The following is a 72,089-nucleotide window of genomic DNA, read 5'->3' as shown; positions in this document are numbered from 1 at the left end:
CATTGAGAATATCGTGCCAAGTGGATGGAAACCCCGCCCCCACAATACGTCTCAGTAGGGGTCAGGCAGACACTGAACTCGATGAGAGGAAGGGGACATGGCTGAACTATACCATAGACACGGCTCAATGTACCCACACAGACACGTATAGATGTAGCGGGAGATCTACAGGATTAAACATCACAGAAAAAGTGATAAACATCAACGTTCTATGTAAGAATCACGTCCATTTTTTATCAACGTCTAAACTAGCTAGTATACAAATAGAAAGATAGTTGGTCGAGAAACGAAAATTAGATTCATCAACAGAGATAAAATATTCAACATCAACGTTCTTTGTAAGAACCATTCGAACTCATTTTTTTTTTAATTTTTACCTAGTTTCTTATTCATGTATATGTGCAAAATGGTTGAAAGAGACTAAATGGGTAGATAAGTGTGTCTAAAACAAGCAAACTGTTTTTTTAAAATGTCTATTCATGGATGTAGTAATATGTAAACTGAAAAGAAAAAAATCAACACCTAAGGTCTAGATCTAGTAAATGACTCCAGAGTGTCTTTTTTGGTGCTAGAACCGTTATGACGTCATAATTGATTTAAAGAGTCTTATTCCCGTATTTTACGCCTTAAGAGAAATTATGTAGAAAATTTAACAATTTCTTGATATTCTATGTTAAATCATGGGGAAAGTAATCCCAATACCTATATTCAATTTGACATCATTTTAAATAGGAGGTCAAGAGCTTGTTTAGTACTGTTTTGAAGACTGTAGGCATTCTTGATATATTTTATTAGTCAAAAATGGAAACAAAAATCCGAAATTTGTTTCTCAATTCCTTCATATTTCATTGAAAACAACAGTTTAAAACATGCTTTTTCATTGTGTTCACCCAAATATCTAGCCCCGGTACACTCTGTTAAAGAAAGCTATTGTTATTAAGCAAAATTGAGAGCATTTATATCTTAAATTTAGTAATTCTGAAGGCACCTTTCTTTACTAGATCTTGACCCTAAGACAAAAGTTATGATATATACTAATTGAGTTGTTAAAATGTGAGTTATCTTCACAAAAATTCTTAAAAACTGGCATTTATATTTATTACAGACTTAATACTTAAAGAAGGAATCTCTTTACATGGGGAGTTCAAATTATAGGTATAAATTTCAATTTGCAGGTTACACCAGTTTTGATTGCGGAGGTAATTTCAAATCCATATTTAGTTCCAAGAGTGGAATAGACACCAAAGTAAATGTGGCTGTTCCAATTATTGCTAACCCGCCTCCACGGGCATCTGACTTCAAGTGGGACGGTCCTGTACCAGTGTCTGTTAGGACAACTATTTCTAGAGGAGAGTTGACTTACAAACACCTAATTAGAAGTTCTATCCCAGTCAAAGATCGGAATTATTTTGGAAACTACACACTGTCGTACAATGGGCAAATAATCACTAAAATAACAATCAACCCGGAAGGTAGCATTTACTTACAAATTTTAAAATAGTCTATATGAAATACATTTCGGAATGGTTATTAGTGTTAATTTGTTTCATATCATATCGTCTGTTCGCCCTCTGAGAAGATAAACCGTTTGTTGATGAAATATATTTTTTTTAATTAACAGACATTAAAATGTTTATGAATTTAAACCACTCAAATTATTTCTACATTTTTTATTACATTTGTTAATACATAATTGTTTTATAAATTTACAATGTCAAATTGATTCACACATAAATTTTAGCATGAAAGGCTGATTTGATATTCTATAGCTGGAACATAAACAGCTGTTCCTTGTTTCCCACCGACTATAAAGTGAAAGCTAAAGTACAGTAAAATGCTTTTTTACGACAAATTTATCATGAATTCTAAAACTAATCTACTAAATAACGATATATAGCTTATATTGAGAACAACAACCATCGTCAGGAGACATTTACTATACCTGATAATATACGTAATTCCCTTGTAATACTTCTGCCCTTGAAACGTTTAACTTTCAAATTGGAGCGTTCACCATTCGCTTACCGTTCAGTGTGCGTTCAGCGTTTGCTCACCATGTGTTCACAGTGTGCAGTTTTGCGCTCTCTCCATTTCGCTCACTTTACGCTGTCTTTTCATAAAGTGCTCACAGTGCGTTTACTATGAGGTCAGCTATCGTTCTGCGTTCGCTCACCGTTCAAATTCAATTCATTACCATTTCATTCAGAATTCCGATGTGAAAAGATCATCTTAGAAAAAACTGAAAAGAAAAATGTGCATGTATTCTTAATAACGACAGGGAAATTCCTAAATGCAATGTGAATGTCGTTTTCTTTAAAATATAATAAGGACTATCGGCCTCGATCAAAGCTCATAAGCATAAAGCATATTGAGTTATCATAAGACTGAAAGTAACAGTTGTTAATGGATAAAAACATCAATATATCTTGATGTTGAGTTGAATGCCACAGCAAGTGCTTTATTCTTTTGTTGCACAAGCTTTTAGATAAATTATGTTTCATATCAGCCACTAGAGGATCACAATTTGTGCCAATGGAAATCCGACTGATTGTTGGAAGACATGGTGTCTACAATCTACATAGGTTTTGTCTATCAGAAATTCAGCCATCTTTAAATGTCGACCTCAAAGTATTTGTGTGTGCAATCAGAATGACTTTTAACAAATGAGTTTGTAGATTTCCATTGACAAAGTAAGACAATTAACGAGTTTCATTTCTATTGAAGAAACAACCGTCAGTGATATCAAAAAGCCTAGGCTTTAATCTTGCATGGGAAATGGTTGTTTAAATCGTAAAAAACCGTACGTTTTGATGCTATCAATTTATGTAAGATTGTGTGACCTCAACGTTTCTAAACATTTTTAAGAGTTTTTAAGTATCATTATCTGATTCACATCGCTTCTGGAGTATATTGTTGTACAGTAAATTTGAAGCTTCTCCTTAACTACTCTATGGATTTTAGTAAGGAGTAAAGAAAAAGGCTAATTAGAACATTTATTGCAACCTGATTATTTATCTTTGTTTGTATGGACTTTTGTGAAGCTTTGGAATCAACTTTACATATGGTAAATCAAATTTATTTTGTTTATTTTGGATATTAAAGAAAACCGATTAATGATTTTGAAGTATTTTCTGCTTGTAAAAGGCTTTTGCGGGCGTAAGTAGAATTATAACATAGAGATTTGAATTTTACAAGTGGTAATTGTTTTTATTTTTTGTTCCAGCCTTCTAAACTTTTACCTGTGGCAGTATGATATTAGTGAGCTTCTTAAATTAGACCTTTACCAGTAGTTAAAGTACTGTTATACATCAAAATCAATCTGTCTCAGTTAAATTAACAATGGAATTCAATGGGAGTATTTTAAGTACAATATATGCCTCAACACTTCTGTATGAAAAAAATAAGACAGGCTTTGGCCCTCATGGGCCTCGAAACTGTTGGATATCGGTTTTTTTTTTTATACATAACTGTTTTTGGCATACATCCATTACATATGCGTTTTTGATAGAGTTGGGGAATAACTCAAGAACCAATCGCTCATCATTCGTTAACCATGGGTTCATCTTTCATCTTCTGTTTCCGTTTGCATCCACCTAGCGCACATTGTTTATCGTTCAAAGCCGCTCACCCAATTCAGTTCAGTGTTCGCTTACCGTTCACACACAGTGCGATCTACTTTCGCACACCTTTCGTTCCGAGTTCGTTCACCGCTCATGTTGGAAAGTAGAACATTTCAGGGACTGTATATTAATCTTTTTTTTTTAAATATCTGAAATACTTAAAAGTATATTCCAGAAGATATATTAACTAAATTGATTCATAGATATAATCACGATATTAACTGTGTATTATTTTTTCCCAATATTCATTAGAGATATATTATTTTAAGTATCCACATTTAGGGAATTTTATTTCGTATTTTTGCATACAGGTTATTCAATTATCCGAATTCAAACAAAATATTTCAAAGCATTCTGTTACTTAACAATCTGTTTAAACGTGAATGATGTCGCTTGACTTTTACTTTCCTTAAAAAAAAATATCGTGTTTTATTTTTCTTCTTTTTTTCAGAAATTTCCAATTTGAAAACAACAGGTGCGTTTTAAATATGAAGAGAAAAATACCATTTGAAATAATAAAATCAACAAGACTTCAATAATTTTATCTATATTTGTAAAGGGTATATCACAATATAATTCAATATATGCTTTGCATTTTCAGATGAGACATCGATATTATATATTGCTGCAATCTCTCTGCTTTCTGTTCTGTTGGGATTTACATGGCTAATTGTGGCTTCGTGTGTCATAAGTAAGAGACGGTATCGCAATATTAACCAGAACAATAAACATGGCGGAAAAAGCATACAACTTGAATCGCAAAATATGACACATCACGATGATGAACACGGTACGGTTGTAGCCGCACTTGACAATATGACACAGCATTACGATTATGTGAAGGATACAGCTGAAGAAGAGAAGTACACGAACGCTATTAGAAAACACTCAGTTTTAGATGGGGGTTACACAGAACTAGGTCTACGTGACCAAGAAACTTTTTATGAGGAGTTAAAGGAATGAAAATTGACTCTGTTAATGAGAAATAAAATCTAGAAGACGTTACATACAAAAAAGAGGTGTAAGGCCCACAAAACTCACCTGAAAAGGAAAATCTTTAATACAATTCGCTTTATGGAGTAATTTAAAAAATATCTGGATACTTTGATATAATCAGTCCTGTATCAAATTATTTTTTTCTCCAAACATTTAATGTTAAATATGCCCCCCCCCTTTTTTTACAGGATTTTTCACTAGTAAAATTTGATTACTCTTCTCAAAATAATTGCATGCCTTATTTCTTACTTTTATTATTATAATTATTATTATTATATTCATATTTATTCCTATTTTCAAATTTTGCTTTGAAAGAACGCAGTAATCATTGACAACAATCCATACAATGTAATCTACCTAATTGTTTAAGATAAAAGATAAACAGTTTTCTACCGCAAACTAAAACCTTAACCATGTAAATATAATGAATTCAAAATAAGTGATTTCGACATCATTAATTCACAAACATGAAACAGCAGTTTGTTACTTTTAACAAGTGTGTATAGATTAGCTGACGAAGTTAAATTACCGCACGATTTATGATTTTCTCGTCGATACACTTTAAAGCTAGTCTTGTCACTATCAAAATTCAAACATTATTTTGAGCCTCATGTTTCTGTGTATGTATCAGTGCATACAGCATAATTCCATATTGTTTTGAATGACTTGTAAACTATGTCTTCCGATCGTATCATAATGTGTCCCAAATTAAAACACTGCAAAACAAATCATTGTGTTTTACATATGTAGATTCTGTACAATGCAAGTCGGTAAATGAAGATTTTGATATTCATATCTTGATTCCAAACTTTTTTTGGCTTTTATTTGCATTCAGTTTTATCATTGCAAGTTTTATTGTTTTATTAAACAATTTTACAATAAAACATGAATGTAACATAAGACATATATTGCAATGCAAAAGTAAACGTCATAAAAATGTATCAAAACTTGATGTTCTGTTTCGCATACATGACAAAATGTATGTAGATGATTGGGATAAACAGATTTATAAATTGCGAATATATTTGAAGAGAAACACGTAAACTTTTGTGTAAGAAAGAGACAATTTTACCAATATTTGTAGAAACAGGCTTTGACGGTTACCTGGGTCCCATATTGACCTATGAAAGAGTATCATCTACGTACAAAATTTCAATTTGAAGTCTAAAATTTAATCGGAGACTCCTTTGACAGTCACCCTGCTTTAATGTTTGATGTGTGAGAAATATTCAATCATAAAAAGGGGGAGGTCAAAGGTAGAAAGAATCTCGGATTATAAAACCTTAGCTCCAGGGGCAAATATTTTTGGTAATAAAAGACCTGCATTCCTTTAATGCTCAATCTTTTAATATATTGACAGTTTTATTTATAATGCACATAAAATGCATACAGTTTTTTATATTGTAAACACAATCAGAATATCAAAGTATATTTCCTAAAATAAAATATATATTCAATTCAATATTGCCAAGTGACAATTTACAATAAATATATCAAAATTAAGTAATAATTGTTAAACATAGGACACACAGCAATTGCCTTAAGTAAAAAACATGTTCGATATACGATCATATACGATACCCCCCCCCCCCCCCTTTCGGTCTCTCCCGCCCCCAACCGACACAAAACTTTAACCTCTGCCCCATGGATTTGGCAGTAAATTCACAATTTGACATCTGGACATTAGGAGCACAATAGCAATGCACGACTTCTTTGACTTTGATAATACAGAAAAATATATTAAATCTATACATTTTCACTATTCGACTATATCGGCCTCACCATTGGGCCTCAACCCCTGACCCAGTGACCATGGATTTTGCAATTTTTTCTTAGTAAAATATTGTTCAAAATGTAATGTGTTTTTTGCTATATGGACATTCTGCCAATGGGACTAAACCCCTGATTCATGAGTCATGAATTTCATCATTTAGGTAGAGGGCCAGTGGACAGCATAGCCATGGAAAGAGGTTTTTTCACACACATGTAATGGAATAGAGGAGAATATTGTTTGGAAAGAATTATTAAATTTTCAATATATTGCCATATTGGTCCGATCCTCAAGCCTGAACCCCCTGACGCATGGTGTTATGAAATTTAAAAAAAAAATGTAGGGGACCTCGAGGACACCGTAACCATGCATTTAGTTTTTCTTAAATATATATGGGAGTAAAGAAGACGAGTTCTAAGATTATATATGTTTTTACTGTAAGGTCCTGTTGGCCCGACCATAAAGCCTAACCCCCTGACCCAGGGGTAATGAATTTGAAATATTTAAGAGGCCCTCATGGACATTATAACTATGCATTTAGTTTTCCACGAATATATATGGGACTTCCGTTCATATCTATTAAGGATTTCTTATGAGAGAAAGCATAAAAATATCAAATATACATTTCAACTCAGTGCATGTACTTACTTTTGTTATCGTGATGACAACAAGAGGCCCATGGGCCACATCGCTCACCTGAGGAACAAAAGGTATGATAAAATCAGCTTAATGGAGTCATAATATAAACTATCTGGACAATGTACAATAATACATGTACATCCTGTATAAATAAAATCCATTTTCACCTGGATATTCTTATGTTTATGATCATTAGTCCCTTTTTTAACAGGATGATTTTATAGTCATATCATATGTTGAGTATTGCAGTTCTGAAAAAGATCCCTAACAATAGTTTATTTTTGGGATATAAACGTACATCAACCTCTGAACCTTCTCGTGAGGCCAAATAATTGTCCTGGAGCCAAAGTCTTAACAATTATAAAGAATCATCTGGCTGATTAGTTTCTGAGAAGATTTTTAAAGATTTACCCTATATATTCCTTTGTTAAGCTTTGACACCCCCCCCCCCCCCCCATTGTGGCCACACCCTACCCCTGGGAATAAAGATTTTCACAATTTTGAATCTACACTACCTGAGGATGCTTTCACACAAGTTTCAGCTTTCCTGACTGATTGGTTTCTGAGAAGAAGATCTTTACAGAGTTACTCTGTTAATTCCTATGTAAAACATCGACCTCCCATTGTGGCCTCACCCTACCACCGGGGGTCATGATTTTCACAACTTTGAGTTTACACTACCTGAGGATGCATCCACACAAGTGTTAGCTTTCCTGGCCGATTAGTTTCTGAGGTGAAGATTTTTAAAGATTTACTCTTTATATTCATATGTTAAACTTCGACCCCCCATTGTGGCCCCACCCTGCCCCTGGGGGTCATGATTTTCACAATTTTGAATCTACACTACCTGAGGATGCTTCCACACAAGTGTCAGCTTTCCTGGCCGATTAGTTACTGAGAAGAAGATTTTTAAAGATTAACTCTATATATATTCCTATGTTAAACTTTGATCTCCTATTGTGGCCCCACCCTACCCCCGGGGGTCATGATTTTTACAAATTTGAATCTACATTACCTGATGATGCTTTCACACAAGTTTTAGCTTTCCTTGCTGATTAGTTTCTGAGAAGAAGATTTTTAAAGATTTACTCTATATATTCATTTGTTAAACTTCGACCCCCCATTGTGGCCCCACCCTCAGGTGAGCTAAAAAGGTTAAGTTTACAATACAATAAGTTGTTAAAGTTGGTTCCTGGAAGAACAGACTTTGAAAATTTTCTTAATAAATAATCTTTAATCTTTAGTTTTTAAGATCTGTGTACAAACATAGAATTGCGAGCAAATCTCTGTATCTTGCTTATAATTCGAAGCTTAACACTCAAATATGGTTAGTAAATAGAAATTGTAAACAACTAAACACAAGAAGCATGCACTACATGTAAAACAAATAAAGAACACAATTCATTTTTTCGAAATGAATCATATATATACATGTATATACCTACATATTTCCGTCAGCGATATCAAACTCTATATTTTAACTGAATAAACTCAAGAAAATGCCGAGCATCTCAACAAAACCTATTGCATTAATCTATCTTTACGCAAAAGATAATGCCGAATTACCGATAGAATGAATTGTGTTTCAGTAGGCACCTACCCCATCATCAGATTTTGCTTAATTTGCGTAGGTAAACAGTTAACTGTTTGATTTACCGATGTCTCTGTTTGATTTAATACGTAAAAATCACGAAATTTCAAAATTTCCCTTCATACGCGAACTGTTGCACAACAAGCAAATTCATCATAGTCAGATCGACCCTTCTTCGTATAATGTCATAGCTGCTTTAAACAAAGAACCTCGTTTTAGAAGTATGGAATACGAGTCTAGGTAAAATGGGTATGCAAACCCGGGCCGTGGCAAAATAAAAGCCGGGGCAGATCGGCAATCGTGAATTCCAAATACGCATTATTTTCAGCAATATTTACAGCGAATACACATATACTAGTCCATCAAATATCCTGAAATTTTAATGAGATTGGCAGATCTTTTGTTTTGCCCTGGCCAAGTCTTGCCAACCCATTTTACCGGATGCCGAGCCCGAAGCTATTAAACTGATTGAAACACGCCTTTCCTTTATTATTATTTTCGTAATAAGTCAGATTTGAAACAGAATTACCCATTAATTTTTACAATTTATATTTTCCTTCCCATAAGGATAATATATGCTAAACTACGTTGAATTTGCCTCGGTAGTTCTTGAGAGGAAGATTTTTAAAAATGCACCCCCCCTTTTTCTACAATTTCAAGGTTTTCTCCGCTTTGAAAACAGATCGGACTTTTATTTATTTATTATTTATTATATTCGCCCTCCCATAAAGATGCTTTGTGCCAAATTTGGTTGAAATTGGATAAGCGGTTTTAGAGAAGAAGTTCAAAATGTAAAAAGTTTACAGACAGACAGACGGACGGACGGACGGACGGACAGACGGACGGACAGACGGACAACGGACAAAATGTGATCAGAATAGCTCACTTGAGCTTTCAGCTCAGGTGAGCTAAAAAGTATTTGATTACATGCAAAAAAAAATATATTATATTTCTTAGGAGAGTGAAGATGGAATGTGTTTTATTGTAAAAATGAAAAATGTCCTACAGACCCAGTATTCCGATAAAATGCGTTCTGTGTCTTGTCTCTGTAGGAAAGAATATACATGTACGTTGGTGTAAAAGTGTTGAATTATTTCATTATATGGATTAAAATTGATATATGAAAGATATTTACAGTCTCAAAAAGGTTTATTATGATGGATTTGACTGTTATTTTTAAGGCAACTTCATTTGTTTTCTCCAAAATCGTTCCGAAACAATTATGCAATTTTCTGCTACATTACGTGTATATGGAAGGCTTTCTAACTGTGGTGAAGCCCTTTACCGAGACACGGTTAGATTATTCAAACAAAGGAAAGTGTAGTGAAATTAATAGCATTATTGTGGCCTTATATATGTGTTATGTAAATGTCAATAATACGGTGTGTCGATATCTCTCTTTTGTAAATGTCCGATATGCAATGTCAACCCGTGCATGCACGGGTCGAAGTCTAGTTATATGTGATAAAAAGCTGTGCAAAACAAGGAAACAGATCTAATGTGAGATTTTACCTCCAGTATGAAGGAGCTATATCCTGACCAATGACTAAAGCTCTCAGTGCCACTGTTGTATGATAACAAGATGTACAACACAAGGAAACATATGAAATGTGAGATTGTACCTCCAGTGTTAAGGAGCTATATCCTGACCAACCACTAAAGCTCATGTGGCCACTGTTCGAAACATGCAGAGAGTTATCGTCTTCTATAGACTCAACAAACTACTCATACCCCTCTCTCTCTCTCTCTCTCTCTCTCTCTCTCTCTCTCTCTCTCTCTCAAAAACACTCAAAAACATTCTTACTGTGGGCTTACTGTGTAATTTAGCTTTTTTCAATTATAAACGACACCTTGGTCGACACCCAAGCTCTTCGTTATTGGTAAATTACAAGCCCGATAAATGATAAAACATAGACTAAATGTTATATCCTGACACTAAAACTAAAAGTCCAAGCAATGTAGATTAAAAAAGACCCTAGAAACATTTCAAGAACTTAGCTTGACCCCACCCCCCTACCCTTTATCATTTTTTGCCAGCAAACATCTTTGAAGTCACAAACAGAAAATTGAATCATGATGGAGATGGCCCTCACTTTATTTGGAAAATATATAAAAGTATAATTAACAGAGAAATAGGAGTTTAAGGTGTAAAGCGCGAACCCCATCCTACACCCTCACAGATTATGATTTCCATTACTGGCGGGCGGTTGGCGAATTTCATAGGGTTTTTTTGAATTATTATTTGCTTCTAAAGATTTATGTTCAAATAAATCTGACCTCACCTAACCTATTACAAACTTCCTTGATTTCAAGGTTTTTTTTTCCTGTCTTAACATAACTATTCCCGTTAATATTTCACTGATAAATTTTCTTATTCAAAATTAATAACGCAAACTACAAAAGGCGCTATTGACGGTAAAATTTGAACCCGACATTTTTAAATATATTATCAAGAGAAGTCAACATGGGAGCAAGGATTGTGCGTGTTATCTACAACATATTCTTCTGTAATCAAGTCAGCACTCATTTCATTCTATGTGTACACACAAACAATTCTGAATATAGTTTGCTCATTCTACATTAATTTGGTTAATTTTGGTGCATAATAAACGAAATAAAGGGACTTAATCGCCCGGTCATATTAATTGAAGGCTTGTAATATTCTAAACAAAAATCATTCTGTATCCTGGCGGGTTATACAAGTGTATTTTCGTATTTTCTTATGCTTATATTGCAATGAGCGGTAGTTTACAAAACAAACACTAGTACGTTTATATATTAACTAGTTTCAAAAATCTGTTAAAATAATGCTGCATACAACTAGATATCGAATAAAATATTACAATGAAAATATTTACAGAGATTTCCTAATTCAAATGTACAGTTGGGTATAGTGCTGGTCAGTGCCATGTACAGTGGAGTACAATGTGTTACAGTGCTGGTCAGTAGAAATGTACAGTTGGACAGTCAATTTACAATAATTGTCAGACAATGTTAGTTGATTTTCGGGAATATAAGTGAATTTTAAATTTAATGTTATTTCTCTCGCAGTTTAGATCAACGGTTATTTTCATCGGTGTTCATTGGGTTTAAAGACAAAATGACAGTTCCTTCATATCTTAAATTTTCAACGTAGACACTTTATGTAGTTCGTGCTTTCAACAATTAAGTTTTCGATAGATCAGAGATATGCAACTGCAATAGTACAGCATCAGCAATAAATCAAAACTACATCTAATTAAAGCATGCATTTTTACATATAATTTTTTTTAATATACTACACCTTAATGAAGCATGCATTTTTACATATAAAAACGTTAAGTTTTTTAATATACAATGCATTGAGAAATTATGGGGTTTTGGTATAAAGAAGTTTTGAACTAGTCTGATTGTAAGACAATTGATATCTAAGACATTTTTAAAAAAAATATGTCAGTTATATAATGCATGCTCACATTTCATGATTGTGACAAAATGTGGTAAGTAAATAAGTTAGGAAATTAGACATTCGGCTGAACTAACAGTTTATTGCACTAATAGATGGGCTATTTAGATTGGTATTGTACTCTATTTTTGTTTCCCTGACTTTAAGCGCTGTTTACAGCGTATGATAGTATGTGTCAAAACAAGTTAAAAAATAGTTCGCTATGCTAGATATTATCCTAGAGGAATAAGGCGAAGACGAGAGTGCATTGTTGATTGGTAAAATGTGTATTAATGTACCTTTAACTCAACAATTTGCAAACAGCAGAAAAGTGTGACGGCAATCTAAAGAAAAAAATATAAAGTCCTTGTTTTAACAAGTGCACCACTACTGTAAACAACTTTTAATATTTAAGAAGTAAGACGCAGTTATCAAGATAGTAAGTGCCCTGTTCACTAATAAATAAAACTCGCATTTCAAATAAAGACAATTTTATGTCAAATAAGTATTCCCATATTCCTAATGTATATAACAGCTTCATAAATCGCTTCACTTCAGCCCATTTACAACCATGATTATAGTGGAATGGGACACCGGTCGATATAAGTCAACAAAATTGTATATTATCAAGACAATGTGGCCGATTACAATAGTTACTACAGTATTTAACCCCAAAAGTATTTTTTATCATTTTTGAAAGATGTGACAATTATAAACGCCCCAGTTGGATTCAAACTCATGAATTACAGATTACAATCATAAACAATGTTCTTTATAAAGACTTTCTACGCCATTTAGTCTCTAATAAATCATTCTAATATATCCAATATTGTTTTTTTACTAAAAGGACACTGCTGATGACGCTCATGGTTGCTGCTAAATATGTCTCTCTCCACTTTCAGGATTTACGTCGACATGTATAGCAATAATTATCATAAGAGGACAACACAATTACTCAAATCAAACCAATACTCAAGGCGACAAGTTAGAGATCTGAGGCATGAAGCATCATTATGAGATCTACGACACAGAGAAGGAAATAACACAGATCGGCGACACCAGGAAGCGGCCAACGAGGAACTGAAAACACAGAGATTTAAACTTGTGTTTAAGTGTTACGGCATGTAAGCATTAAATTGCCTTAATATTATTCGGCATACGAATACTTTTTTCTAAAACAGCTTAGAAAAAATAAGTTTAAAAGTACTTAACAAAAGACATTGTTTGTACCAATACTATGCAGCCTATTAGATATGTTATGTTATGAATAATAGTCGCGTAATGTTAAAGATTTTGGGCGCATCACATGACAAATACTATATAAAGACATGTTGAATAAAAACAAACAGAAACATTTATAAAGCAATTGCATTCTTACAAGATACCTGGAATTTGTTTAAAATAAACTAAATGAAAAAATACACCCTCAGAAAATGTGCATTTTTGTGAGAATGAAAATAGCAAATATGCATCTGTTGCTTTGACAAATACATCCGAGTCACCAGTTTACATGACCGCGCTTTTGAGTTATAAGTATTCTATTTCTCTCTCAGAACTTCCTGATTTTGTTTAGCATCATAGTTATATGGTTGACTGAAAAAGGAGACCCATATATCAAATTTATGAATGTAAATAAAAGAAGAGGACAATGCTTTTCATTATTCTGTTCATTTGTATTGGACTTTCATGGCATATTCAAGGTAAGATACTATTTTTTCGAAAGCTGATAAGATGAATGTTTGACTACAAATTTATAATTGAATCGCAAAAATTGTCAATCTGATGTAAACACACACAGAGAGAGAGAGAGAGAGAGAGAGAGAGAGAGAGAGAGAGAGAGAGAGAGAGAGAGAGAGAATATTGCATATTAGGATAAAAAGATAGAGTGAAATAATTTTAGTTATAAACTTGAATATTTGTAAATTATAGATAGACAAATGTTATACAAAGATAGATTATAAGGTAAGATTGACAGACAAAAAGGTTAAAGCTAGCAAACACTAACAACAGCTGCTAAACCCGTAGATACTTTCTGCAAATAAAAAAAATAATGAAAGTACAGGGAGTACTCAAAACAGAAATTACTTTGTGCTTATTACTTATTGACTTAAGAAACGATATGCACCAAACTTTAAAAGGTAACATTTCAAAAGATGGACAGTTTACCATCTAACATACAGTTTATTATCTCATATACAAAACCGCCCATGACTCTGGCGGAAACGTTCTAGATTTAAAAGGAAATTCAGGAAGATTTTGCCTCTGCAATAAAGTTATGACATCTACATGATTCATTTAGCTCATCTGGACTCTGTCATTTTATAACATTTCACAATGACACAGGGGTAAATTGTGGACAATCACATCCCTTATCTTTGAAGAGTGCATCAAATAAATATCAGTTTAGGAAAATTATAGAAATTTCATTTCCAATCTTCATTTCCGGGCTGTAGAGATATAACAAAGTGGTTCCCATGGGTTCAGACTCATTTTAATGATTTATATTACTTCGATTTTGATGCCCAAAAATAATCACTATAACATACTACTTATGCTGGAAACATTTATAAAACAAAAGGATGTACGTTTATATAAAGATAAATGCTTTCAATGCTTTTAATTTTTTCAAAATTGTATCATTAAAGGATGAGATAGCAATGCTAAAGAAATTACGGTGTGTATGATTCGCGGCACACGATACAGAAGGTCAACCTTTTTCAGGGAATGAACTGGGTGGGGGGGGGGGGGGGTGGTCTACAAAGCTGAAAATTATAAAAATGGTTGAAATCTTGGGGAAAAAAGTGTGTAAAAATGTAGATTATTAGTTTTTCTCAGTAATTGGTGATAACCTTTGTAAGGGGTAAATTGAAGGCATTTTTAGTGAATGGAAACTAAGAAAATTATATTTACACGGTTTACGTCTGCATAACTAATGTGAATGTTTCCGTTAAACGGATAATGTGACAAACAAGTATAGGTCACTAATCATTGTAAATAATATTTGGAATACTTATTATGTTAACAGGATATTTTTAAAACTACCTAGTAGATTATTAGATTATTAATATTCAACATATAAATGATATCATTACGTTTCTGAACTTTTATAACGCAATATATAGGCAAAACTATGCATTTATGCAGACATCCTTATCATGTTCATGAAAAAAAAATCATCTTTTGAAAAAAATCAATAAAGTACAACCAAAGAATATGATTTTAAATAATAACATTGACATCGCAAAAAGCTAATCTGAGATGAAAAATGCCAAAAAAGGGTATTTCCTTGATTTTAGCATTTAAAAGTATACGCACAGTGAAACTTTCGTTTTATAAACACTTTTGTTATTTTTTTAATGCTTATAAACATTTATTCAAATATTTACAGTATGTAATTAAGACATATGCGTTTATAAAAATAGTGCCTGTTTAGGAGGGTAAGAGTTGAAAATGACACCCCAAGATAGAAAGAGAGAAAGATATAGAGAAAGAAAACGACAGACAGACAGGCAAACAGACAGACTGACGCAGCACAGTTAAGGCTGTTAATAAACTCCATTCAGACAAAAAGTACGGGAAATGTGCATTATGACATCACAGTATATTACAAACCTCGAAAGTACTTATTAATCTATTTATTAGCAAAATTTACTTATACTTATCTTTTAATTGAAAACAACAAATGCTATTACTTACAAATTTGATGTCCGTTATATCGTACACACTGAAAAATAAGCGAGATGTCGTTCTCGCTGTACTACAAAATATGACGTCACAGGCTTCAAAATGACGCATTAAGTTCAGTCATTGAAGGCTATCATGCAGTTTTGTAGCGAAGAAAAATAAATATCATAGATTAACAGAAAATTATAAGTGGATATTTTGTTTAACATTATTATTATTAGAATGCTACCTTTATAGTCTCATTTTCATTTTGTTAAAAGTATGCATCGTATAAAGCAGCAACCTCGGTTTTGTATAAAACATCGTATATCTTAAAGCTGAGTACCTAATTATATCACTTAATTGCAAGGGCATACACTTACCTGATCCTGACAAACTTTTACATGTGAATTTGGAATATTCTATGGAACTTAAAAACTTCTATGATCCTTGTAAAATCTTACAAATTAATTATTTTTTAATGAAATTAACCCTGTGACCTTCAAAATTATTCAACAAATGCACTATAAATTACGGTTTCTATTAACAAATATTCTTATCTCAAAAAGTTCGCACCGTTTTTCAAAATCTACGATATGACATCAAGTTATTTTATAATTCAGTTGTGAATTTTGACATTATTATGCCCTTGCAATATTGAATTTTTTAAATGACCTCAAAACCACAAATACATCTGCTTGTACCGTGCGAGTGCCATATCACGTGACCACTATGAACATAAAATATTGTACTGTTTTATATATATTTTATACAAATATTGCATTTGAGTGACTGTTATTGATTTTAAAAAGGACATGCCAGTTGAACTATAGTATACGTATTTTCATAACAAAAATTTGCCAATATTTTTATTGACCGCCTTAACTGTACTGCGGAGTTTAACTCTTAAACTAATAGAATAAAGAATAAACATTAAGCTAACAGTATCATTCTGATTTGAGTTCTAAGATTGAAATGTTCTTATGTTTTTTTTAGATTTTGTAATCATTTTTTCTCTGTTTTTCATGTGTGTGGGGTGGGAAGGGGGGGGGGGGTGATGGTTTTGAAGTAGTAGCCACTATCAGTAGACATAAGCAATATGTAAGCAATAATGACATATACTTATGATAATTGTAAGAGTCTTAGCACAGACATAAGGTGTAAAACAAACGAAAAAAATGACGATAAATTATTTTGTAATTTGATTAACTGAGCTCTGAAGTGTGAAAGATGTTTTTGTATGGCCCATCCTTGCATTTCTATCATCACATGCAAGAGATTAATTTTCTGACTCAGTGTAACCATAACAATAAATGTTATTACTATTGATTTCTAAATTCCTGGCTTTCTAATTGCATGACATCTTACATTGAAAAAAATAGAACCTTACAGTTAATTGTGCATGACATATGATGTCAATATAACATATTATGTTCTCTACATTGGACTAAAAATAGAACATCCAATGAAATATGGTGTTTTTTTTAATTTGTTTAGCTATGTACTCAAACCAAAACATTCGCTTGATAACATTTGTATGAGTGTATCTGAATTCGTCATAAATCATAAAATAAAACGATAACTGTTATATTTTATCGATGAAAACGGGTAGCCTGATTTATCTTCTCACGAAGTATAACCTTCACAACACATCAGGCTTGACCAAAAAAAACCCCAGCATTTTTTGTAATGTACATTGCGACAAAGTTATAATTTTCTCCTATTCATTCCCATTTTGCTTTTTGGATCATTTCTGGCAACGAAGTATGCAATAGTATGTTGGAATCTATGCAGAAAGTTTTAAAAGACTGACCTATGATTGGACACATATGTATTATCATAACATTAACTTAATCCAAGAAGTCGGATCGCGCCTCATTTAATGATCTGAGCCTGGTCATTCAAAGTGATTTGTCCCTTTTAATCAAATTACTGTTCAATATTTGTCATTACATATCCTGGAGCATTTAAAAGTTTAATTACAAATCCTTTGTGTAAAGTTAACTATATGCCGTTTCCTTTTAAAACTAAGCTTTTTAGCTGACCTGAACCGACGATTCAAGTGAGCTTTTCTGATCACCTGCTGTCTGTCGCCCGTCCGTCTGTCCGTCCGTCCGTCCGTCTGTCCGTCTGTAAACTTTTCACATTTTTAGCTTCTTTTCTAGAACCACTGAGCCAAATTTAACAAAATTTAGTACAAAGCATCCTTATGGGAAGAGGATTCTAAATTGTGAAAATAAAGGACACAACCCTTTTTAAAAGGGAGATAATTGCGAAACTACGAAAAATGGGTGGGTGTCTTAAAAAATCTTCTTCTTAAGAACCACTGCACCAGATATGCCAATATTTACACCAAAGCTTGTATATATAGTGAAGATTCTCAATTGTAAAAATTGCGATCCCCGGGTCAATACTGGTGTCCCAAGAGGGGTTTAAAGTTGATTAAACAAGACAAATTATACATAGAAATATAAGGGGAACATGTTTTTAAAAAATGTATTCTCAAGGATTACAGTGCTAAAATTAGTGTAAGTACCCTAAGATAGTGTAGATTCTCAAGTGTGAAAACCGTTATCCCCGGACTGATACTACGTACGGCTCCAAAATATGTTCAAAGTTGAACATAGGGTTATATAATGAGAAAATGTTTTTAAACTCTTCTTTTTAAGAATTACAATGCTACAGTTTGTGAGATTACTATGCAATCATTCTAAGAACGTGCATATTGATGATTCTAAATTGTTTAAATCATTTTTTATTAAAAGAAGTATCCAAAAAAAAAATTCCATGATAAGTTTACCATAGTTAAATTATCTGGAAAAACATGTGTATGTTTATCGACTAGTTTTTTGGTTTTATTTTAATTTCGATCCCAACATCAATTACTCACATATCGGGATCCAAGTGATCGGGATCAAAGATCTTAAATTCAACAACTTCAAAAAGGTGTGGATCTTAGTTTTTACGAAGTTTTGATTCAAAAACACACAGTTAGGAAAGATAAAGGAACAGAAGATAAAAAATGGTTATGGAAAAAAGTAGGAATCATTGATAGAATTTATCAACTATATATAGACTTTCCATGTTTTTTGAGTTTAGTCTATAAGACAGATGATTGATGAGAGTGCAAAATCTAACATGCCTAATGTCCTCATCACACCTGCAATATTTGTATTTGGTGAATCGATAAAGAAGATTTTAATGATTGAAATACAAAAAAATATGCCAATATCATCTTTTAATTATTTAACTAATATTGTTTTAATTTTTTTTCAGTGAAATGGGATTTTTTTTACTGCAAATGTGTATTTTAGAGCTTATAATTCAGTCTCATTTGATGTGTAAAATAACTACAAATAAAAACATGCTCAAGATAAAATTGTTTCTTCTTTTTTATCTTGAAATATTATTCAGAGTTCACTTCATAATAAACCCTTTCGAAATAAAATGATACAAGGACTATTGTTCAGGTGAGCGATTTGTGACCCATGGGCCTCTTGTTTTTAAACGAACTCTTTTAAAATGTGCTAAAATACAGACCTTATTTTCTATGATGCACGTCATTAGTTTTTTATGAAGCCTAATAAGTGATGCCAAACATCTGTTGTAGGTCACTAAGGACACTGAGTTACTAAATTGTAATATCGTAATTTATTGATTATCACATGAGTGAAAACAGTCTAAGTAAACAGAGTATCAGAGTGAATAAACATCAAAGCAAAATAACAATATTTCTTTTAACTGAAATGTTAATAATTTTATGTTAAAAAATATGTACAAATGATAATTTCAGTTGGGATAAAATGATATGTATTCGTATATAAGGCATGTATGATAAATAGTTTTGTTTTGCTAATATTGTTGATTATAAATTAATTGGTTATGATACTTATTGAATCTGTATTTTCGAATCTCGGACCTCGCATTTTGAATCTCGTATTTCAACCATCGAAACTCGAGAGCAACTTCTGGGCTTTTTGTACAAACGGTAATTTTAATGTAACATTACATAAAACAAAGTATTTTCTATTGGAAATGAACTTATGTTAAAAACATGTAGGAAGACTTTGTTGTTTTGTTTTATACCCTGCATTAATGTCAATATTGCATTAACAATTATGTCTGTTTTTACATAGAAAGGTGTTCAAAAGAAATGCAAAGATATAATCAACATGGTTTGTTTTGTAGCCCAGTCGCAGGAAATATCAACAAAATTCATGTCAGGCAATGTGATATTTACATGGCCCCCGTCAGGAAACTCTTCATCATACGATGTTATCATCACTAGAAATACAACAAAAGACCCATTGGAACGTATAACAGTTCCTCAATGCATAGTAAAGGACGCCATTTTGTATGATTCTATCGGCATTTCAGTGGTATATCTTACACCAGATGTGCGTTTAATTCGCTCAGCATATAACGGTATTTGATCATTGTTTCTTTTTTTAAATTTTAATTGTTAAATAATAGGTTTAAGTTATTCGAACAGATTGAACACTAGACCAGACAGATGGTATGTAAGAAGGACGTCATATCGTGCAATTAAATTTGCATTCAAATCTTTCGTTTTAAGTCAACTGTGTTTGCCATGCGCTAATCTTACAACGGCATATAATTTTTCTTAATATTTAATAGTTGGATAATGAGATTCAGTTTATCAATTGTTTGTCGCTAACAGTAGATTATGTTTGATATAATATCAGGATATTAAATGTATTAATTTATCAAAGTCGCATTTCTATACGTTAATTAAAAAACCACGTTGTCAGTAAACTGGTTAACGCAAACCTCTCTTTAATAAATATAGTTCACGACATAAGAGATTCATTGCTCACTGTATGATATAGGGGGAGTACAATATAATTTTGTAAATAAGAAGCTTTAAGGGGTAAATAAATATATGACAATATGTTATTAACAAAAAAGAAAACAGTAACGCGGCATTTGTTTGGATAGAAAAAAAAAGAAGTTAAATTAGTATAACCTGGTTTGCACGTCAAAAGACACGTCGAAATGCAACAACGTTACAAAAGTGCTAATCCGCTTGACGTTACGTTTGAATTTAAAACTATAATTTATATTTGAATTATACAACATTATTGTAAATAATAGCATTTATGTAATTTGTGCTTTAATATATTTATACCAGTACCAAAAAATAATAGTCAGGTAAAATGTTATGGTAATCATAATTCTTGAGTATTTTGAGTATTTAGCTGATCGTCTTTCAATTAGTCGCCCGATATTTTGACTACGTCATCTGTACTGCTCAGCTCTGTTAAGAGCGTCCATAAAATAATAGCGATATTTATCGCATAGATTTTTAGCCTTTGAATAATCTTGATATTCTATTTCAAAACATTGTTACACAAAGTTAAATTTTATAAATATACAAATTAGATGATTCGCTATTGCATGAGTAATTTTTAAGTCCCTTGGGAATACCAAGTCACGTGATACTGCTAAACATATATGAACAAGGAATAATTCGAAAAAATGCATAATGCAGGGGTTTAACATAAACAAATATAATCATTTCTATTTCTAACTTGTAAATGGACATCTAAAATTTCGAAAAGTGCTGGGAGCTTGAAATATTCAAGTAAGAACAATTAGTAAATTCCACATAAACAGTGTGTGAACAGAAATCTGTGGGGAATTTCCACAATTAGCGCTTATTTATGTGAAATGCATATCGATTTCATACAGCTCCCAGCACTTTTTGATATAATAAAGATATAATGGTAACACAAGTAAACATCCAATAAAGTTGATCAAGTGTATGCCCTTGCACTACTGCATTTTTTCTGACCCGTTTTTCTTTCGGCGTCATTTGCTTGAAATTCAAACGCAGCACTGACTACACAGCAAAATGTGCCACATATGTTTTACATATGTTGTGATCAAACATACGTATAACTCATGTGTATCATATGTAAATCATGCGTGATTTTTCAACACATGTTAAAGCTGACATGGATTCATAAAAGCATTAGGTCGTCATATTAGTTTCGATCGCTCCTCTACTGCCACTGGGGTATATATACCGGTTGAGAAAGTTATGGTCGATTGCTCTCCGATCGAGGCATTCAGGTTAAACGGACTTCTAAATGCATGAACTACACACTGTAGTAAAATGTTGTAATAAAGATTATAGAAAACAACAATGAAATACAAAATATATTTATTCTTTGAAAGCTTTTCCGAGGTATCCGTATTATTTTGCACAGACAGTGCTGCCTTACTTCGCATGCACATCGAACACGTGTGTCGTTCATACAGAGAGCGTAGCGTCTGCATATTCTTGAAAACCACGGCGGTACTACATGTACATCCAAACAGTAGCTAAATGATAGTAAATCGAAGAAAGTAACAACGTAACATCGTTTCTATCCGTTCCTACAAAAACGCCCCGTTTCTAAAATCCATGCGACAATTGCAATCGCTCGATATGCCACAGTGTGTGGTTTGCGCATGTGCGATGTTATAATATACACAGGAAAACAGTCTACAATTATCAACGAATTTTTGAAGAATCTGTGCCTAGCTGGATTTCTGTCTGTCTTATTTCGCCGTTTATTGGATATATCTTGCCAGTGCAGTGGTTGTCATATTATTTTTCTTCGAAACGCGTTTCTCCATGTCTTTTCGTCCAAGGTAACGTGTTCGGGTGTACAAAATTCCTGAATGCGGTGAGACATGAATAGTGTTTTGGCCTTATATAGGGGGTGTGTAGCGATGAGCAGAATAATAGAAATCGACAACTAATACGGCGGTAGTCGGAAATAAAAGGGAAGTATTGCGTATTTATGAATTCATGTCAGCTTTAAACATGAGTTCAAAAACATATGGTAAACATGTGTGTATAAATACATGTATACATACACATATGTGTAACATATGTTACTATTTCTATATGTTACACATATGCTATGCATGTGTTATTCTTGTGTGTTTTTTCTATACGTATTTCATACGTTATTTTAACACATGAGATGCATGTGTGAAAAAAACCTTGCCATTATACATGCACGGATTCAGAACATTTTTCAAGGGATGGTGTAAACAGATAACCATGCTATGACCTTGAATTGCTAGTATTACATAATGGTCACTGTGATATTTATGTGTACCTAGATGCTGCGCACTGAATGGTGTTAATGATAATTGACAGAATGAACTCTGTGACTCTTGTAGCAATGCGTGGTATTCCTAAATGATGTTATGAAACCAGGTGCATAATATAGGCATAATAATATCCAAATTGAGAGTTTAACAACAACTGACATATTTGGCGATTCTGTGTCTGCAACGATAGCTCTGGTACTCTATATTGAGTCATGTATTGTGTATCATATATATTAACCTTTGTAACCTTTTATGCCGTGTATGAATGAACGTATTGTGAGTAAGTGATGCCTCATACTAGGTGGGGGACTCCGAGACCCAGGACTCGGAGACTCAAATCCTGCATCCAGACTCTTTGATTGGCAGTTTTGACGGTTTTGTTACTTTATTTAGAAATAAAATATTAATCTTAATTTTGAACACTAAATGTTCACTCATGATCGTCGTAAATGGGCCGAACTAGTCAGAACTGTCCATCATAAGTAAAATGTTATATATACCCATGTAAAATGATGTTGAACAGATTAAGAGAGATTGAGATTTAGATAGATTTAGAGTTTCCGCTTATAGAGATAGATTCTGAGACTCCTGATTTGGGCTGCTATTAGCTGATGTAATTGTAACTATACGATCACGCTTAATAAAACCGCTTGAGAAAGAAATACTGGACTTGTCATCACTAAGTTTGAGCTGACCCTCAATTGGATCAGTAAGACAGAAGGCTTACAATGGGGGGGGGGGGGGGTATTTGCGATAATGTTACTATGTTGATTTAATAGATTTCCATTTTTTAGGGGGTGGGGTTGGGATGAGATCCCCCCCCCTGCCCTCTCTTTAGATCCGCGCATGTTCTATATGTTTGAATAAATGGCTTAAACTTTACATGTAGTAATGAATGGATGTATAACTGAATTAATAAATACATATATGTTTAATCTGTGGGAGGTCATTTTTCCTACCTCTTATAACATGTATTCAGTTTATGGTTATAAATATTATTACTGTTTGAAGACCTTCCCTTATTGCCTTAGTTATCTCATTATCAGAAATAAATGGCAGTTTATACAAACAACCATGTTTCATGTTTTTTATCAGTCTTAGCCAGATCAACAATATTACATAAATATCATTAAGGAAAATGCACTCAATTTATACTGTAAATTACAGAAAATGGAATAATAAGAAATGAACTATATATCTACCTAAGTTATACTCGTACAAATTGGGTAGACGTTGGGTTTATTTCTTAAAGTAATAGTATATTCTTGTAAGCGCCCCTTATTATGTCAACACAGATACCCGTGATTAGTGTAATATTGCGTTGAATAAACTTTTAGCTTTTAAGATACGGTTACAATTGTAATATGATTCATGTTATATACTAATGTTTAATTATTTATTCGTACATATTTTGTATAACTTAGAATAGAGCGGATAAAGGTTCTAAAGTAGTTACAGTGATTTCAGTATAATTTCATCCTGAAAAATAAAACAGCGTTTTCCCAATAATGTTTAAGCAATTGCTTCAATTTTATTTAAAGGACATTTGTTTTTAATTTTTATTATTAAAATAAACAGTATTTTATAAATGTCTTTAATGCAGTCGTAAAAATCAAAACCAAGATAGGAGACACAATGGACCTATCATGGACGGCGGCGTACTTTCCTGCCGCTGGACAATACCATGTTTACCACACATATAGAGAAAACAGAACCATTTTTAGTATTAGCAGGAGCGGAGTAAGTTACGGAGGAGATACAGTGTCGACAAAGTTTACATACCTAACCAGACCGTTTGTTTCCACTAATATCATGTTTGAGATAAGGGACATAACTCTGGATGACGCTGGATATTACAATGGTGGAATGTCGGGTGAAGCTTCGTGGTCAGGTGGAGGTGTTGTACTGGTTGTACACAGTGAGTTGTCTCTTTGTTATACATTAATGCAACTGTTCAAAACAATAACTTTTGTAATCAGAGGTAAAGTTAGCTATTTGGTAGAAAATCTGGAGTTAGCAACACCCAGTCAAGTCAATATTGCAAAAAAAAAAAATGTACAAATTTCATATTTCCAAGCCTTGTTGTAAGGAAAAAGATTTGCGTGATAGAAGAGTTGGTGGTCAAATTCAATGCAATCGTAGAAAATAAATAAAATTATTCTATTTATTAACACGTATCTTCAAGATAAATATTAAGTTCAATGTTGCAAAGAAAACACAAAGAACAAAGAATCCGGCGTGTGTGCGTTATGTGACATCAATAATGAATTTGAAGGAATCACAAACACTAGAATTCGCATTAAGTTAAAAAACTATTGATTTTCTAAATATAATAATGATGTATTCACATTCATATTAACTGAATAAAAAAACAACGATAGCTTTTATGGTAATTGTAATATGCTGTTCTCACAAAAACGACTATTATTTGAGGAGTATATTACCTAAAAAAAGCTTATTTGTAGTCTTATGTACTCAATTTGATATCTCATAAAATTGATAATTTTTTTCTTTATTGTTTTAAATACGCTACTCAAACCCAAAAAAAAAAATTATGCAATTCTTTTCTGTAACGGAGCATGCTAGTGGCGTATAGATATGTTTTATTACAAGTCTTACTTTCTACATTTTCCTTCCTGAAGAAATGAATATGACAAGATATTTTGTTTGTTTTTTTCATTTCTGCTGTATCTATGCAAAATTTCTAAAGTCAAACTCAGCATCTAGTTTCTTTCACATTTTTTGTCCTTAGTTTAGACAAGCCTTAAAATCCGATCATAAAAGGAAATCCTCAACGTTGAGTTCAATAAAATCAAAATATTATATTATACGTATTCTTTTTAATTTTAGACAAACCCTCGAAGCCAAGGATAACAGGAGACCTTAACGTTGAGGTCAATAGATATTTAACACTGACGTGTTCCAGTCAATCAACCTCAGCCCCTGACTACTACTCCAAGCTCGTCACCTTGTCTCACACCTGGTTGGTCAACGAAACAAAGATGGGTAGAGAAACCAGAGATACATTGAGATTATATGTAACTAGAGATCTCAAGTACAACAGGTACACGTGTAAAGCGACAGAAGAAGACTTGGAGTCAGATAGAAGTGAACCAGTACAGATAAACCCACTGTGTAAGTATGGTGAACGTAATTAAGTATTGTCGACGTAAGGAACCTCATCAAAAGATTGGTGTACTTAAACCTCTCTGTAAGGTATATAAAGAAGCTTCAAAGTTTGGGAAAGGGGTAGGTGTTTTTTCGTTACTTAGCAATTTTATCAAAGGAATGGAAAAAAAACAACAACGAAGATTAGCTATTTTCAGTGGTTGATCCAGTAACGTTATTATATTGAACTTGCTCTGAGTTGAAACGCCAATTTGGCAACTGATCGATTAATTAAATAAACCGGTACATAGAGGATATCTATATATTGTGTGATTTTATATTTGCTTTATCCAACGAGTTGAAACGGTGTATATATTGGCGAGGCTTGCCGAGCGAATATAATTATTTCAACGAGTTGGATAAAGCAAATATAAAATCACACAATTATAGATGTTCTATTTATCTCATACAATTTGATTTATATTATGAAGCTTTTGAGAGAGTCCCTTGTGTGACCAAAATTGTTTTTTTTTTCAAAGATTAAAAACGATGATGCAACGTTGTGTTACGCAGCTATTATGAACTTAAAATACAATTAAGTACGTAATTCCTGAGAAAAATCTAACCGTTTTAATGTAAAGTTTCACTGAAATAAACCTTAAAATAATTGTTTAGCTATAGATAATTTTTCTCAGAGCTTACCCACTTGATTAAATGGAAATTCCGATTAGAAGACTTGAATAATCAAGTTTGTTGACATACAAAGATGCGAATGCTCGTTAGTTTGAATTGATTCGAACGAGGAACAGTTGTTCAGATGCATGATGTTTAATAAAACAAACACTAGGCTAGCCTTGAAAATAGTGAATAAGGATGCTTACTGGTGGTGAAATAAAAGTCTCAGGAAACATTATTTCGGAAAGTTCTTGTATATATACACAACCAGAGCGCTCTGTTTTTAACGCGTCATCGGGATGAACTCCTTGATAGTTAACGTAATTTGTAGTTTTATAAACTTTGCAAAGCAAATTGAAAGTTAAAGTGGGCTAATTTTATCAAAAATATTGACAAACAAGAAAAAAGGGTCTTGTGGCTACGGTTATCATTAACTTTGCAAAAAAGGTGTGTGGGGGGGGGGGCTAACCTCCCCCCCCCCACTCACAATAGCCCCCCGGTTCCGACGCCTGTGCTAAGCTGTTATGTGTTTTCCTTCATATTTGTAATTTAAATCTTTGACAAAATCAATTTTATATTAATTTTTGTAGTAGATATAGTTATGTTGAAAGTACTAGCAAATCTTTGAAGATAGGTCACTGAAGCGTTGAAGCGAGGGGCTGTGTCAAAAGTAGTTCCGATCGGAAGTATTTGATATAGCATCACCCGTGTGATATAGCAAAGGTTTATCACACGGGTAATATACACCACACGTATGAGATAAAGTTAAATATCCAATTTAATGTCAAATGAAATTGCAGCTTATCATTAAGCAAGCAGTTTCTCAGTTAAGGAAGTATGTGAATGACACCAAAGTAAGCAAACAATTATAAAATCTGTTTCAACAAATTGCAATGTATATTTTCTAACAGAATATAACAATTCATGATGAATTAATATGTTTGTTTCCATGATAACGGTATCCAAACATACCCTTGTTGGAAATACTTCCGTTCATCAAAATACACCACTTGCAATAGAAATGAAGCAATTCTACATAGTTTGTTATCAGTCCAATTCAATTTTCTTATATGCTCTTAATAATACATTGACAGAAGAGAAATTTAAAAAAAAAAGAATTTTTGAAAGGCTCCTCAGTATTCAACAATGATCAAATGTGCAATTTCTTCTGCACGGTTCAAAAATGTTGCTTTTTGTGTTAACCTTCAATGCAAAATGGTCAAAAATATGTTTCGATATAACAAAAAGTTTTATTTTTGAACTGAAATGATATAGACAAATGTTATGCTTTCACTGGGAAACAAAACATTCATATGTCAATGCCTTGGATAAAAAGATATTGCAGTCTGATTCTTCTGGTCTCTGTTTTTATTTAAATTTGCGCTATTTTTACTTAAACACTACTTTAGTGTAAATAAAAACATTAATACTAACTTTTATTGTTTCAGAACATTCAGTCAATTTATCATATCATATTATAATGCAAATACCGTATAAAAATTCACAAAAAAGTAAAAAAAATATTCATTAAAATCCAAATTTTTCTCTGTTTAAGTTAAAAAAATAAACAATTTGCACCATATAACAGGATGCAAGGTAGGAACACAATAATTCTAGTAGGTATATACGAATAATATTTAATTTATGATTTGCTACATGTATCTGACGATTTTTTTTTTCAACTCTAAAACATATAAAAGAATCAAAATCGGTATTACATCATGTACAATATGCACTGTATAAAGGGCGAATTTTATTTTAAGCCATTCGGTAGAACAACATCAATTACTGTTACAACTATATGTTATGTATGAATCATTTTAATACTATTTAAGTTTATACGGGACATTTACATCTTCACATGTACATGTAATAGATCAACAAACTTATACAAATAATTCACGCAAATAAAATGCCCTCTCAAATTTATGACATGTATGACCACTCTAACATAAATATGGAAGGTGACAATGTATTACCGCACTTGAATGAACACCCCTCTCAGCATTTTTATCACTCAATAACATAAATATTAAAACACACAAGATCAAAACTCCTTGGCTTATACTTACAATATCCCCTTTTCCTTTGGCAAGGATGTAGTATAAATATTTTTTGAGATACTGAATGACTTTGAAAGTTAACGTTTTGTGTTATTTTTTCACATGATTAGCATCCAATGTTTAACCAATATTTGTGTCAATGTTACAATTTATTTTTCTCTCGATTTGATTAAAAAAATCAGTCTTAATGTTCTCATTATAAACGAAAATACTTATCTTTATCTTGTAGATTCCTATACTTGAGGATAAAAAACAAAAAAAAAATCATAAAAGAATACATGTTTTAAAATTAACACAAATAAACAAAATTTTAAAATTAAATAACATTCTTTCTATTGGGACACTCGTGCTTAAAGTATTAAACAGAATTGAATCAATTAAAATAAATGGCACATTAATTTCTGGGACTTTAGATCTCATTCAACAATATATAGAATAGTACAGTTTCAATTTTACCTTATTGCCAAATTAATGAATATTGTGGGGTTTAATTTTTGGAAATTGTTATCATTCATTAAAATTTCATTGGCATGCAATTTCGTAGATAATTTTGCAGAGTTAGTGACAATTTTTCGGGGGTTTTTTGTGGGCATTTTGATTTGTTGATATGAAAGTCACACAAAAACTCAAAACAATGTTTTAACTGAGAAAAGACACCATCTGAGGTTGAGTTTTAGATAACAACAAAATGGTACTTGACACTTACTTTAAACCTATTTAGAATTTATTTTAATTCGTCAATGTGTGCATACCATAGCAAATATCATCAGCTAAAGTGTTCAATCTGTCTTTATATCTTAACATACATCCACTGAGTCATTGGTTTCCGATAGTCTAACACTGAACGCCACACAAAATGGCTGTCGGTGAACAATTTTTAACCTCACTCAGACATAGCATCAAACATTACTGATAAAAAATCAGAGTTAGTTGACACTATATGCAGCTTCTACATGTAGCTAAAATAGGATGCCACATGATTCGACGGCTAATTGCTATGCATAGGGACAACAGGAGATTCCGTATGTTTGTTATGACATCATGATACAAATTATGAAATAGTTTTGAATTAACTCTAAATAATGAGAGATATTAGGAAATCTGTTGGATTATGATATGTGTATAGAACTATAATGCCAAAACTTGTATACATGATTTTGATTATTTTTTTTTAAATCATAAATTACATCTAAGGTGCCTGGGGCTTTACTCACGAATATGTACGATGCAATTTATATAGGCATAGGTATATATTCATAATTAGAGACCAAAGCTTGCAATCACAGGTGCATTATAATCTCAGCGAGATTCGTCCAAGCTGAAAATTTTTGACGGACGTCTCTGATTCGTATAGACTGAAAATCTGAGAGAAAAAAAATCAGCCTCGACGAATCTCGCTGAGATTACAGTGCATTACACCGGCATAGCATAAGAAAAATTCAATGATGTCCATACCAACTTTACTTTTACTCTTATCCCAGCATGATTCGCCGGGACTATCAAATTGAAGATACGTTAATAAAAAAAAAATCAGTCTCGACGAACTTAACCTTGCGGTGATAAACAAATACTTTTACTCTATTAATGAATGTAGGTCAAACCTGGATAGATCGCTTTGTCGGACGTCATCTCCTCCAGCTGAACTATTCAACTGTAATTTTAAAATATGTGATTAATCTGCCCAAGAGAGCGTCCACGTTTGCACTATCCATCCATTTTTTTTAGTTTTAGCTTCCTTTATGTGGTCATAGGTCTTCCAGCGTTCAAAATCAAACCAACGTTTCCTTCGCATTGCCGAAAACCGAACGGATATATATGTCGTGAAATAAGATTTGTGGGTTAAATTAACTTTGTATTATCGTTTTTTTTCACGTTTTATCTTTAAAAGAAACTATGAAATCCTTTCCGCAATACATTTTATTGTTTAATACATTAAAATTTAATCAACAAATTTCATTAACGCGAATTGGTTTAAATACATCATTCAGAGTTGCGCAGTAGATTCAAAATATCGAGTCCCATACTTTCTTAGACCTGGTCTTTTCGTGAATTTATTAAATATTAGTTTTTTGCATACCTATTCAAATATAACGAAAAAAGGGTTTTTATTCAATGCAGATATTTGACCACAGTCGTCAAACAACCTTAACTGTTACTTCTAATGCTATCCCCATTGTGATTTTTAAAAGCATTCCTAACCACGTCACAGCAAACGTAATCTCCAAGACACGTATAGAACGAAGAATATTACTGTGTGAAACGTCATTCAGAATTCAAATGTAGTGTTTATAATCTTATACCCTATGATCAAAAAGTATTTATACCAATCTGTTACAATCATGTAATTCCGAAATCACATAAAAATGGCTTTTGTAATATCGAAAACTTTTAATAGATGTATAAAAAGAATATAAGTTCTCTAAATTGATATTGATATGAAAAAGAAAAAAAAACATTGACATTAACAAACACAAATTATGCTTCTTTATCTTTATAGACGGACCAGACATAATAAAATTCACTCCAAAACCTATATTGAACATCAATGACAAATTAACAGTAAGGGAAGGAGAGACTATTAGTCCCTTTGTTTGTACAGCGGATTGCAATCCACCTTGTAATATAGCGTGGAAAGTAAAGGGCTCCGATGGATTCAGTGATGCTCGTTCAGAGATGGGGACGTTATTGCAACAACAAGTACAGAGAAATATGCGGTTATTCCGATGCCAAGCAGATCGGGGAAATAAGACATCAAAACAAGGCATTCAACTTGATGTCCAATGTAAGTATTTTACTAGGACATGAACGTTTTACAATTTTGTTGTTATCATTCTCAAATGTCCCTTTGCATTGGTTGTGTGCATTACAATATATACCGGGTACCTCGTGGATTTGTATACAGTTTTGGGGAGAAAGAGGGTGATCCTTAAACATGATAATATCAATACACTAAACAAACATTGCAATATTTTCGTTTAAGGTGAAATAACACATCGTCACAAAATGGCTGACAAAATGACGACATTTCATTTTATTTAAAAGATTTTATCGAAAGCAACATGTAACTTACTTCATAGCCGAGTTTATAACGTGTCGGGCTTTTGATCCGTACATCCCGAGTTCGAATTCCACAGGGACCTTTGCTATTACTTATTGTATTGAGGATTTTAGATTTTAATTTGTTATACGCAAACTGCAATTTTTTTGCTTATTTGACATTTTTACAGTTTGTTAATTACCATATCTTTCATAATAAAATAATTTAATTATTAGCCTATGTGTTGAATTGAGCAATGTTTTTCCCAGGTGTGTTATTCCATCTTAAGATTTGAATGATTGGTTAGAACACAAATAAAATGATAACCATGTGCATATAAATTAAAGTAAAATATCAAAGGTATATACTTAACTGGCTTGATTAAAGATTTTAGTACATATGCATATAACTGAATAATGACCTTTACAAAAAAAGTATATATACTAAACCTAATTCTTGATAAAGATAAAGACGTGCAAAATAGATTTGGAGATCATTAAGAATATATATAGTTTATAACAAAAAATACAATGATGTTCGCATATAAAATGAATATGTAGAGGATAGCACTTCAATCAAACCCAAAACAGGAACTAATTAATGTTAAGTTTAGAAAAAGAGCTGCCAACTCTCTGATGAGCGTTTTATCATACAGCCTTTTTATGTATGTGAACTGTAACTGTATTAAAATAATCACAAAACGTGGTAATTTTTTGTTATGGCATATATATTGTTCCGACTTGTTTTCAGATGGATATCATCATTTTTTTTAAATTAAGTTTTAAAGATTTAAAAGATCTATATATTTTTTTAATTGTAAAGAGTTCGTACTTTCTGCTTTTAAATGTTTGCGTTAATGAGTTTTAGCTCTTCGGGGTGAGAAAAAGTCAGATAAAAAATTGCAGAAAGAAACATTTGAGTGATAGCGTTCCAAAAGGTGTTAGGTACATGCAATACTCCGGGAATTAGTTTGTCTGTAAGTTAACAAGCTCTAACTATGAAAAAAAAACTATATTCAGCCTCATGAACTTCAAAAACGAAAAAAATTAACAACAATATTGAAAGACAACAACAAAAAGATTTCTTGATTGCTGAAATATATCATTTATAAATATTTTGTTTGAAACATTTTATTGATAAGAGAACATTAAATTCTAAAGAACCCAAACCTGTTTCTCTTAATCGTCATTGACATGGAATCCTTTACTATTTATAACAAAAAAATCCACATAAAAATACAGGAAACAAAGATATTAGTGATAACGATTCAAGGGGTTAATAGCATATTTTATGATGGTCTTAATAGTGTTAACATGAGTGAACACACTTTAGCTATGGAGAATACTATACTACCTATTGAATTTCGAAAAGGAAAGATTTCAACAAAAGTACGATAAAACATAAACTTGGCTGACATAAAGTATTCTATTTTTCTTTATAGATTTAGATGATACTATCTTGTATATCAATGGCGAAATGATAAGTAATATCGAGTTGAATGAAAACGCGCCAATGAGAATATCGTGTCACGTGGATGGAAACCCCACCCCCACAATACGTCTCAGTAGGGGTCAGGGATACACTGAACTCGAACAGAGACAGGGGCCATGGCTGAACTACACCATAGACACGGCTCAATGTACCGACACAGACACGTATAGATGTAGAGGGACATCTACAGGATTCAGCAACACAGAAAAAGTGATAAACATCAGCGTTCTATGTAAGAATCATTTCCACTTGTTATCGACGTCTAAACTAGCTAGTATACAAATAGAAAGATAGTTGGTTGAGAAAAAGAGGAATAGGATATGAAGGCTTGTCAAAAATACTATTTTCTTAAAGATAAGTATAATCATGTTCGTTTATTTTGAAGAAAACAAAAACATTTAAGACAAGGAGTCAAAATATATTAGTTAACAAATATAACATTTTAAATTCGTGGCTATTTTAAGGCTGTGGGAAGCTAAATATATATCGAAAAATAATAATATTTTAATTATCGAAAAATACTTTAACCAAGCGAGTTTCTTTAAACTTTTATTACATAAATTAACAGTGACATCCAACACTATATTTGATGTATTTTTGTGACGTCATATATTTTTCTGAAGCATGTGACGGGTGTATTCTAATACGGTAAATAATCTATAAAAATCGCATCGGCACAAGTAAATAATGTCATTTAATCAAAATTATTCTTATCAAAAATCCGTCGATAAGTAATGTATTTTGCAGTTCTTGCTGGGGGTTCATATAATTATTTCGTTTTTTTGAAATATTGTCAAAACATTTCGCACCGCCATCGAAATTAGACACATTTTTACCTTATAGGCTCGTTTTACACAAACTCGGGTTAATCGGTAGGTTTCCCCCAGCAAGATTCACATTGGTACTTATTTTCTCTCCCGATTTCACTTAAAATATACTAAGATTGTTTCTATCTTTCACTTGCACCAAGCCGTTTTTTAATATGCATATACATATCACCATTCATTAGATTACACGTAGCAGGGGGAGTCTCAAAACCTTTAGTTTATGAATAGTTATTTACCTATTACAAAGCTTTAAAACTGTTGATTTTTTGTACTCCATATCGGTGATATTGAATTTAGTAGCACTAGTATTTATAACAGTGTCTATGTAATGGAATGAAGCGGTATATCACTTATTACGTTACGATACATTCCCTAAGAACGATCGAAAGAAATGCAGAACGTGACGTCAAAGTTAACTATGACGTCATATCTTATGAAGTACAGACAAGTGACTTTCTACATATCGCTGTGAAATTAATCGGGCAGCCTTAACATAGCCGCGTTCATGTCACGTAATTTCATTTGCATATACAAATCATTAAAAGCTAATAATGCTTACAACAAAATTGATAATATGGAAGGTACAAGTATATGAAATATTTGTATTAATTGCATTTTGCAGGTAACACCAGATTTGATAAAGCCGGTAGTTTCAAATCCACATATGGGTCAAAAAGTGAAACGGATACCACAATACATGTTGCTGTTCCAATCATTGCTAACCCTCCTCCACAATCATCTGACTTCAAGTGGGACGGTCCTGTGCCAGTGTCTGCGAGGACAACTATTTCTACAGAAGATGTGTCATACAAACACGTGATCGAAAGCTTCATCCCCGTGAAGGATCATACTTATTTTGGAAACTACACACTGTCATACAAAGGACAAACAGTCACTAGAATCACAATCAACGATGAAGGTTACTTTCAATTATAAATTAGATATGATCGCGCATGCTTTTTTCATCGTTTTGTTTTTGTTTTTTTTAGGTGGGGGGGGGGTCTTTTTTACTGTTCATGTATATAGTATAGTTTCATGTATAATGGCATCAAATGAAATTTAAATATATACCTCCTCCTGTTTCTTTTTTTAAAATTAGCTTAAATTATGACGTTCATTATTTTAATCCACTGTTTTTGTTAATTTCTTGTTATGAAGACGTACCACAAACCCCCTCAAACTTCACTGGATATTCCTACACCAACAGCTCCGTCAGTTTGACTTGGGTATCGGGCTTCAATGGCGGACCTGAGCAATTTTTCATACTGTATGCAATGGAAGGTTCCAATTGGAAGGTAATTGGAAACGTATCAGATCCGGGGGAAGGAAGACTTGTCTATTTCGACCCTGGATTTTTGTCCCCGGGACAAGAATATTCGTTTCGAATACAGAGCTGTAACAGGATAAACTGTTCTTTACTCTCTGCTGATACAAGAGTTACAGTGAAAGGTAAACCATAAAAAATAAAACCTTAAAAAAATAAGTTTCGATAATTGAGATTTTCTAATTTGCTCCGTTGTTATGTATTGTCTGCGTAAACTTTGTTTATGTGAATATCGTCAAGGGTAATAAATGACAAGACATTGAGAATATCGTGTTACCTGGATGGTAACCCCGCCCCCACTTTACGTCTTGTTAGGGGTCAGGCATACACTTAACTCCATAAGATACAGGGGGCATGACTGAACTACACCATAGCCACGGTTCAATGTATCCACACAGACACGTATAGATGTAGAGGGACATCTACAGGATTCAACAACACAGAAACAGAGTGGATTAGATGCAACAGTAAATGTTGCTGTTCCGATCATTGCTTACCCCCCTTCTTGTTGTGGGACGGTCATGTCCCAGTATCTGTTAGGACAACTGTCTCCAAAGGAGACGTGTCCTACAAACACGTGCTTTAAAGCGCCACCCCCGTTATGGATCATAGTTATTTTGGAAACTACACACTGTCATACAATGGACAAACAATCACTAGAATCACAATTATATTTGAAGGATACATTTTTTAACATATGAAGATATGATGGATGGAGTTTAGAATTAGGGACATCTTTATAAATAACTTGAAAAGGATACGTTTCTTAACTTTCGTTTTTTTAAACGGAATAAAAACATAGCTAATTTAAGTTTAACAATACGTTATCTATTTATTGTCCTGTTTGTTAAAACTAAAACGGGATATTCCTGTGTCAACAGCTTCGCAAACTTGACCTGGATATCAGGGTTTAATGGGGGATATCCACAATTCTTTATAGTATCCATAAATAACGAATCTACTTGGGAAGTAATTGGAAAAGTATCAGATCCAGGAGAGGGATGCCTTGTCCATTTCGACTTGGGATTTATGACCTCGGGTCAGGAATTTTGGTTTCGTTTAAAAAGCTGTAACAAACTCAACTGTTCCCCAACATCTCTAAAATATAAATTAATAGTCAAAGGTACATCTTTTTTTTTTAAATCATTTGTGTGTACATACAATGGAATGATATTGATATGACTTCTTTGAAATAAACGTGTTATTTCTGTTTTGAACGAACAGAAATACCCTTAAAAAAATGATTAAGTGGAACGGAGTAAATTCTTTTAAAGCCTTATCAAAACAAAGTGGAACATTTAATCATTATTGCTTATTAATTTTCCAGTCTCAAACAATTGATTATAGACCAATATCATGCTGAACTTTCCTAGAGAATGTTGGTATTTGAAATAATTATTTTCTTTCTAGTTTATTATATGCGAAAATCAAAATTTTGGTTTCTTTTGTCAGATAACCTTTTGGAAAATTCAAGTATGGAATCATCAGGTGCGTTTCAGTATAGCATAGAAAAAAAACAAAACAAAAACACGAAGAAAAATAATTTCTTAAAACTTTATATTTACAATCTAGTCGCTGTATTTTGTATTTTCAGGAGAAGTGGCATCGAGATCATGTATTATTGCAATCTCCCTGGTTTCTATTCTCCTGGGACTGACGTGGTTTATGGTGGCAGTGTTTTTTGTATATAACAGACGATGTCGCAATGTTCATCAGAATAGTAAACATGGCGAAGAAAGCACCCAACTTCAAACTCAAAACATGACACAACATTACGATGACGTACAGGGTACAGTTGTAGACCAACTCGAAGCGCAAAATATGACACAGCATTACGATGATGTACAGGGTAGGGTTGATGAAGGAAACTACACGGACCTAAAGGAAGGCAGGACAGTTGCAGAGGGAGATTACACCGAACTAGCTCAATGTGACCCAGAAACTCCTTACGAGAAGTTAAAGGAATGAATAGCGACGATCCTATAAAGGAGAAGGAATTTAAGAGAAGGTTACATACGTGACATACTTTATGGCGAGATATACAAAATGTCTTGGTTATGTAATTGAAGCAAAAAATGATTATATTTTTTCCCCATTAATTCCTGTGTAAATATTCGACCCCTTTTTTTTTAAATTTACATGAAGAAGCCTGCACAGACGATTCAGCTTTTTTCGCCAACAATTTTATTTTGTTTTTTGTTGTTTGTTTTTTTTTAAATCAACATTTTTTTTAAAACTTCTTAATTATTTTTTCCTAAGAGAAAAAAAAAATAGCTCTTTATTTCTAAGAAATTTGGATTTTCTTTACGTAATAATATATTGTGCAAAATTTGGTTGAGATATGAGGTTCTGAACAAGATTAAAAACAAATAAATCGTACATACGTAAGGAGGGGGGGGGGGGTGAGCTGGTGGGTGGGCAAAATGAAATACAGACACACGGACACGGGACAAAAAGTGATAAAAAAGCTTAAGATTTCATTTTTGGTGAGCTAAAAAAAGTGTAAAATACATCATACTATGGCTACATTTACCAACAAATGCACAATTATATATTTTAGTTTGAGTCAGCGCTTTTTATACATCCATCAATCATTATATTCGTGTTCATTTTTGTCTTTGCCTTTATGGCTTCTCATTCATTATTTGTTTTATAATTTTCTTAAATTTTTAATTACAGACCATATTTCTCATTTTTTAAAGTTTATCACCTTTTCCCATTTTTTGAATTTTCAAACTCTGTCTTGAAAAAGCGTCGAAGACAATACGTACACTCGTGTAATTTACCTAATATTCAAGATAAAAAATAAATAGTTTTTTAATGCAAACTAAAGCCTAAACTATTTAATCCTTTTATATTTATTAATTCAAAATAAAATGTTTCTCCTAGTTAGTTGCAAAAATGATGAGCCAACTGTTTGTTAGTTTTAACAAGTTTGTACATATTACTTGTCTAAATATAATGATTCCGTGAATAATGATTTTTCGTCGAGAAACTTTCAAGCTTGAACAGTAACTATTAAAACTTATATATAATGTTAAGACTCATTTGGTATGTACATATAACATATATCCTTATTGTTTTAAATGATCTGCATATTTAATTTTATGATCATGTTGGTTTACAGATTTGGTCTCTGTGTCTAGTCAGCATATGACAATTTAGTCATTCGTATCTTAATTTTTATTTGTTTACAATTACTTTTATCATTGCATGTTTAATTGTTTTTAAAAAGACATCGTAAAATTACATGCGAATGTATCAAAATACAAATTTGGCAATACAAAAATAAAAATCATAGAGCTATCAAAACTTATTGTTTAGTTTCTGTTATTAACAAAATTCATGTTGATGGGTAGGATAACTAATTTATAAATTACGCGTGTATTTGAATAAAAACGCATGAATTATTGTTTAAGAAAGTGAGAATTTTTACAAATATTTGCAAATGCTAGGAACAAAAAAAATTGACATATAATCACACGTTTAATTTGTCGCGTCTGGTCTTTATGCCAGGAATCACTATTATAAACATATTAACGTCGTTACAAATTCATTATAACAAACAAGCTAAATAAGTGTATAGATGGAACATTGCAAAAATAAATGAGCAATTTATCAAGTCGAATAGACTGTTTAAAAAAACCCACACATAACGAGGGTATATACACATCATACACAAATTAAATATCATTTGTTAGTGTGTATTGTTCGTTACCTAAAACTTCGGAGGATATATGTGTACTACATGGGAAAATATCTTTTTTGTGAGGTAGAGGATGCTTTTTACTTGATTTATTTATCAAAAAAAGCCTTTTTGCAGCGCTTGAATATGAATTATTTAATTATGGTATCTGTTTAAATGAGTTTCTTTAAAATTGTCATACAATCAATTTTATCTACTTTTATCATTTAATATTTATTCGTTTGATGAGATATCGGCGCTTCTGACTGGTCGAAAAATTTCTTTGATACCTGTATCAAAAAAAAAATTGCTGGATCTACTTTTCTCAACTGTTCTGATCTAACTCTATTTATAGAACGGGAATTTCCAAAATAAACACTATCTACAAATTTCAAAGTTGTGTCTGTTTTATTGTCAGCAAACAAAAAAGAACTTTCTAAACATAAAAACTTGAAAGTTTAACCTTCAAAAATAAACAAAACACATTATTTGATTCACGAAACAGAAAATTAAGCGTCTTCTCACGATTACGTCTGCTTGAGATCAATCAATATTTACAGCGAGGCTGGCTGTTCTTTCTCCAGGAATATTAACTATTTTCGTCCACGATCGCCTCTCCTTGGATGGCTATGGCCAGTTGCATATCTCACGATCTCACATGAAAACTAGTTTTATTACGAGTTTTTCTGCACAGTGAATAATATCACAAGCTATCGCATGTATTTTCCTATCGTGTTCAATTCGACCGGTTCAGATTTTAACTCACTATTTGTGTTTAATCCATTGAATTCAGCTCAATAGCTCTGCGGCAGTTTAAGGCGCATCTATTTTGAATATTGTTGCTGTTGTTGTTTTGTATTCATACGCGCCGCTTCATTTACATTATTCACATTTTTTATCAATGACACTTCACATTTTTTATTTGAAAATGTTTTATTAAATGATAAGAAATGAAGATAATAATGTTTCTATTGATCGATGTATCAAAGAAAAAAATTGACCAGGAAACTTTTTCATCAATGCGCTACGCGCATTGATGGAGTTTTCCGGTCATTTTTTTTCTTTGATACGTCGATCAATAGAAAAATTAGTATCTTCATTTACTAAATCATACTTAAGTTGGTATACTGCGCGAATTTATGATTTCTTAAGAAACAAATAAAATACACTTGTTAATTATAATGCATGTCCCTTATCCACTCCTTGTTAATAGAGACCACGATGAATTGTATCACAATTAAAATCCTTGTTTTAACGGAATTATTAAGAATGTCACTGACCAGTTCCTTGTTTTATTGTAATTGATCATCCGGTAATAGAAAAAGAGATTCACATCCATGCGTTGATATTTATTAGTCTCATTCAAGGACAACACGAACGGATTTTTTGTTAAATAATTCAACAAATAATAACGTACATGCCATGCTTTACAAGTGGGAATGCTCAAATTCTGCAATATTACTACACATTCACATGTCTTGATATTGATTAGTCTCATTCAAAGATAAGACGGTAAGTGTTTTTATTAAACAGTTCAACAAATAATAACGTACAGTCCAAGTTTAACAAGTAGCTATACATTGGGAATGCACGGGCTTATCTTTAGTGTGTAACAAAAAAAGTTTCGGAAAGCTAATCCTATGTTATGTAGCATAATCAAAAATACAGATACACATTACGATGTAGCATAGTGTTCATTTGTATCTTTCCAGTATTGATTGCATTGCACAAGAAAGCTTATTCATTAACGGCATGTGTTAGACGAACAAATAAATGGCATGTTGTAAAACGTTGTTTTTTCTTCTTATATTAATAGAATATCGTCAATAAAATAAACCAATAGTAAACCTGTATACTTTTTTTTAAATAATAAAATAAAAAACAAGAAACAATGTTAAGTATTTGTTTACATGCTAACATATAGAACAGTTCATTTACAACACGTACGTAACAACGTCGCACACGTAATATATAAATTATTTAACACATAATGCAGGAAACATAGCTAGTATTCGATTTTTACCTGGCAATTGTATAATACGTGAGAAAAAATACGTTAGCCTGATATTGGGATATTTGGACTTGTGAATTGTGAAATTCATGGCTCTACCACCCCTGGAGTGCAACGGGCGGGGCCAAATATGCCAAAAAAAAAAAAGCCAAGTTTTCAAAAATGTTCTTTTCTACTTCCACACATGTGATGAAAAAACTGAATGCATGGTTATGATGTTCATGAAGCCTTCTACTGAAATTGTGAAATTCATGGCCTCTGGTTCAGGGGTTCAGGCTCTAGGGTGGGGCCAATGTTGCCAAATAGTAAAAATGTATTTAATCTTAGAAAATCTTCTTCTCTACTCCCATTTATATTTGTAAAAAAATAAATGCATGATTATGATGTCCATGAGGCCCTCTACGAAAATTGTGAAATTCATGACCCCTTAGTCAAGGGTTCAGGCTCTAGGGTGGGGCCAATATGGCCAAATAGTTAAAATGTATAAAATCTTAGAAAATCGTCTTCTCTACTCCCATATATATTTGTTAAAAACTAAATGCCTGATTATAATGTCCATGAAGCCCTCTACCAAAATTGTGAAATTCTTCACCCCTTTATTAGGGGTTCAGGCTCTAGGGTAGGGCCAATATGGCCATATTGTAAAAATGTTTTAAATCTTAACAAATCTTCTTCTTTACTCCCACACATGTGGGCAAAAAAACTGAATAAATGGTTATGATGTCCACTAACTCCTCTACCTAAATTGTGAAATCCATAACCTCTGGGTCAGGGGTTCAGGACATTAGGTGAGAGGGGTGGGGGCAATATGGCAATATAGTGTTAATGCATATAATGTTTAAAATTGTCTTATCTATTCTCACACATCTGTATTAAAAACTGACTTATAATTATGTTTACCAAGAAGTCCTCTACTGAATTTTGAATTTTCATTTCCCCTGGAGTATGGGTTTTGACTCTAGGGCAGGGCCAAAATGGATGTATAGGTTTTAATGCATATAATGTTAAAAAAACTATCTTCTTTACTCCCAAACACCTGAAAGGAAAACTGAATTCATGATTTTGTAGACCAGATCTTTAATTGTGTTGCCACAATTATAGGTTTCATAGTTCTTGTTGAAAGATTTCAGCCAGGGAGGTGGTCGTCATTTCAAATTCATAATTGTTCTACTCCAGAATGAAACCTAATTAATAAAATGCATATATGAGACTCATCGACAAGTCTGTGTATGGGTTATATGCTACTCAGGTGACAATTAAGGCCAATTGACCTCTTGTTATAGAATATCGTCAATTAAATAAAAAAAATTGTAATAGTAAACTTTTATACTTTTCTAAATTATAAGACAAAATAAGAAATAATGTGAAGTATTTGTTTACATGTTAACATATGGAACATTTTATTGACAGCATACAGATAACAACATCGCACACGTAACATAAAAACAAATCGAAAATGCAGGGAACATTGCTAGTTTATGATGTCTACCTGACAATTGTAATATACGTAAGGAAATATACGTTAGCCTGTTATGGGGAAATGAGGAATTTATATCGAGTAAAACATGTGTTTGGGAGATATGGAAAAAGTGTTTTAAACAGTTAAATGTTTGATTACACGATTGATAAGTTTATACCGATTTGTTCTGCACTGTTATTAACATTTATTAACATTCTATTGAAAAGGCCACTTGCATGGTTTAAAACGTTATTAAAGCTATAGTTTAAAAAGTTCACTTGCACTGTTTATAAACTTTATATCACTGACATGTTCAAAACCAACCCCGTTTTCCGTTTAATAAAGGTATTGGTAAGTGACAGAGACAATCTCAATTAAGTTTGCATTTCCAAACACTCACTTCCAAAAATAAATTTTTAAATTGAATGATTTCATGAAAAAAAATTGAATATATATAAAAAACAATTCACATATGTTATACCTGTATACATGCATTGATATGTAAATGTTAATATCTTGAAATATACACTGAACTACATGTATATATATTCAATAGTAATATATTGATACGGATGTTTATCAAGACGTTTTAGATAAGTCAATCTCAATAGTAGGCAAAATCATCTATATCAAAATGGGATTGCTATATACTGTAGACTGCATGCTCAAATTTTCTAATCGACAAAATGTTGTTACTAATTTAAGACAACAGACGTTAGGCAAAATCTTTATTTGGTATTTAACTTTTTTTTTCTTTTTTATGGTTTTTTTTTTAATAGATAGAAATGTCTGCAATTAACGTGTTTTACATCACGATAGAAAAGACAGACCCAAGATTTAAAAAAAAAAGCATAAAAATACGAGATGTTAATTAGTGCTGAATGTACTTCTGAATTAATTACTTCTGTAATGCACACATTTATGGTACAAGTTTTAAAAAAAAGCACTTAGCAGAATACTTGTGTTTCAACCGATGTTCATATCCTTAACAAGAGTAATACTTCAGTTGTGTAATGCTTAAGAAGTAGAAATAGGTCATCCAAGTACAACCAGCACATTGTTGTCAGTAGCATTCTTTGCCATTTACAAAAAAAACTACTTCGTCACTAAAGAAATAAAACATGAGTAACGCTTAACGGGGTGTATTGTTCTAATTCATTTCATCAAAATCAAATTTAAAAAAAAAAATCAAATATCGTTAAATATTAGTCATAGAACATTCTTCATTGATATTTAAAAGAAAAGACTGGGTCGTTTTCTTCTCCACTCCGAGCCCTATATGATCAAAATCCACATAAAATGAAAATGTATAAAAATAGTTGTGCATTATTGGTCGGGTCTGGGTCACCGACAAACTAAAAATAAAACCATGCGTTATTGTCCAAAGAGTCAGAAAATGTATATTCATTTAAAATAAATAATTTTATTTTCCTGAATTTGTGTGCAATTGTGTGTACGCTGTCGTAACTCGCCTGCGAGTTTTCGTTGTCGGCTATGCAGCTTTTGGTTAACAATTTCGAAATACTAAACCTTGAAATGAACGTCACAATTGCCATAACATTTAATGAGATTTAAATCGATTACTGATAGTAACCGGCTTCGATTACAGCTCACCATTGATAAATTACTTTGTAACTCGTACATGGTAAAAACTATAGTTGTTGACTGGGGTCTAGGGCAACGGTTGATCTGTCGGAACAGCTCGCAAACTGTTGCCACAGGTTGACAGATCAACTTTTGCCCGAGACAGTCACAACTGTTTTGTTATACCTTCTTATTAATAACACGTTTTTGACGGAGTTTTTTCTTATATAGTTATATAGTAACTGTTTTACAGGGGTATAAAAATGTCCAAAAGGACTACATTTAATCAATGCTTAAAGTTTTGAAAATATAAATAACAATGTTCAATATATTAAGAATTTAACTGTTTTAAAACACAATGTTAAAGCAGAGGAAAGTTTAACTAATTTTTCTATTATTGTGTATTATTGATTAATTTTTTTTTTTTTAAATTGTGTGTAGTGATATAGTCGCACAAGTTACGTTTCTGGTTGTCTTGTTATCGTATCATCTAACATATTTTGATTGTATATCGGGCATATTATCAGATTATTGGCTGCCGCGAAACATGAAATCAATGTATTTTGCAGATCGCTGACGTGTTTAACAAAAGCAATATACGTGCCTGGAAAAATGAACAAAACTAAAAATCACAGGGTGAATCTTTGCCATGCAGTTTACTAAGTGCTAACTGAAAAGTCTAGAAAGCTGAATGAATGGCATATAATAATATACCTTTTAGTAACCTTACAGTCAAATGTTATACCTTTTAGTAACCTCACAGTCAAATGGCATTTAACTGATTGACACACCTTCATCATATGAATATTTGTTGTCCCTTGTTTTTATCATTTATGTCTAACATTGTGTTGGTATTGCTTGCAATTGATAAGGAACGTTTTTTGTTATATTAGAAAATGTACACAACTACATGTAGGATAGAACAGGATGATTGATACATTATGCAAATGTCTATTTAGTTTTATTATTTCAGAAAAAAAAATGTAGATGCAATGGATATAATTTACGGTGTTAACTAAATTCATCAGGCTTAAAAATTGTCAGAATTGTAGCCCAGGAAATTACCTGAATACCACATGAATAGATATTAAAGAAATTAAACTGTGTAGGACAAAAGCCTGCCAGTTGATTCCCAGTCGGTACAAAGCTATGCCGTAAAAAAACACATTAATTCAGGACTTCTCAGCCATTGGCAAAGTAATGTGATATATGTCCATTTTTATGGTGGCTATTAAGTCTGCTGTCATTAACTTCTGTTTTATCTCATTAAAACTTAATTCATATCATTGATGTTTAAACACCAACAGAAACATTTCTTTCTTGATTTGTTAAAATTTTGTATTTGTGTGTGTGAAAATAAGACTCACATGTGAAAGTACTCTACCACTCTGGATCTTGAAAAAAACAACCTAGAATTTACACTTACCGAAGATGCTTCCATATGTGTAACAGTTTTTCTAGGCAATATTGTAAAAAAGAAATTTAAAGGTCAGTGTCCTTCACACCAATGTAATAAATTAGAGCCTTATAGTGCCGCCATTTTACCAAGGAAATCATGATTTGATAACTCTTGTAGCTGCTTTACGTGAGGATGCTTTCATACAGGTAACATATTTCTGGTCAATTGATTTTTGAAAAGAACATTTTTTTTCCCTTTAAATTCTGCATCCTCAGTAAATGTTGTCCCAATGTTTTAGTTACATGAATCTACCTGACAATGCCTTTTCAGATGTTTTAGCCTTTCTGGCAAATTATTTAAGTTAACAAAACAACAAATCAACAAATTATATAAAATTATGAAATATCGAATTATCCGAAGATAAAGTCAAAGTAAGAACAAACAGTAGGATGGACAGAGAGACAGACAGATAGAATGGAGAGATGGACACTGGACAAACAGTAATAGAAAACCTCTCTAGCGTATCGAGATTCAGTAAGCTAAAACAGGGGTAAAATTGATATACAATGTAACATGTATACGTTCTATGTCCACATTTACCAAAATATTCAAAACAAGTTTTATAGATACATCAATTATTTGCCTTGTGTTCATTCATGATCTTGTGTTTATTGTTTCCTATTCATAATTTGTTTATTTTCTTTTTTCACGGCACTACATATTTTTACCCCCCTTCTAATTATGGCATCTATTTCAATATTTCTCATTTTTATTTGTTTTGAAAATGCGAGTTAATAATTGAAAAAAAATCTGGTGTAATCTAATTTTTTAAAGGAAAATTCCAGCTTTTTTACTGCACACGTAAACTAAAACTATATATTTACACTTTCTACTGCCTATTTCTGTGATAACAAAACGAATCAATTTTGAAGCCTAAAACCAAATGATATCATAAAAGATGAATGACACAAAATGAACGTATCTTTAAGCATAACCGAAAAACGGTACTGGCTGTGCCGCGTAGTTATACATAGCATGTGCTACATGACAAATTACAGGCTTTGATTTATGTTGTTTTAAATGTAAATATTGGAAATAGTATAATAATATAATGAGGTGACACTTTCAGTCGGAGCGTGGTAAAATCTACCATAAAGCCCTTCGTAATAAATATACGTTGAACGTAAAACTATCAATCGTTTCACTGCTACTGCTTAGTGAAGACAAATGAAAGACAATTTTGTTTTTGTTTCCGTAAAAACAGTTAAACTGTTCAATAATGATAAACAAGTTTAATAAAGTGTCTCATTTTTAAATTTTGTTCTCTAATGTATTAACGTTAACCATCTAAGTTTTTTTTTACCCACATTTCAACACAACTTTAAATATTGCTAATATACATGTATCTCTTAGAATTTGTTTCTTTAAATTTGTCAAAAATTCTACGTTTATCAAAGGTTACCCTTACTAAATGCTGTAATTAAATAATAATTAAAAAAATAATATATTGCTGTTTTTTATAAAACTGTAATGAAACTGTTCATGTTTTATCGGAATTCTTAAGAATACCACTTGCCGGTTCCTTGTATTATATGTAATCAATATCCGGTAAAAGAAAAAAACAACAACAACAGATTCTTCGGCAGCACTATATACATGTATTGATGTTAGATATTAGTCAGTCAACCTTGAAGGATAAAACAGTAAGTTATGATTTTTTATAACACTTTTCATATCAACACAAGCCATGTAATACAACTGGCTGTACTAAAAGAAGTGTGCATGTTTATATTTATAGTGTTTTAAGAAAACTGATATAAAGTTACGTACAGCGTTTAACTGGTTGATAAAGCATAAAGTCTACGTGTATATGGCATAGAGTGTATATGTATATGGCATAGAGTGTATGTGTATATGGCATATAGGGTATGTGAATTACAGAAGATGTATTGATTACATAGCACAAAGGTATTATTTCTTGTAAAATGACATATGTTTTCTACGCTGTAGGCGAACGATTATATGGCATATTGTAAAAATTAAATTGTCCTTCTTTTATTTTGCTATGTAAATTATCATCAAAATAATTAAAACGTAAACATGTATTATTAATCTAAATCATTAGAATTTATAAAGGCAATTCATATTAAACCTGTTTTTACATGCAAACAAAAAGAATAGCATATTGACACCAATGTACTTGTAAAACAAACAGTTATCAAAAATGATGTTTGGATTAAGAATAATGTCACGTTTCTGCATGATTTGAATGTACGCTAATTGATATGGTTGCTTATAAAGAAGAAATTGTAATTTCATATTCAGTACAACTACATTACAACTACAACTACAGTTGAACATATCAAGGATAAATTGAACATTGTTTTTTAACACATCGGTAAAATTTAATATTGACAGCATACTCAATTTTTAGCAGGTTGTTTGACACTAATATAAGCTAAACATAAGAATGAGAGTTTACATTACGATGCTACCTGTATCATTATAATACTGTATATTATTGTAAATATGTTTTAATGCAGAACCACGAGGAAAACTAGCTACAGCTAATCGTTGTTATCCTGAATAAATTAACGTTATTGTTAAAGTTTCTATAAATTGAGATGTTTAACAATATTTACCTTTAATAATCTATACATCACTTACGTTAAAACAATTTGCATTTTTAGATACTATTTAGAATCGTTTTATCTGAATAAAACTAAAAAATACTTTTGTTGTCGAAGCATATTTGCTATAGCTAATTTTCACTAACTACTCAGTACATCTCTCTCTCTCTCTCTCTCTCTCTCTCTCTCTCCCTCTCTCTCTCTCTCTCTCTCTCTCTCTCTCTCTCTCTCTCTCTCTCTCTCTCTCTCTCTCTCTCAAACATCCTTACTGTGTGTTAACTTCATCACAATGTTATTTAACTAATTTCGATTATAAACGAAACATTGGCATGTAGGCAAGCTCTCCGTTATTGATACATTACGAGCCCGATCAATGATAAAAGATAGACTTAATTTTATTTCCTGAAACCAGAACTTAGTGTCCAAACAATCTAGATGAAAAAAGACCCCAGAAATATTTCAAGAACGTAGCATACAACTTTGTACTTACAAACAGAAAATTGAATCATGATGGAAATGTCATCCCCTCACTCAATTTGGAGAATATATAAGTAAAATTGAAATTAACGGAGAATTAGAAGTTTAAGGTGTACTGAGCGAACCCCATCCTACACCCTCGCAAATTATGATTCCCATAACTGGCGGGCGGTTGGCGAATTTCCCAGGTTTTGTTGGGTTTTTTTCTTATTAGCTTTTACAGATTTATGTTCCAATGATTATGATTACCCCCCCCCCCCCCGCACCTAACCTATTATAAACTTTCTTGATTTCATTTTTTTTCTTTCTTAACATAACTATTCCCGTTGATATTTCAATGATAAATTTTCATATTCAAAATTCATAACGCAAACTGCAAAAGGCATTATTGCCGGTAAAATTTGAACCCAAAATTTTATAATATATCATCAAAAACAGTCAACATGTGAGCAAGGAATGTGCGTTTATCTACATTATATACTTTTGTAATCAAGTGTTCTGTCATAAAAATCGCATCGGCACAAGTGAATATTGACATTAAATCAAAAATATTTTTATGAAAAATCATCCGATAAGTAATGTATTTTGCAGTTCTTGCTGGGGGTTCATATAAATATTTCGTTTTTTTTAAATATTGTCAAAACATTTCGCACCGCCATCGAAATAAGGCACATTTTTACCTTTTAGGCTCGATTTACACAAAATCGGGTCAATCGGTAGGTTTCCCCCAGCAAGATTCACAGTGGTACTTATTTTCTCTCCCGATTTCCCGTAAAATATACTAAGATTGTTTTTATCTTTCACTTGTGCCAAGCCGTTTTGTATATGCACATACATATCACCATTCATTAGATTACACATAGCAGGGGGAGTCTTAAAACCATTAGTTTATGAATAGTTATTTACCTATTACGAAGCTTTAAAACTGTTGATTTTTTTATACTCCATATCGGTGATATCGAATTTAGTATCACTAGTATTTACAACAGTGTCAATGTAAAGGAATGAAGCGGTTTTATTATGCACAATGAATATCACTTATTACGTTACGATAGATTCCCTAAGAACGATCGAAAGGAATGCAGATCGTGACGTCAAAGTTAACTATGACGTCATATCTTATGAAGTACAGACAAGTGACTTTCTACATATCGCTGTGAAATTAATCGGGCAGCCTTAACATAGCCGCGTGACCGGTACACGTAGTTTACAAAACATACACATGTAACGTTTATATATTAACTAATTTCAACAATCTGTTGAAATAATGCTGCATATAACTAGATATTAAAAAGAATATTAAATGAGAATATTTAGAAAGAATTTGTAGTTCTAATTTACAGTGGGGTACAGTGCTAGTCAGTTCCATGTACAGTGGCGTACAGTGGGTTACAGTGCTGGTCAGTAGAAATGTACAGTGGAACAGTCAATGTACAATTATTGTCAGATATACTAAATCGATTTTCGGGAATATCAGTGCATTTTAAATTGAGTAGTGTTATTTCTCTCGCGGTATAGATAAACGGTTATCTGCATGACATTCAGAAGTTGGAGTTCTATTTACTTTTCGCTATTCACTATTCGAATAGCAAATATAATTCTGTGGTTGGTTCGCTATTCAAATAACCGTAGCAATGCTAAAAACGTATATTCAAAATTCCATATAAACTTCCTTTTTAATAAAAAAAAACAAGTTACACAGAAAAACAATATTACTTTCTGACCGGACATTAACATTGACATGATTAGCTAGCTTGACAAAAAGGTAAGACACTCATCATATTATGTTTCAATTAGGATATCTTTCAAGGGGCTAGCCTGACGAAAATAGGAAATGTCGTTCAATACAATTATAATTGGATATCTTACAAAGGGCTGGCTTACTCCATGTATCCCATATTTGGGCCTTCATATTTGATGGGGATGGGAGCCCGGGAATGCACATTCAACGCTCAAAAGGAATTGGGTTTAGACGGCCATTAACAGATTACATTGTAGGTAGCCTGGCGTAAAAAAGGAAATTTCGTATAATTCAATTATTATAGCATTGATTCATGATTTTTTGAAGTACACTCTCATAAATGCAGCGGTGTGTGCATACAAATTGAGTAACGCGCGTTAGCTTATTTCCTTTTTTTTTTACTTCTTGCCTTGTCTGCAAATGTGATTCATACCTTACAGCTCCTATCTTATCCTAAGGGTAAGTTAATATTAATGGAAGAGACACATTAACAGCCACAAGCGTGAACTTTGATTTTCGCTTGTGACGTTGCAGTTTACAGCGTTCAAAGCTTGTGACGTCATAATAAAACTCGTCAATTTGACCTTTGACTACTTGTTGTATTTAGAGGCATTTGAAGATCACATAATTTAATGGAAAAACACAGTAGAATGTAAATATAATTGGATATCTTTCAAGGGGCTACCTAACATCCTGTATCCAATAATTGGGCCGTCATATTTGGTTGGGATGGGGCCCCGGGAATACCCAGTCGACCCTCAAAAGTAATATGTTTTACACGGCCATTTACAGGCGTAACTAATATGTAAAATCCTTGAACAAAGTTAAACGAATATTTAAACTAATATGGGTCTTTAGTTGACTTGTGTTTATCTTTTGATACCTATACCTACACATGGTGTGTTACTTTTTAACAATTCATGTGCCATATGATGTATGATATATAATGTGAGTGTTATATAAAAATATAAAAAAGTCGACGGTTCAAGCCCCTGGTGTTGCCATTTGATGTGTGTTGTGCCCTTTGGCAAAACACATTATCTACATTTGTCTTAAAATAGTTCACAAAGATAAAATTGGATTTAGCCTGAGGATGGAAGTTAATCTGCGATGGACTTGTGTCCCATCCAGAGGGAGTGTATGATTTCCATCCGATAAACACCACGAAAAAAATGACCTACATTGGTTAGATAAAAAATAAAATGATTATCAATAATGAAAATACTTACAATAAACTTGCTCGTCTCTTAACCATGGAATCCAGATAGCGACTGTAGTTCACTACCGCATCATCGCACAATCGATATTTGAGACGATAGTGCGATAGTTCGATGACGATGTTGCAATAGCGCGATGATGATGATGCGATAGCGCGAAAATGCGATGTTGATTGTGCAATTGCATGATAAAACGATAGCGCGATAATACGATAGCATTAACGCGATGGAGCAATAGCGATGATACGATGATGCAATAGCGATGACGCGGTCATCTATCGCGTCATCTATCGCGTCATCGTTAGTTCGTTATCACGTCATCGTGCCATTGCACCATCGCGCTATTAACTGTATTGCGTTTGTGCCATTGAAAAGAGAAAATGCGCCAGGTACTGAATATATGAACAAATTTCTAAATCATTGACATATGACAGTTTAGATGCAAAACTGTTGCCTTTATTTTCAGTTTCGATTCTATAATGAAAAAAGGGGGGGGTGGGGCAGAACATGAAATCTCACTCGAAGGGAACGTGAATGATTTCCAAAAAAAATCGTAAATATTTGCATTTATAATGCAGCAAATCCTATCGTAATTTATTGGAGTCGCCCGGGATTGGAGAGGTTAATGGGACCTACGTAAATGAAAAAAGTTAATAAGCAACAGTACTTCAAAATCTCTTGAGATCGGCCCTTGTTATTCTATGTTTTATGTAAGTTGTAATTTTTTTTTTTTTTCCTCAATATCTGAAACGAGTCCTGGCCAAGTCTTGCTACATGTAAACCAGTTGAATCTAATATAAAAAATCCACCAAAAAAAATCCAGAAACACAACCAGTATCTGCTTCACCTTTCCTCAACAGATAGAAAAAGGAGTTTTGGAAACCATGCATATTTTAAAAAGACAAACGTCATTTTAACCAACATTGGACCCACAAATGAACATATAATTTTTACAATCTTTATGAAACACCACTTATATTTAAAAATATGATTCAGCTATTGTGCAAATTGTAAACATTGCATTAAGGATTTTTAGAAACTATTTTTTTTATAACAAAAATATACTTTGGTACTTTTTAAACTCTTGGGGTTAAAATCAATAAGAAACCATTACACATTAGGAACAACCGTAAAGGTTCATCTGGCTAGTGAATAACATATTGAGGATTAAAAAACCTATGTCTTTGCTAAAAACGTCATTTTATTATCTAGGGATAACAATTTATTTTCTTAAACCTAATATTTCGCACCTACAACACACCCTCAATCATATTGCAGGAGATGATTCTTATACTGTGTAAATTGTAAAAACAGGTATTTGACAAACGGACATACATACGTACAGATAATCAGACTAACAAACAGACAGACTTATTAAATGACAATGATCACAAAAATGGAAACATTATATTTACCGCACATTAATAACACTGGAGACCTTTTATACTGATCTTCCTCCGGAAGCAAGTTCTTAGCGACACAAGTGTGAAAAATCAGTAAAGAAATAAACACATGCATTTATAAATATACCCTTTTATGGGAAGAAGGAAGATATTATTTTTCTTTACTTTGAAAGTCTCAGTATCAACCTACACTGTTATAGCAGTTTTGGAGGAAATAAAAGGATGGTCAAGTTGCCGCCTTTGAAAGTCTTGTTTATCATCAAATGTGGACTGCTTTCTTTTGTTCACAGTGAGTGTCATTTGCTCTTTTACAACTATACACAGGTTACTTTTGTTCACAGTGAGTGTCATTTGTTCCTTTACAACTATACACATGTTACTTTTGTTCACAGTGAGTGTCATTTGTTCCTTTACAACTATACACATGTTACTTTTGTTCACAGTGAGTGTCATTTGCTCTTTTACAACTATACACAGGTTACTTTTGTTCACAGTGAGTGTCATTTGTTCCTTTACAACTATACACATGTTACTTTTGTTCACAGTGAGTGTCATTTGTTCCTTTACAACTATACACATGTTACTTTTGTTCACAGTGAGTGTCATTTGCTCTTTTACAACTATACACAGGTTACTTTTGTTCACAGTGAGTGTCATTTGTTCCTTTACAACTATACACATGTTACTTTTGTTCACAGTGAGTGTCATTTGTTCCTTTACAACTATACACATGTTACTTTTGTTCACAGTGAGTGTCATTTGTTCCTTTACAACTATACACAGGTTACTTTTGTTCACAGTGAGTGTCATTTGTTCCTTTACAACTATACACATGTTTTTTTTGTTCACAGTGAGTGTCATTTGGTCCTTTACAACTATACACATGTTACTTTTGTTCACAGTGAGTGTCATTTGGTCCTTTACAACTATACACATGTTACTTTTGTTCACAGTGAGTGTCATTTGTTCCTTTTCAACTATACACATGTTACTTTTGTTCACAGTGAGTGTCATTTGGTCCTTTACAACTATACACATGTTACTTTCTGCAAATAGCTATGATACACGGCCGTTATTATATGGGTTCAATAAGTACGCACTAAATAGTATTGGTAAAACTGTGTAACAATTAACTACTTTAGAAACATTAGACAATTTTACATAGTTAAAGTAACTGCGATATGGTGAGCAGTTTTGTTTCACTTTTATGCTTACCTTTACATTAAAAAATAGATTTCTCTTTAATTTGTTTTTTCTGTTGCTTATGCCACTTACAATACGCATTTTAGGTCAAAATGTACAAATATCAACCAGGTTCATGTCGGGAAACGTGATATTTACATGGACGCCGTCAAACCATTCCTCCCATTTCATCCTCATTACTAGAGACACAACAAGGGATAAAATCTGGACCCGTGTGACTGATACACAGTACACTGTGAGGGATGTATTACTGTATGACAACATCACTATCAACGTAAGAACACCTGGATCAGCTACTGACAACAGCATGGCATACAATGGTATTTTTTAACTTTAATATTTTATGATTTCATGTATATTTCATGAAAATGGATCATTTTTTTACGAAGTATTTGAAAAAAAATATTAAACATATACAAGAAAAGTGTTTTTTGCTTTCAAATGCCATTGAAGAGGCTGTATTCATTTCAATTTTGATATTTTAACAGAATGTTGAGTACCAACTCATTAAACGTCATAATTATGAAAACCTATATTTTTTATGAACAACAAAATTGTTTCAAATATATTTATTAAAAAAAACCATTTGTTTGAATATATCTATTACACACGTTTTTCAAACTGAAAACCAATAATGCTATGCAATTTGTATTCTATTTATATTTAAACTATTTTGAATTTTCAGCTACTCTCAGCTATTAGTCTAAAATACATATCTATGAGCACTAATAATTAATCTCCATTTACTACAGAATTCATGACAGATACTTTGAAATCATTAGAATAAGGGGTATTCGTGGGTAGGCTTTACCCTAAGAACTAACTTCTTGACGAAACCTATAACACAAGATTTAGTATTTTCCTATTCCCACTGAAACTAAAAACCGACGCATTCACGAAATTACATATCTGCAAATTGGCAAAAAACCCACAATCCATGTAAACGGCCCCACCAACAAAAAAATAACTATTTTTTTTCAACGGAGTATTATACATTGATTGATTTAAAGACAAGGAAATTATTTCTGTAGAACCCAAACCCTAGCCATTAGGAAAAAAAGCTTTAAATGATTGTAAAGTGCACTTCAAGAAAGTGTTCAATGCAGAGGAAATAATTTCATACGTTGAACCGTATATAGTAAACCTCACACCATTAAAACCAACAACGTGATACAACACGTGAACAATCAAACACGATTAAAAGAAAAATAAATCACAGAATACACTTGCCTAATCCCTAAGTATAATTCATTTGAATATCAAGATTATCAAATTATTATATTGAATATCAAATATCCCTATTTTTATTGAATAATTAAAAAAAAAATGTGTATTTCTTTCCTTTAAAAATTGTTACAGTTAAATATAAATGATTGGCTGCTGTTGTAATAAAATAATATGTTTTACGGTGCGACCGTTTGGGCGAGCGCAGCATGTGATCAAATAATGAATTATGATAAATCAATAAAAAAAAAAAGTAACGTAAATGAATTTGAATGCAAAAAAAATATAAACATGCCTATTTTTTCTAGTAAATTGTCATTATTCATAATTTATAAGATTGTTTATTTATCTAAATAGAATTTATCTCAGATACAATATTGTTGAATAAAAAAAGATTTTAACATAATGTTTATTGCAGTTTATTCCCTCTTTTCTTGCAGCAGACATTTTTCTTAAACTTACATATAAAAATTGACTTATCCTAGAGCCCCCCCCCCCCCCCGTTTAAAAAAAATATAATTTACGTATAAAGACAAATTTCCTGATCATATAAGAAAAACGGTTTTGAACCCCCCCCCCCCCCCCGGGAGGATGCAATAAATGTGATAATAAAGATACCATTGAGCAGTTAAAGAGCTAAATGCATACTACGCACTCACCATTCCACACCCGGATTAGAATTTCCCTGATTTTGAGAATTTCTTCTTCATTTTACTTGTAAATATTTTTTGAATGATGTTGCCGCGCCCCCTTTTAAAAAAACGTTCCTGCAAATTAATTACTGTAAATATATAGTGAATAAAAAAAAATATGAGCATTCATCCAAATGAGAGCAAGTAACAACTGTTTCCTATTTAAAAAAAAAGGATGTCCCCATTCGTTAGCTTTGCAAGATTTTGAGAAGATTTTGGTATTTATATTTCAGCAGATTTACAATAACTACTTAGAGTAATTTCCCCTTATTGTGACGTCATAGTTCACGTCGGTCAAGTGTCGTCTGTCTCTTTGAAAAAACCCTGAAAAAAAACTAAGTGAAATACTTAAAAAGCATGATATTCTTGAAATTACACAATTTATCTGTTTCTCAAAAGTTTTACTTTGATTCTCGCGAGAAGGAATCAAGTCTAGTGAGATCGTCCGACATTGATAAATTGCATTGTGGGTCGAAATTTACTGACGCCGAAAAATTATGTGGGATCAATGTGCAAGAAATCCATTGTGACGTCACTGGAAGGAACGACAACTCTGTTAGTCTTATGTAATGGAATTATTTTATTTACAATGCATGATGTACATAGTCTTTTATCTTGTTCTCGTGAGAGTGTGAAATGGGAAACCATATTTACAGGGAATTACTGGGACGATTAAAACAAGGCATTACTGGTCCGCTTTACTGACGCCAAAAAATCCGTTGAATAAATGTGCAACTAGTCCGAATTTTCTATTCACACACGCCTTGCCGATAGAGCTCGCCTTGCGCCGGCGTTGCGCGCCGGCGAGCTGCGCTCGCTATACACATAGGGCAAAGATTTTGTATGAAAATGATCATATTTAAAATCGTTAACATGCGTTGTTGTAAAAAGGTCTAACCTTCGCACGCATAAAATGTAGGTAATACAATCCTTCCTGTTTAAAAACGTTCCTTTACATCAAAAATGTTATGCACATGACTACTATTAAAGTCATACTAAACATTCATCCCTCTCTAACTTCTTATCTCTTGACAATATATGTATCTAGGCTGTTTTTAAATTTTTGGTAGTAATATGTTTTGTAAACGCATGGAAATCTCTAATGAATAAAAATGAATAATACCCCCCCCCCAAAAAAAAAGAACAACAACAATAAAAAATAAAAAAAAAAACCAAAAAAAAAAACCAAAAAACAAAAAAAAACAAAAACAAAAACAACAACCCCCCCCCCCCTAAAAAAAAACAAACACAGAAATTTCATTTTAAAAAAATCTTCTACGAAAAACAAAACTGTTTAGGGTTTAAATTCTTATCGTGATATTTAACATTCATTAAACTAAGAGATGATTCAAATAGTACTTCTGAATATTACCTGTTCTCCTGTCTTAATATGTAAACGGTGTGACCGTTGGACCGAGCGCAGATTTAACACAGTGCAGTTTGAATTTTGTAGAGCAAAATTCATTTGAAACGCACACAGTAGGATCCGCCCGGTTGCCTTCTCAAATCATTAGCTAAAGTTTAAGTAAACGTCGCGTGCTCAGTCTACATTATGACGTCATGTTTCAGACGTAAAACGTACACGTTTTGTCTTCGGCAATAGCCGAGAGAGGTACGTTATTCCGAACTTTTTTTATTTCTTCTTTCATTATTTATCAATTTATTTCATGTAAATGTCCCGATAATAAAATTAAATACTCTATTCAGTATCTAAAAGATCAGTTCCTTAATGTTAGTGTTTTTATTTTCCATCTGAAAATTTGATAAGACAAACATAGAACTAGTCGTGTTTCTTAGTTGAAGCACTATTGAAACTTATCTTGTGTCCTGTTTTATTTCCTTTCATTCAAATTGCCTTCTTTTGAAACACTTGAACATTTTAATCGAGTTTAGGGGCAATAAACATCGATAAGTTCAAGTCAATCAATGTTCGAACTAACTTTTTGAAAACAAAATGGCTGCCAATATGGCGGCGCCCAGGGCTGGAAGAAATTTTTTTTGGCCTTAGTACCCATGATTGAACTTTCCTTTTTCACTGATTTTCTTATATATACGTGTTACCATTAATCCTCGCTTCGCGAGGCGGGCTTCGCCCACCTCTCGCTGCGTTCGGTAATATTTATTTAATGCATGGAAGAAGTTTGTTGTGTAATGTTTCCCAAAGTTATCTCTCTCGAAGTTGAATAAAGTATTCATACACTCATAACATTTGTTTGCCTTTTTTTAGTCTTCAAAATTAAAATCAAGGTAGGAGACACAGTGAATCTATCATGGACAGCGCCGTTCTTTCCTGTCGCTGGACTATATATTGTTTACCACACATATAGAGAAAACAGAACTGTATTCAGGATCGAAAGTAGTGGAGTAAGTTATGGAGGATATAATCAGTCGACAAAGTACACATACCTTACCAGACCGTACAATTCCACTAACATCATGTTTGAGATAAGGGACATAACTCTGGATGATGCTGGATATTACAACGGTGGAAGTAATGATGAAGCTGCATGGTCAGGAGGAGGTGTTGTACTAATTGTACACAGTGAGTTGTCTGTTTGTTATGCATTAATGCAACTGTTAGAAAAAATAGCTTTGGCGTTCATAGGTAATGTTAGCGATTTGGTAAAAAATCTGGTGTGTATACAACATTTAACAGCCAGTCATTACAATAATGCGCAAAAATAAATGTACAAATGTCATAATTCCCAGCCTTGTTTTAAGGAGAAAGATTTGCGAGGTAGAAGAGTTAGTGGTCAAAATCAAGTCAAATATAATATAATAAATATAATTATTCCATTCATTACAACGTATCTTAAAAATATACTGTGAGTCCAGTGTGACAAAGAAAAGGATAATGGACGTGCTTTTGAGCCCGGCGTGTATGCGTTATGTGACATCAAGCATTATTAATTTGAAAGAATAAAAACTAGTAAAATTAGATCACATTAAGTTAAAAAAAAAATCTATTCATAATAACTGAATAGAACAAAATTATTTTTTTTTAAAATAACACAATACTATTAATGTTATAATTAGATGTATAAACTTCTGTTCTTATAAAAACGACTATTATTTGAGTATATTACCTGAAACAAGTCTATATCTCTTGATATGGATGTCTATTTTTTCATCCTTTTTACTACGCTAAACAATTGAAATTAAACAAGAAAAAATGGATGAAAATAGATGAGAACAAAGTCATATAAACAATGATATTGTAATTCGGTACAGTTTTTCCAAAAACATGTGTATTCTTTTAAATACTGTATTAAACGAGGCCGAGTACAGATCGAGTACGCACACTTTCGCGTAGGGTTTCATCTGTATTGTGACGACATCTTTTTTGGTCGACGCCGTGGCGTGATAGTTTCAACCGCAGATATTCAGCGAAATTTGTTGAAAAAGTTCGTTTGATGCATACACTTTATATTATATTGTGGAATAAACATAAAAACTATAATTGGACTTTGGTCGAAAACAAGAGGAGTGTTCAGCAAGCCTAGCCCTCTGTCACGTTTTCTAAAACTGCTTAAATAAAGCCTGATTCATGTATTTCAAGACAATCATCATGCATTTTAAATTAAAGACCCTTAATATGTGATGTTGTATATTTATTAAATATTTGAATATTTCTGAATGTTTTAATAATACTATAAAGATAAGCAATTCCGCCTTTGTCAAATACAAACTAGCCATTACCTGACAAATTTAGGAAATCGGGCATACAAAAACAACTTTGATAAGACCTCTTAAAAAACCAGGAGGTAAAAGTCTTTTTTTTTATTAATCCATTTGATGCCTTTTAGCAATAACTTTAATATGTAGAACAGGAAAGGAAATCCCTAGTGCAGTGTTCTGTCGCGTAAGGACGCCCTAGTCCGGTCTTGCACAGAATGTTTAACCTCTTACAAGTACATTAACAACAACACCCAGGAAGATTGTCAATGTGTATGTGTATTTGGATTTCGTAAAAGACTGAAATATAAACAAAGGATACAATAAAACACTTTGAATTTCATACACAATGAATTAACACACCGTTATTAAGTGATGCTAATATATAGTTATCGATAATAACACTATACATAAAGCTTATGACACTTATGGGCTTCCATAGAAATAAAATGTTGCAGCATAACACTTGGAAATATAGTTAACCACACATATAAGCTCAAATCTTTCATAAAACGTTCAAGATAACTTGTCAAATTATCAATATAAAGTTAAGCAAATAATTTGCAGAAAGTTGTTCAAATCAAAACATGCCTATGTTTACATTTGTTGCAGACGACAACACTCCAATAAGAAAGCTTCAATAATTACACACAAAACTGATTATGGCTACTGTAAAGGCTATAAACATGTTGAAATCATCTTTTTACATAATAATAAACAAGTTTTAAATCATTACTTACTCTGTGGTAGGCTAAACTTAGCAAAAAATACAGAGCGCGGTGTTCAACCGCATAAACAAATGGCGGGCTTCGTATGACAATTTTACCGAAAAACACAAGAAAGTTCTAAAATGAAAAATCAATAATTAAAGAAAGATAACTCTAACAGGCAGACTTTTTAAAAAATGTAAAAAAAAATGTGCAAAATTGATACATTTCAAGCAAAATCCCATAGGCTCCTATGTTAAAAATAAACAAACTTTGAGATGACCCCTTAACCAAACGGTCTGGTAAATGTCTTCTTTTTTATCTTAGAATAATAGTTATATGAGTGAAAATTCAAGTAAAAAAATTAATTCAAAAATCTAGGGCAGAACAAAATAGACCCGACCTCGTTAAGATAAAGAAAATCATTCTGTAATTCTTATTCTAAGATCTCTATTTCCTCATTTTAAAAATCGCAAATTTTGTAGAAAAATAATTATATTCTGCAATTCTTTTCTGTAACGGCGCATAATAGTGGCGTGTAGATATGTCTTATTATAAGTTTTACTTTCTACTTAAAAATTCTGTTTCTTAAGAAATAAATATGACAAGGTATTTTAGATTTTTTTCACTCCTTTGTATGCATGCAAAATTTCTAAAGTCAAACTCAGCATCCAATTTTTCTCATATTTTGTGTCCCTTTTTCAGACAAGCCTTTCAATCCGATGATAAAAGAAAATCTTCTACATTGAGTTCGATATTATAAAACTGATATATTACACGTATTGTTTCTAAAGGTTCTTATCAATTTTAGACAAACCCTCGAAGCCGAAGATAACAGGAGACCTTAACGTTGAGGTCAATAGATACATAGCACTGACGTGTTCCAGTCAATCCTCCTCAGCCCCTGACTACTACACCAAGCTCGTCACCTTGTCTCACACCTGGTTGGTCAACGAAACAAAGATGGGTAGAGAAATCAGAGATACTCTAAGATTAACAGTAACTAAAGATTTCAAGTACAACAAGTACTCGTGTACAGCTACAGAACACGACATGGAGTCTGACAGGAGTGACCCAGTACAGATAAACCCTCTGTGTATGTATGATTGGTGTAACTAAAACTCTTTGTAAGATATTAAAATAGGCATAGTTCTTTTTTTGTTACTTAGCAGTTTTAACAGTAAGGAGGTAAAACAGAAACATTAAATCATCTATTGTCGGTGGTTGACCAAGTAACACAATTTCTTAAACTGTAAGATTGAATCTGAACTATGTGTTCAACATCCCTCAACACTGTTTTTCATTATATGACGACCGATGTTGTACTACATACAACCAACTGCATTGGCCTTTTAAACGTTGGTACTTCAAATTAAGTAAAATACAAAGAAATCGTTAAATTAAATATTCAAAAACATGCTTGTTTACCTGTTCAAATGTGCATGATTATAATTTAAGGCATATCATAGTTTGAGTAAAGTCGCTAAATAACTCAATTTTGTGAAAAATAAATATATCATACCTTACGAACTTCGAAAACGGAATAATTTAAAATAAGCATTGAAAAAAAACGAAGACATCTTGATTGATGAAAAATATAATAATAGACATCTTGTTTGAAGCATTTTATTGATAAGAAATAAATAAATTTCAAAGAATCCTGCTTCACTTAATCCTCATCAATTTTCTTATAGTAAGAAAAATCAACATGAAACTGTAGGTAACAAAAATACGAGTGATCCCATTTAGAGGGCTCATAGCGTACTGTAAACGTATTACATTTGGCTGTGTATTATATTTAGTGTCTTTTGCGGAAAACGGCGTCCGCTAAATTAAGAACATCGGCAAATGTAAAATATATAAATAGTTAAATAAGTACATTTGGACATGCGCTAAATCAAATCCACGCTAACTTGTTGAAAAATCGTATTCCGCCAAATATCGTACCAGCTAAATATAATACATTTACAGTATTTTATGATCGTGTTAATAGGGCTAACATAAGTGTACATAAGGGAACACACTTTAGCTTTGGAGAACAGAATGCTCTCTATTTTATTTCGAAAAAGGAAGATTTCGACAAACGTATGATCAAACATTATACAAACAACTTGGTTGAAATAATGTATTTCATCATCTTCTTTTCAGATTTAGATGATATTCTCTTGTATATGAATGGCGAAATAAAAAGTAATATCGAGTTGAATGAAAACGCACCATTGAGAATATCGTGTCGGGTGGATGGAAACCCCGCCCCAACAATACGCCTAAGTAGGAGCCTTTCAGACACTCAACTCCGTAAGATACAGGGAACATGGCTGAACTACACCAGAAATACGGCTCAATGTACCGACACAGACACGTATACATGTAGCGGGAGTTCTACAGGATCCAACATCACAGATAAAGTGATAAACATCAACGTTCTTTGTAAGAATCATGTCCATGTATTATCAACGTCTTAACTGGCTAGTGTACAATTAAAAAGAATGTTGGTTGAGAAAAGGAATAGTTTGACATTCAAAACTGTCTAGAATTCTATTTTCTTTAAGATCGGGCTAGTCATGTTCGGTTATTTGCAATTGGAAAAAAAGTCATTTAAGAGAATGAGTCAAAATATAGTACTTTACAGAAAAAACATTTTAAATGCATGCCAATTAAATTCATGTTCGTATAAAAATCAATAAAAACTAAAAATGCTCGCAACAAAATTTATTATATTTTACAGGTATCACAAGGTTTGATAAAGCCGGTAGATTCGAATCATCATATGGGTCAAAAAGTGGAATGGATACCACAATAAATGTTGCTGTTCCAATCATTGCTAACCCTCCTCCACAATCATCTGACTTCAAGTGGGACGGTCCTGTGTCAGTGTCTGCGAGGACAACACTTTCTACAGGAGATGTGTCATACAAACATGTGATCGAAAGCGTCATCCCCGTGAAGGATCATACTTATTTTGGAAACTACACACTATCATACAAAGGACAACCAGTCACTATAATCACAATCAACGCTGAAGGTTACTTTGAATTAATCAGCATGTTTTGAACTAACAAGAAACCCTTAAAATAAAAAAAATGATTAAGTTGAACGGAGTAAATTTTTTTAAAGCTTAATCAAAACAAAGTGGAACAATTAATCAGTATTGCTTATTAATTTTCCAGTCTCAAACAATTGATTATAGACCAATAGCATGCTGATCTTGCCAAGAGAATGTTATTTAAACTAATTATTTTCCTTCTAGTTTATTATATGCGAAAATCAAAATTTTGGTTTCTTTTGTCAGATAACCTTTTGGAAAACCCAAGCATGGAAACATCAGGTGCGTTTAAGTATAGCATAAAACAAACAAAACAAAAACACGAAAAAAAATAATTTCTTAAAACTTTATATTTACAATCTAGTCGCTGTATTTTGTATTTTCAGGAGAAGTGGCATCAAGATCAATTATTATTGCAATCTCCCTTCTTTCTATTCTCCTGGGCTTGACATGGTTTATGGTGGCAATGTTTGTTGTATATGACAGACGATATCGAAATATTCATCAGAAAAGTAAACATGGCGAAGAAAGCACCCAACTTCAAACTCAAAACATGACACACCATTACGATGACTTACAGGGTACAGATGTTGACCAACTCGAAGCGCAAAATATGACACAACATTACGATGATGTACAGGGTAGGGTTGAAGAAGGAAACTACACAGACCTTAAGGGAGACAACACAGCTGCAGAGGGAGATTACACCGAACTAGGTCAACGTGACCCAGAAACTCCTTACGAGGAGTTATAGGAATGAATAGCGACAATCCTATAAAAATGAGGGCAATTTAGAGAAAGTTTAATACGTAACATACTTTATGGCATAATATACACAATGTATTGGTTATGTAGCTGAAGCAATCCTGTTTAAAATGATCTTTTTTTATCCAAAAATTATAACGTTTAATTTTAGGTCCGCTATTAGACAGGGTTATGTCCTAGTCCTAGCTGATATTGAATATTACTGTTTTTAAGATGGTAGACAATTGGTAATATATATAAAAATTGTTCATCAAACTATTATCCCCTTTGTGGGGTCCAAAAATTGTTTCCGATATAGCCCTAGCCTGCCCCCATAGAGCATGATTTGAAAGAAAGTGAAATATACCGAATAAGACCATTAAACAAATTAATCCACTGCATTTCCTGGTTTAGAAATTTGACACCTGTTGTGAACTCAACCCTATCACCGGGGTTCATGATCAAAAAAATATAATTTTAATAACAGCTTTTCTATGATTTTTTTAAAACGAATTTTCAAGATTTTTCTAATTATTGTACCATACAAAACTGTCTAAGCATGCTTTCACTCGAGTTACAGCTTTCTGGTCAATTGTGCTTTGAAAAAAGATAATAATTTTTTTCCCATAAATCCCTGTTTTTAATATTTGACCCCCTCTCCAAATGTGCCCAAAAGTGGTTGGCTGACATTACTTTACATGAAGATGCCTGCACAGACGTTTCAGCCTTTTTAGCAAAGTATTTTTTTTTTGGAATTAAAAAAAAAAAAACAACAATACATTTTCAAAACTTCTTAATTATCTTACCTTAGAGAAAAATAAACATAGCTCTTTATTTCCAAGAAATTTAAACTTTCTCTACGCAACAATGCATTGTGCCAATTTTGGCTGAAATAAGCCCTAAGGTTCTGAAGAAGAAAAAAAACCCCAGTACATACGGATGTGGGGGGAAAAATGACATGCAGACAAACGGACACGGGACAACAAGTGATAAAAAAGCATAAGCTTTCATTTTTTGTGAGCTAAACATGGCGTAAAATACAAACATACTATGGCTAAATTTACCAACGAATGCACAATATAATGTTTTAGTGTGAGCCAGCGCTTTTTATAGATTAATCAATCATTATATATGTGTTCATTTTTGATTTTGCTTTTATGACTTCTAATTCATTTATTTATTTTTTTTATAATATTTTCTTTAATATTTAATTGCATGCCATATTTCTCATTTTTTTTTTACAACTAATAGCTTTTATCATTTTTTGTAGTTCAAAACCTTGTCTTGAAAAAGCGTTGAAGACAATACATACAATCGTGTAATATACCTAATTTTTAAGATAAAAAAATGAAAATGTTTTTAATGCAAACTAAAGCCCAACCTATGTAATCCTTATGTAATTTAATTCAAAAAAGAGATGTTTCTCTTAGTTACTCGAAAAAATGATGAGCCAACTGCTTGTTAGTTTTAACAACTTTGTACAACTATATTTAATGACTCCGTGAATAATGATTTTCTCGTCGAGAAACTTTCAAGCTTGACCAGTAACAATTAAAACTTATACATGATGTTATAAAAGTTATAGATAATGATTAGACTCATTGGTATGTGTATACATCATTGCATATGACATATATCCATATTGTTTTAAATGATCATTGTTTTAAATGTTCATTGTTTTGTTTTACAATCATGTTGGTTTACAGATTTGAGCTCTTTGCCTAGTCAGTAAATGAAAATGTAGTCATTCATATCTTAATTTTTATTTTCTTTACAATGACTTTTATCATTGCATGTTTAAATGTTTTAAAAAGACATTGTAAAATTACACGCAAATGTACCAATAAACAAATATGGCAATACAAAAATAAACACCATAGAACTATCAAAACGTATTGTTTTGTTTTTGTTATTATCAAGATTCAAACCAATTTAGATTCATGTAGTTGGTTACGATAACCAATTTATACATTACGCGTGTATTTGAATACAAACACGTGAATTGTTGTTTAAGAAAGTGAGAATTTATACCACTATTTGCAAATGGTTGGAACAAAACAATTGACGAATAATCACATGTTTAGTTAGTTTGTCGCTTCCGGTCTTTATGCCAGGAATCACTATTATAACAATATTAACGTCGTTACAAAGTTATCATAACAAACAAGCTAAACAAGTGTATAGATGGATTATTGCAAAGTTAAATGAGCAACTTATCAAGTCGAAAAGACTAATAAGTAAAAACAAAAAAACATATAACGAGGGTTCATACAAATCACACATACATTAAGTAGCACTTGTTAGTGTGTATTGTTCGTTACCTAAAACTTCGGATGGAATAGGTGTATTAGAAGGGAAAATATCTCCGAACATGCACAGTGATATAATTTAGAAATGGATGTTCTTGATATATTTTTTTCATATTTCTTAAACAAACAAAACGTATGTGATATAAATATTTTATGAAGTCTGAAAATTATACTTATTTATGAGGAAGAGAATGCTTTTTACTTGATTTATTTAACAAAAATTCATTTTTTGCATTGCTTGAATATGAATTTATTTAATTACTGTATCTCTTTAAATACGTTTCATTAAAATTGTCATAATTGTATTTATGTGAAGCATAAAGTAATTTATACCATCTCCATAATAAATTGTTATTTTTGTCAATTTTCCGGATTAGGCTTGTGTACCGTTTTGGATTCTAATATTACAGACTCCATTATTTTGATCACGTGATCTTTGTTTACCACAATTTTAGAAGGGAGAAGATTTTGATAAGTTTTTTTTTGGATTTTTGGTGGATTGTCGTCGTTTTATATGGAGCATTTCGATTGACATGACATTCCTTTCCCTGTGAGACTTTAGCAGCTCAAACAATGTAAGTACGGAGTGAATTTCGTCAACTATAGTGAAATTGTACTGGCCTATGCTATGTCTACTCTCTTCCCTTCCATGCAATGACTAAAACAGTTCTTATCCTGGGTCATTCCTTTATGCGGAGATTCGAACAATTTGTTTTACACAGTTTAGACGCACGTGTGAATGAAAACCTAAATTTGAACTATGACAAAGTACAGATTAATTATAGCGGACACGGTGGGGCTTCTCTGGAGAGGATTCGCGCGCTTGGCACGTCTTACGTAAGAGAACAGCGCCCGGATGTTGTTATTATTCAAGCTGTGTTAAACGATTTGTGCAAACCAGAAAAGACTGTGGACTTGATTTTTAGACGTTTAATTGAATTTGTGGTCGATTTACGCTATGGAGAATCTGTAAAATCAGTGGTCATTTTACAAACTTTGCATAGAATTGCTCCGTTAAAGCCCACACGATACCAAGTTGATCTACCATGGTTCAACAGCAGGGTTGATGAACTTAACAGAAGAATATCAGAATACATTAAAGAAGTGGAGGCTGTAAATTTCTTTCGCCTGTCAGGATTCTGGAATCCCTCAACTCGATCTACTGTCTACCTTGATGATGGAGTTCATCTAAACAAACAAGGGCACATCAAATATTATAATAACATCAGAGCTGTGGTTGTTTCAACCCTCAAATATCTGCACAATGGTGGGTTAAGTTAATTACTATGATTAGATGTTTAACCTCATAAAGCAGGGGCTACTTATCAATACATATGATAGTGCAGACTATTTACTTGGTTTATAAACTTTATCAATGGTTTCATGTATTATAGATACTTGTTAGTGTATCACCTCTATATGGTTGAGGTTAGCACTGAAGGTGTTTTACTTGCATTGATATTCCATGTTGAATGTAAAATTCCATTTTACATACCCCTATATGGTCGGGGTTTTTTGAATTAAATTGCGTATTCCTATTCGCTTATTTTTTCAATGGGTTTTTTCCATCCATACCCCTATATGGTCGGGGTTAATTGCATCATATGTGTATGTGCATGCTGACGGAACAACCCATTATATGCATATTTTTTAAACCCCTATATGTTCGGGGTTATTGTTCTATTAATACACACATACGCAGTTGATTAATGTCCCATTGGGCTTTTAATATATACCCCTATATGGTCGGGGTTAATTAATACATTTTTGCTATATATGTGCAAATATTTCTTGATTGACCCATTGGGTTAAGGTGTTTGATTTCATGTATACTATACCCCTTAGTTGGCCTATATGGTTGGGGTTATATTATATGCAAATTCCAGCTTTTTCACATGCTTCTTCATGGCGTGGGTTTATGTTGAACGATATCCCACTTTTTAAGCAAAATTTAAGTTTTTTGAAAAAGCATTTATGAAATATTTCCAGATGAATTCCAGTGGGAGAGGTAGAAGAAAAACAAGACCTAGACTTCCCGCAGCAGCTGGATCAGCCACACAGATGGAGGCAATGATGGATGAGGAGGCAGGTGGTAGCTCCCAAAATGCTGGTCAGCCTGGTGATGTTCTACCAATACAGCCGCAGTTGGTGGCAGCGGTGACCGAACAAGTGCTGCAAGCCCTGTCCAATGAGAACAAAAGAGGCGAGAAGAGGAGGAAGAGACAACAGAAAGGATCTGACTCTAAGAGACAGAGAGCACCAAGTTCATCAGGTACAGATTCTGACAGTAATGAGGAATCATCAAGTGATTCTGACAGTTCATCATCATCTGAAAGTGATTCTGATGATTATGATTTATTATCAGATCCTACAACATCTCAGATAAATGCAAAATTGAAAAACAAAATATGGCAGAATAAATATGTTGATTTTATCAAGCTGCTCCCCAAGGATGATCTAGCGTTAGACAAATCGTTGCGATTACAAAGTGCTGGCAATTCTGAGTTTAAATTTGTAGCATCAAAACCAAAAAAGTCTATTAAATCTATTGAACAGTGGACAAGTGCGGTTTTGAAATTTTTGGCTGTTTATTCTGCAAAAATATCCGTAAACAATTCCAGCAGTAATCAAACATGGTGAGATTGTTAGAGAATTAGCAAGTAGGAGTTTTGGTTTGGCATGGCTAACATACGATAAGCAAGTGAGAAAAGATATAGAAGTTAGGTCGATTCCTTGGGGACAGCTTCATTATGAGTATTGGGTAATGGCCACCACTTTTCTATATCTGCATACTCATGTTGATTTTGCTAAATCAAGTTATGCAGTTTTGTTAATTATGTAAATAACTTTGTTTTGCTATTTCCCTGTAGTATGACATAATCTTTATCATGCTGCTGTTCAACTTACTGTGCTCAATAATTAACAATCAACATGTATATGTATATGTTATCCTGTTAAGGTTGTAAACAATTTTTTTTTCTCCCATTCGTCTCCACTGGATGGGGCACTTGTCTATAACCTGCTGGTTCTCGTCAAGTTTGTGGCATGTTTTTCATATAGATATAGTAGTCCCATCTTTTATTGCCATTCCTTAGTCATGTGTTTTTTATTGTGTATGTACAATTTTTATATTCATGATACTGTCTCTTTTTGGTTGTTTTATTTTTCATTGTGACAGGTATAACGTACAATTTGATAGCGGACAATACCGCTACATTTACATTGGCATTTGTAATAAAATGCTCTTTTCAATTCAACATGTCGTTTATATTGTTTTTCAAATTGGCAAAAACAGAGCAGTGTAGACTCTGGTTGAAAAAATTAATATAGGTTATAGGATAGAAACATGGACGATGGTATAAAGACAATTTTATCTAATATTATTATACGTATACTGCTCAAATTAATGATTTCTTTCTGAACAAATAAACTACACTTGTTAATTTGTGTACATGCATGTCCCTTATCCATTTCTTGTCAAGAGGGACCACGATGAATTGTATCAAAATTAAAACCCTCGTGTCAATGGAATTATTAGGAATGTCACCTACCTTTTCCTTGTTGTATTGTAATTCATCATCCGGTAATAGAGAAATAGTCTTATATTCATGCTTTGATATTGATTAGTCTCCTTCAATGATTAATCAGATTTTTTTTGTTAAACAGTTCAACAAACAATAACGTATATGTCATGCTTTACAAGTGGCTATACGCTGGAAATTCATCCGCTTATTTGTAAAAAAAAAGATTAGGAAAGCTAATCCTATGTTATGTACCATAATAAAAGATACATATACAAATAATGATGTAGTACAGTGTCCATGTGTATTTTTCCAGTATTGATTGCATTGCACAAGAGAGCTTATTCGTAAACGGCATGTGGTAGACGAGCAAATAAATGGCATGTTGTAACACGTTGTTTCTTTCTAATTTTTATAGAATATCGTAAATGAAATAAAATAATATGTAATGGTAAACTGTTATACTTTTCTAAATTATAAGAATGAAACACAAAAAATAATGTGAAGTATTTGTTTGCATGTTAACATATGGAACATTTTATTGACAGCATATAGTTAACAACATCGCACACGTGACATAAAAACAAATCGATAATGCAGGGGACATTGCTAGTTTAAGAATTCTACCTGACAATTGTATTATACGTAAGGAAAAATACGTTACCCTATTATTTATATCGAATAAAAAATGTATTTGGTAAATATGGAAACGTGTTTTTAAGCAGTTAATTTTATGATTACACGATTGATAAATTAAAACCGAGTAGTTCAGCACCGTTATTAACATGTACTTACATTCGATTTAAAAGCCCACTTGCATGGTTTAAAACGTGTTTAAAGCTATGGTTTTAAAAAGTTCACTTGCACTGTTTATGAATTTTATATCACTGACATGTTCAAAACCAACGTCGTTTTCCGTTTAATAAACGTGTTGGTAAGTGAAAGAGACGATCTCCATTAAGTTTGCATTTCCAAACACTCACTTCCAAAAAGAAATTTTTAAATTGAATGATTTCATAAAAAACAAAATGAATGTATATTCTAAAACAATTCACATATGTTATATCTGTATATACATGCATTGCTATATAAATGTTTATATGTTGAAATATACACTGGACTACATGTATATACGAGGGCTGTCCAAAAAGTTTGTGGACAATCCCGTTTTTTGTCATTTTAAACGGGTTTATATATGCATTTTGTATACCAACATATTTGTCAAAAAATCAGATTAAAGTAGTTTTGAATGTTTTCATTAAAATTAAACTTAAATTTAACTGTATTAAAGTGTCGCGAAAAGCACGAACGGCCCATAGTCAAAATTGTCCAAACTTCGAGATTGAGTTTTCAGATAAGAATATTAACAGTATTTTTAATACGGGTAAAAACGTCAAAATATTCAAGTGTGACGTAGTCAGAATTGTGAACGTCATTTTCATACGTCATTCAAACCCGTTTTTAATTGAGCAGAGGATATTTCAAGGAGTTTACGGCAAGAACATGTCTTTGAAAGCGCCAGAAAAAGCGACGTCGGCGGATCGCATGGAACAGCGCGCCATCATTAAATTCTGCGTAGACTCGGGGAAAACACCGATCGAAACAAAACAAATGATGGAGAACACAAGAAGGCAGAAGAGTTTGTGATTTAAAAGACGCTGAAAGAAGTGGAAGGCCTTTGCTTTGTGTCGATAAAACGAAATCCCGCATTCATGACATTGTCATGAAGGACAGACGTCTGACGTTAAGAGAAGTCGCGTCAATAAGTGATGTTAGCAAATCTTCGGTTTTTAATATCCTCACTGAAGACTTCTGTGTTTGCGCAAGATGGGTGCCCAGACTTTTATCCGATGAGCACAAAAAAGACGAATGCAGACAAGTAAGGCTTTCATACAGAATTTCAAAAGAGGAGGAGAGAAGTTGCTCGACAGAATCATTACTACGGACGAGACTTGGCTGCATCATTTTGATCCAGAAACAAAAATAGAATCCAGCATTTGGA

General features: G+C 32.5%; 4 protein-coding genes and 1 pseudogene across 5 annotated transcripts in view; all 5 read left to right on the top strand.

Moving 5' to 3' along the window:
* The window catches only part of LOC128174895 (uncharacterized), a 9,551-nt gene extending 3,990 nt beyond the window's left edge, over positions 1-5,561 (top strand). Inside the window, exons 3-6 of the mRNA XM_052840319.1 lie at positions 1-213; positions 1,176-1,472; positions 4,072-4,095; positions 4,222-5,561. The exon at positions 1-213 is cut by the window's left edge and continues 100 nt beyond it. Coding sequence (XP_052696279.1) covers positions 1-213; positions 1,176-1,472; positions 4,072-4,095; positions 4,222-4,583 — 896 coding nt within the window. The 3' untranslated portion in view covers positions 4,584-5,561. The remainder of the gene's footprint in view (positions 214-1,175; positions 1,473-4,071; positions 4,096-4,221) is intronic.
* Positions 5,562-19,873: 14,312 nt separating this feature from the next.
* LOC128170988 (uncharacterized) lies at positions 19,874-37,712 on the top strand. 2 transcript variants are annotated; one of them, XM_052836750.1, is made up of 9 exons: positions 19,874-20,129; positions 24,439-24,753; positions 25,686-25,970; positions 31,179-31,463; positions 33,160-33,441; positions 34,659-34,955; positions 35,195-35,485; positions 36,813-36,848; positions 36,955-37,711. In XM_052836750.1, the coding sequence occupies exons 1-9, from the start codon at positions 19,877-19,879 to the stop codon at positions 37,326-37,328; spliced, it is 2,418 nt and encodes an 805-aa protein (XP_052692710.1). In that variant the 5' UTR covers positions 19,874-19,876; the 3' UTR covers positions 37,329-37,711. The 2 variants fall into 2 exon arrangements, with proteins under 2 accessions (XP_052692710.1, XP_052692709.1); XM_052836749.1 differs by lacking the exon at positions 36,813-36,848 and having other exon boundaries at positions 19,907-20,129; positions 36,955-37,712.
* Positions 37,713-53,115: 15,403 nt separating this feature from the next.
* On the top strand, positions 53,116-63,962 carry LOC128174894 (uncharacterized; annotated as a pseudogene).
* A 2,909-nt stretch (positions 63,963-66,871) lies between these two features.
* On the top strand, positions 66,872-69,358 carry LOC128171001 (uncharacterized). The gene is made up of 2 exons (XM_052836764.1): positions 66,872-67,833; positions 68,556-69,358. The coding sequence occupies exons 1-2, from the start codon at positions 67,831-67,833 to the stop codon at positions 69,204-69,206; spliced, it is 654 nt and encodes a 217-aa protein (XP_052692724.1). The 5' UTR covers positions 66,872-67,830; the 3' UTR covers positions 69,207-69,358.
* A 2,598-nt stretch (positions 69,359-71,956) lies between these two features.
* Positions 71,957-72,089, top strand: part of LOC128174893 (histone-lysine N-methyltransferase SETMAR-like) — an 872-nt gene continuing 739 nt past the window's right edge. The window contains exon 1 of the mRNA XM_052840318.1: positions 71,957-72,089. This exon is cut by the window's right edge and continues 146 nt beyond it. Within this exon, the coding sequence (XP_052696278.1) occupies positions 71,957-72,089 (133 nt within the window).

The sequence above is a fragment of the Crassostrea angulata genome, chromosome 2 (assembly GCF_025612915.1).
Source record: "Crassostrea angulata isolate pt1a10 chromosome 2, ASM2561291v2, whole genome shotgun sequence".
In the NCBI taxonomy this organism is placed as follows: Eukaryota; Metazoa; Mollusca; class Bivalvia; order Ostreida; family Ostreidae; genus Magallana; species Magallana angulata.
This window is presented reverse-complemented; position numbering and strand designations above follow the sequence as displayed.

Excerpts from the sequence above, each read along its gene's own strand:
- LOC128170988 (XM_052836750.1), top strand. The coding sequence starts at position 19,877 with ATGGTTTGTTTTGTAGCCCAGTCGCAGGAAATATCAACAAAATTCATG. Across the intron at positions 20,130-24,438 it reads AATTCGCTCAGCATATAACG|TCGTAAAAATCAAAACCAAG; the intron begins GTATTTGATCAT and ends TCTTTAATGCAG. Across the intron at positions 34,956-35,194 it reads AATCACAATCAACGATGAAG|ACGTACCACAAACCCCCTCA; the intron begins GTTACTTTCAAT and ends CTTGTTATGAAG.